Source organism: Pseudopodoces humilis, chromosome 14 (assembly GCF_049639895.1).
Source record: "Pseudopodoces humilis isolate 2021_Gansu_Grassland_sample_001 chromosome 14, ASM4963989v1, whole genome shotgun sequence".
NCBI lineage: Eukaryota > Metazoa > Chordata > Aves > Passeriformes > Paridae > Pseudopodoces > Pseudopodoces humilis.
In genome coordinates, this window is record NC_142213.1 from 19176449 (window position 1) to 19248537 (window position 72089).

At 43.9% G+C, this 72089-nt stretch overlaps 1 protein-coding gene across 2 annotated transcripts; it reads right to left on the bottom strand.

The window, feature by feature from the left end:
• Positions 1 to 13202: 13202 nt before the first annotated feature.
• On the bottom strand, positions 13203 to 41921 carry CDH5 (cadherin 5). 2 transcript variants are annotated; one of them, XM_014261080.2, is made up of 12 exons: positions 41705 to 41921; positions 26298 to 26499; positions 23789 to 24077; positions 23585 to 23701; positions 22705 to 22869; positions 22124 to 22311; positions 20164 to 20417; positions 19405 to 19547; positions 18731 to 18855; positions 17137 to 17245; positions 16625 to 16870; positions 13203 to 15824 (listed from the first exon to the last, which is right to left on the bottom strand). In XM_014261080.2, exons 2-12 carry the CDS (start codon positions 26484 to 26486, stop codon positions 15331 to 15333), a joined length of 2319 nt encoding a protein of 772 aa, XP_014116555.1. In that variant the 5' UTR covers positions 26487 to 26499; positions 41705 to 41921; the 3' UTR covers positions 13203 to 15330. The 2 variants fall into 2 exon arrangements, with proteins under 2 accessions (XP_014116555.1, XP_087918412.1); XM_088062286.1 differs by lacking the exon at positions 41705 to 41921 and adding an exon at positions 30750 to 30871.
• Between the last annotated feature and the right edge of the window lie 30168 nt (positions 41922 to 72089).

Here is a 72089-nt window from a genome sequence, read left to right on the forward strand (position 1 = left end):
TTGTTTTGTTTTGTTGTTTTTGTAATTTAATTTTAATTCCAGTGTATGCTTTGTACTTTATTATTTGGAATAGGTTAATATTTTAGAGGCTCCTTTATTCTGGTTGTTAAAAGTTCTTCTCATTAACCTATCTGTCATTAAAGTATAGCATGAACACAATGTGCAGATTCTCATCCATGACATTGCTTCACATCTCTCACAAATAAACCACTCCCAAGGTCTATAAAGTGTCCCAAAATGAGCACCTGCTAAATGGTAAACCCCAAGAAGCTTCAGAATTGAGCCTTTGTGTTATGACCTGTTAAAATATTACTTTGTGAAATTTTTTAGCTAAATTATGTATATATACACACACACACACATTTCTGTACCAGCAGTTAGCTTTTCAGGTCTGCTACACAACAATGTAAGCAAGTAGCTGAGGGGAAAAAGATCTGTTGTCCCAATGACCTTATTGCTCCTTTTGGATCATCCAGCATCAGAAACAAGGATGTTATCCAGTGTTGATGTGCCCAGAAGTCACCAGGAATATAACATTTACTCATATTTTTGTACTGTAGCATGAATTCAATTCCAATCCTTACCTGGATCTCTTCCCAGCAGGTGAAGATCTGCTTAAAAATATGAGCATGCAGAGGGAAAAAAACTAAATAAAATATAGTATGAGCAGCTGATTTCCATGCTCATCTAAAACTCTCTCACAGTAGTCCCTGTTTCTGCCAATAAAACACTCAGAGCTCATTTTACTATTTCTGAAAGTCACCTTTACTCAAGCCATCACTGCAGAGGAAAAGGACTCAACCTGTGCTGCCTCCTGCTTCCAGATACTGTGTGAGACACTGGCAATGAGCTTGAGAACCTTAAAAAAAATAACAAAGAAAAAATCCAACACAAATGTTCAGGTACTAGAATATAAGAAGGTCAAGTTTTGCTTATTCTGGGGCACTTGGATTGCTGATACCACCAGTAAGAGTTTGGATTTGTAGAAGTTATTTAAACAATGCCAGACTTTGGTATTTTGTATGTAATAAATTCATTGCAAGTCCATCTCCAAAGTCATATCTGTGGCCAAAAGGTCAGTAACACATTTCTTTTAGTACTGAGTGAGCGTCAAGATCAAAGCCCTATAGCTATTAAATCTTAGAACTGAAAACATTTATTCATATATATAAATATAAAAATGGGTCTACATGATCTCAGTTGTTAGATTTTCAAATATAATATACATATCTATGAAGAAATTGTAGCATGTTTTACCATCAGAAATATTTGGATTAAATGCCCAGGTTTTAAGAAGGAAAGAAAATATGTGGATTTGTAAATTCCAGATGTATTTGCTGTCCTGGCAAGGAAAATATCTTTTTTATCTTATAAATACAACAAATATTAATAACAGGAATGCAGGGGACAGGGGATGCAATGTCAGTTTTTCCAGGCAGTTTCCAGTGTTCACACCTTGACATGGATATGTCTCCTCTCTGCTCTGAAGTGTGAGATTGAATTGGGGGATATTCCCATGAGAGCTGCCCAGGAATAGCTGATATCAGCCCTCTAACTGCTGCCTGTGGTTCTTTTGGCAGCATAAAACCAATGCCAGCTGACACACGTGCACTTGGCTTGGCAAATACTGATAAAAATTCAGTGTTGAGCCTTGGTATTCAAGTCACAATTAAAAACCTCTCTGTGAATATGGAGAGAGACTGTCCTTGAGGAAGAAGAGGTGCATGAAGAGAGTTGGTGCATGCTTTAAAAAGGTGAGAAGGTCTTGTTTATGTTGTACAGGTGGAGCTAACATTGCTTGCAGTGCCACAGCAGAGTGACTGTGGTTCCTGCTTTGGATCTCCTGGAAAATAAACACAAGGACTGGGAGCCCAGAGCCCAGCAGGGAAACCTCAAACTGTGCAGCTGCTGGGGCACCAAGGTCCCGATTCCCTGAGTGATGCTGGTTCTTTGGGCTGAGTTAAGCCCAGGGGATGCAGGGAGAGTGCAGCTGACAGTTTGCTGTGTGGGTGGCTGTTTCTCAGGGTATGAAATGCATGAAATGATCACATACTCAGTCCAAAGCCTCTGGGAAATGCATTATTTACCACCCTGCCTCCTGATGGTGTTTAGTCTGGAGTTAAGTGCAGCTTTGGCTGCAATGATCCATGTGCAGAGCCCGTGGGGCTGCCAGGAATGGATTTGGGAGCCTCACTGAGGATGCTGTTACTACACTGCTTTTCTATTGCTTTCAAAATCACTTTGTATCTGACAATGTGAACTGACAGCAAAATGAAAACATGTCCCACCCACTTAGGGCTTTCTGTACATGTTCTTCCTTTCTTTTCCCTTTAGCTGCCCCACATGAGGGGCTGGGTGTAGATCTTAACCCTTGCTGGAGTCCAAATTTTGGCTGCATTTAAATGGTGCAGACACAGCCCTGTGGGGGTTGGGAGTAAAGAAGGGGAATTTATTGCTGGGAAGGGATTAGTGCTGCTATGAAGAAATCTATTTACAGAGTCCACCCACCCTCAAGAGGCTCTGTTCATAAACCTGGGGTTGGGAATTGCTTTGTGCTTCCCTGGGAGGGCTTGAAATGGGCACCAGAGAGAGGGAAACCAGGCATTGTGGTATTGGATTGTTCAATAATTACTCAATTATCGATTGATCCATGTAGGATTGCACCTGGTTTTAGAAGCTTACACAAGGCACAGGAAAAGTACACCTTTCTGTTTGACATTTAATTTTTCAAGTTTTATTACAGAAAGACAGCTAAGCCCCATTAATTCACTGAGAAATCCTCATTGAAATGATCAGTTTATGAAAATTATCTTTCTGCCATTTAATGGAATTAATTGCTAATAAAAAAAAATGTATCAAGACACAAGGCAACATAATATATGAATAATGTATTTTCACTGTATTTTGCTAAGTTAAGAAAAATTCAAGTGATATGACCTTACTTACTCCTTTGGTGTGTATATATTATATATTTAGCCCCACAATCATTACTTATGTTTTAGAATGTTTTATTAAAAAATAAACGATTAGTTAAGCAGATAATCTCCCTTTTTTTTTTTTTTTTTTTGACAGAGCACTAGGCTGTTAAGTGAAAAACAGGATTACTTGTGAGAAAAATCAGAATCCTGGAGCAGCTGTAGCTAGAAATGGGATTAAACAAAATGCCTTAATGCTGAAACATGAAATCAGAAGCTGAGGATAAATGCAGACAGTTGATGAGAAGGTTTGTATACAAATTGGCTTAGATCATGTCTTGCCTTTGAAGATGAGTCAATTTGAACATGAAAGCTGATGGACACTGAAAAGATCTGCTCTCTGCAGATGAAATCTGTGCTGGGAGGCTCTGAGCAGGTGCTGCTGCTACTGACTTTGGGGATCTGATGTGGCCAAAGAGGGCTGGATTTCCCTGTGGCTCAGCTGCCACATTTCAGCTCTAGGGAGTGTCTCTTTCTGTAGAATTCAGAAAAACAAAGCAGATTTAATGAATTCAGATAGGGATCTCATGATGTTCAATGAGATGGGTAGAGTGCAACAAGAAGAGGGGTTTGGGCTCTTATTTGGACAAGGGGGGTGGGTGTAAGGCAGGAGAAAGGAGAAGGGAGCTGGGGCCTGTGCTGGGATGGAGGGATAACAAACTTGAAGCTGAGCGAGCCCAAACTGTGTTCTCAGAAGAGAGGTCTCTCATTTGTTTTTGGTTTCCCACTGCCTGATACCACAGCTGGGAAATGTGTTTTTCTTGATGCCCCACATTCCTCATTCTGCCTTATTCCTTCCTTTGGCTGTTCTGTGAAATTCCTGGTGAGAGTTTTGTTTTCTCAGACTTCTTGGTAGGGTGTTGCAGCTTTTTGTTACTTAGCAAGAATTTCCTGGGTGCAGTGCAATCACATGCCCAGCATTCAGTAAGAAACCTTCCATTTCCTCAAATAAATGAAATATGTGAAAAAAATACACTTATTTGATATTGAATTAAGCTCCTTCAAGCTGAATCTGAAAATCACAACTAACTGAAAATGGCAGAAAAAAGGCAATTGTGCTCTCTAGAGATAAGGGGAAGTGATAGGTGGATCAGCAAAAAGAAAAAAAAAGTCTTTTAAAATGAGTTTGTTGGAAGGAAAAAGATCAGCTGCTGTAATGTTCTTTATGTTGCAAACCTGCTCCTGCAGCTCAGGCTGTTCCCATTGCAGCAAAGCAATCTTGGAAGACTGGGATAGCTTGCCCAGCAGAGCTGCATACAGCAGGATCTCTGTAATTCAGCTTCCACCAGCATTTCTGGGCTTAAACCCCTCTTCAGGGCCCTGTAACTCACCTTTCAAATCTTCATTCGGTCCTTGCAGTGTGCTGTGCTTTAAACATTTGTCCAAACATCAAGATGTGAAGCTGTTCTCTCCTACTGGTGGAGCCTTGTTCAGATCAGAGCTCTGCAGAGATATTTATATTTATATTTATATTTATATTTATATTTATATTTATATTTATATTTATATTTATATTTATATTTATATTTATATTTATGTTTATATTTATATTTATATTTACATTTACATTTACATTTATATTTATATTTATATTTATTCCAGAGGCCTATGGCCATGTGGCAGAATGTCCTGTGTGGGAAAATGGGCAGCTGAACACCAGTATAGCCAACTCATATTTTTGAGTTGACTAAGAGACTTACTAGTGCAGGATGAAGTAGTTGTGCAATGCTCAGAGGAGGGCAGGAAAATCACAGAAGGTCTCTGAACCTGGTGGTTGAAAACATCAGAGGTGGGTAGAAATTTTAAAAAACATAATCTTAGTTATACAAGAGACAAAGTTTGAGTGTTGGTTATTTGTTGTGGTTTGGAAAAGGGCGATTTGGGCAGCTGCATTAAAGGTTTGATGTGAATGAATGTATCAATGGCTAAGATAAACATGATTCTCAGAGGCAGAAGCAAAGCAGTGAAAAGGCACTGAAACTTGAATCCCCTGACTAAAAGTGAATCTTTTCTGTCCCATATGGGACAGACATGTGAGGTGTGTTGTTCATATGTTTTGTAGCTCATAAAAACAACACTTAAGCTTTATTTCTCACCAGTGTTTTCTGCATGCAGTAAATACTCTTTGTGGCTATGCCATGGATTATAAATGCCTAAGACAGTAATTTTAACTTCCAGCTGTGTGTGTGCCTTGTTTCAACACTCCCTGGTGTGAACCCCTCACCCTTGGTCACAGTGATCTGTGAGGTGCAGGCTCCCCTCCTGTGTTATGCTACAGGTTCTCTGTTAATTGGAGTGGAATAATGCTGTATATGCCATGCAGAGCTGTAAATATGGGCAGGGGAGGATGTCTTACTTACAAGGTTTCACAGATATTTTGCAAAATTCTCTTTTGCCTGGAAATTGCTTTAAAGTGATGAGTGGTACTAAACCTTTCATCTGTAAAATGAGCAAACATAATATAATACTCCTTATTCAGGATGTTTTGGTGTGTGCTAACTAACCCTTGTAGAGTGTTTGTGTGGCTCCTGTGGCACAAGAAGGGGAAGGACCTTTCAGAAGGGAATCTCACTCCAAACACTTGATGTGAAAAAGCAAAAACTGGCCTAGAAGATGTACCTGAGATGGGAAAGAAGTCTGTGTCACAGTGAGGGTGTGAGCCCTGAGTTCTGCTCTTGCAAACAGGCTTTATTAGTGCATGGTGTTTATAGGTCCTAATTTCCTCCTAAAATACCAAAGGCAGCCAGCTTGGCATAGCCAGTTTGGTCACCATTTAATGTTCTGACAGATCCCCCTCTCCTGAAAGGCTCTGTGGTGCTTCCACTTCCCTCAGGAATGACTGATGTGACAGCAGAGGGGTCACACACAGCCCTGCCCACAGGCAGCCCTGTCTGCTGGCCAGGTGCTTGTATTGATAGTAAAAGATTCTAAAATCATAGAAAATTCGGGGAGTTAGAAAGAAAGTCAGGCTTGGCAAGCCCTGAGAAAAGTGTTAAAAGTAGGCCCTGGGAAATGTTGGGCCTTGTGCTTGCTAAGATCAGGTGAAACTGCACCTGTGTAGTCAGTAGATGATAAATGATATAATTGTTAGATGTGATTAGATATAATTATTGTTTAAAGAATCATGAGAAACTATGTTAGGGGTTTGGGGGGATCATGAGAAATCCATGCTTGGGTGAAATCAATGCATACAATAGAACAATGTAAGCTTAATAATTAATGTGTAAGTTATATAATGATAGAGTATAAAAACATGTTCAGCTCAAAACCAAGTGGGGTCAGATTTGGGTCTGTGTACCCCTGACACCCAGAGCTCTTAATAAAGCACCTTCATATAATCATTCTGGGATTCTGTGTTCCTGAAAGCCAACAGTATCAGTGTGTAGAAAAATCCAGAAGTGGTGATGAAATCCAAGAAGCCAAATTCTGATTAGGGTTAAGGCTTAACCACTTATTTATAGGAAGGAATTAATTGTGGAGATTGTTTTACTGGGATTGAAAAGAATTACTAACTTTTCCAACTCACTCAAAGCTGTTCTAGTAAAGGAAGAGGAGGGGTTGGCTGTGCTTTTATGGCCTTCAGGAAGGGTTTAGTGCTTTGCACTTCCTCCAAGTGATTTCTTTGTCTGGCTTGTGCAGCAGTTTTGCCAGATCTAGGCAGGCCCTGAGAGGCAGATCTGAGGATGCTCAAGGTGTGATTTCTCAGGCCAGTGACAAGTGGGCACTGCCAAGTAAACAGAGTGACAAAATCATTTTTTGCCAGCACGCTGCTTGGCATTTCTGGCTGCCCAGTGTCTATCCCTTGGCTTTCCAGGTGAATTCCTTGATGCCAGCTCTTTCACACAGTTGAGTTTTGTGGTGGATCCCGGCTAGCCTGGCCTTCTGCTTGTGCTGGCAGTTGCTGTTGAGTTCTAAGAGGCAGCAGGACTGGCCATGGCCATCTGAGCCTTGTCCTGGCTGCACTGGTCACAAAGGCTGTGGGTTTTGCTGCTCTGGATCCTCACCTGGCTGCAATTTCAGAGCTCACGTCATTCCCAGGCTCAGAAATCCATGGAGAGAGGGCCCTGTTTGTGTCTGCCCTGTGTCTGCAATGGCAAAACACTTCAGGAGCAGGAGCTCATCCAACCCCAGGAGCTGGAGCAGCCAGCAGCGACTTGGGAAGTTCCAGTGTCCATGTGGATGGCTCTTACCCAGCTGGGGGATACAGAGGAGAGCTTGTCCTCCTCAGCTATGTTACACACTCACATCATCCCTTGTTATCCATCCTGTTCCAGCAGGAATTCCTCAGCTGGGAAGGCTGTGCTCCCAGGCATGGCAAATCCCAGCTGCATGGAATGTGCACAAAGAACCTGCCCCCGGTGCCCTCGGAGCAGCCCAGGCTGCCTGCCAGGGGCAGGACCTGCTGGCCAGGCTGGAGGTGTCACCTGTGCTGTCACTGTGCCAGGACAGCAGCACTGGGGGGAAACCCTCACTGCTGCCAGCTGCTCCTCTGAAGAGGAGGGCTGGCAGGGTGGGACCTGCTCAGGGTGCTGGTCACCAGGCCCTGGACACTCTGTGGGGACAGGGAGGAGCAGGGGGGGCAGGATGGAACCTGTGGGGCAGCAGAGGGCTGAGCAGGCTGAGATGGCTCAGCTGCTGCTGAGCAATGGGGGAGCTGTGTCCCTCCAGGCTGGCTCTGCTCTCAGGGAATTTGCTACTTGTGTAGAGCAGAACCTTTTGGATCAGAGGGAGAAATAACGTTTTTCCCCCCTCTCCTGTTTTTGACCTACAAATTCACCTGCTGTTGTTTTTCTTCTTCCCTTCTCGTGCTGCTTGCTGTCCAGGGCTGTTTGGGACAGATTGTGTACAATCACTTAATTTGTAACCTTAGCACAGTCAAATGTCATAAACAGATCTTAAGCTGACCTGGGTGTTTGCTGTTACTCTTTGTGGCTGACCAGCTGGAGTTTATCCTGATGATCTGCAGGTGGATCTGGATCCCAAAGGCAGAGCCTGCCTCTCCCACTGAGCTCTCTCCACAGAGCTTGGCAGAGCTGTGGATCAGCAGGGTTGCAGTAATCTGTCCAGAGGAGGGGCAGGAGAGAGGATGGAGGCTGATTAAATTGCAAGGAGTCTTGGACTTGCAGGTAGTTATTGAATCTGTAATTGTGTGACAGGATTTCCATGAATACTTCCAATTTTTAGGTGATCACTGAAAGGTTCCTGGTGAATTTTTGTTACTGGTTTATTTCTGTGGCTACTTGGGAAGTTTTGCTGCATGGTTATAACACAGAAATAATTAACAAATTCTAATTAGTGGATAAGGTGTGTGCTTGTAAACAAATGTTCTCATTCAAGGCAAAACAGAACCAAGAGTCGCTGAAGATAAAGCTTGATTTCTTCAGAGAATCCTATTTAGTAGTTGTAGTTTGGTTTGGAAGGAGAATATTCTAGAGAAGTAGGGTTGGACATCTTTATCACCAAAACCAGTTTGCAGTGTGACAGAGCAGCAGGATTTGGTACTGACTCCTCCTGGCAAACAGGAAAATGTGGCCCAGGGAGGATGGGCTGCAGCGAGGTTTGATTAAAGGAGACCTGGAGCTCACATCCTCTCCCCAGAGCCCTTCCCTTGTCCTTTGTGCCCTTCAGAACTGCTGCCTGAAAGAATCACTGCCTTTTCCTTCAGAAATCCAAGCCTTGCAGCCTCCCTGCCTTCCACAAATGTCTGAGAATTTTGTGAAGTCAGTGTTAAAGCATGAGACGGATGGAATGACCTTTGCAGTGCTCTGAATCTCACTGACCGTGGTCGGTGTGAGGTGACACACAGGGGAGCAGAGTGGGCATCCAGCGGGCAGCAGTGGCAGTGCCGGGGCATCCAGTGGGGATCCAGTGGGGATTTATCAGGCATCCACGAGGGATCCATTGGGGATTCTTTGGGCATCCATTGGGAATTCATCAAAGATCCATTGGGAGTTCATCAAGGATCCATTGGGAATTCATCAAGGATCTATCGGGAATTCATCAAGGATCCATTGGGAATTCATGAAGGATCCATCAGGGATCGATCGGGAATTCATGAAGGATCCATCGGGAATTCATGAAGGATCCATCGGGAATTCATGAAGGATCCATTGGGAATTCATGAAGGATCCATTGGGAATTTATCAAGGATCCATTGGGAATTCATGAAGGATCCATCGGGAAGCGCCGGGCACAGCCGAGCCCAGCGCTGCCCTCGGGCACCACCTGGCGGCCAGCAGCGGTCATTGCAGCCATTGCGGCCCGCGCTGCTGCGGGGGGACCGCGGCTCCTGTCGGGGTGAAGGGAGAAAAGGACAGTGTCCCGGGAACAAGGACAGTGTCCCGGGAACAGGGACAGTGTCCCGGGAACAAGGACAGTGTCCCGGGAACAACGACAGTGTCCCGGGAACAGGGACAGTGTCCCGGGAGCAGGGACAGTGTCCCGGGAGCAGGGACAGTGTCCCGGGAACAGGGACAGTGTCCCGGGAACAAGGACAGTGTCCCGGGAGCAGGGACAGTGTCCCGGGAGCAGGGACAGTGTCCCGGGAACAGGGATACGGGATAAAGAGCAGTGTCCCGGGTCCAAGGGCAGGGACACGGGACAGACGGCAGCGTCCTGGGGCCGAGATCAGGATCCCAGGATAAAGGGCAGCATCCCTGGATTCCAGGAGCAGGGATGGAGGGCAGTGTCCCGGTGCTGGCAGCTGGGACAAGGCTCAGGTTCCCTGCCAGGACACCAGCCCGCATTTCACACATCAGTGCTGTGGGACACACCGAGGGCAGCTCAGGCCTTTGGCATTTTTCGGTTCCTCAGGTTTGCTCTTCCAGGGGGAAGAGGGAAGCCCGGACAGCTGTTTAGAAAAGCCATTTCCAAAAGCTGGAGCTGGGAATCGTTTCAGGCTCTTTGCACACCCCAGTTCAGAGCAGTTTGTGGTGCCACACGCTCTCCCCAAGCTCCATCTGCAGTGGGGTTTGCTGGGGACAGAGCAGAGGGGGTTCCTGGGGCTGCCTCTGACCCTCCCCATTTGGGAACGCTCTGGTTTGCAGGAGCATTTCAGGCCAGGCTTTGGGCTCCTGAGGCTGCCACAAGAACTCCTGGGAACATTTGATTCTGAGTGTTTGGCAAACCTTGCTGGGGTTGTGTTTGCTGGATGTGTTGGCCTGGGGAGCTCTGTTCTGCTTTGCTCTGGTGACTTCACCCAGAGAACTGACTTTCAAGTGGAGATTCTTTTTAAATGAGGAATTAAAGAGTTTCAGATATTTCTGAATGATTGATGAAGGGGTTAACTAGATGAATTAAGAGAGTCTTGAGGGGAAGCAGGTGGGACAGCTCCTCACTGAGGATAGGTGGAAGGAAATGCTGTTTTACCCTTTTCTTTTAGATCAGTCAGGAAGGTGAAAGAAGTCAGCAAAGATCTGTGCATGTTTATTGCACATAAAAGCATTTCTGTGGTATTGTATTGTTTCCCTTTTTTCTGATGCAGCATGAAAGAGTGTCTTTGCTGTTTTGTTTTCTGCCATGTTTTTGACAGACAAGATTCAGCCTAAATTTTCTACTGTGATCTAATCACACTCTTATTCATTTCCTGGTTGGACTTGATGACTTGTAGTACACTAAGATTGTGAAATGGGAAGATTTCAGTGGGAAATATATCACCTTTGGTGATGTGTTTCATTCCAGACAGTTTGTGAAGTAAAGCCAACAGAGTTCTATTTCTTACTCTCTCAAACTTGAAACATTTATTAAAAAACAGAAGAAAGAAAGAAGAAAAAGAAAGGGAGAATAGGTCAAAAAAGAAGGTGGTTATTTATTTTTGTCCTAACACCACCTGAAATATAATGAAAATAAGTGTTACAATTGTTTCTGGCCAAATAAGAGAATCTATCATATATCATATTTACTGCCACCAGAGCATTTCCCCTGCATGTGACATATACTTGGAGTGAAAAGATGTAAAATAAATGTATAGAGGTGGATCTGTACCCTGAACTCTGAGCTCCAAAAGCAGTGAGGCTTTGCAGTCAGTCCTGGCAGGGTGACAATTCCTGTGCAGGGCAGGTGGCACTGCCAGCCTGGCTGGGCCCTCCTGGGGCTGTTCCAAGCCCTTGCTGCTGAAAAGAGGAAAGGGAAGAAAGCAGTTCTTGTAGAACAAGAATTCAGAAATAATTATTTGATTTTCCTTTGATAACTAATCCTTCTATTTTCACTGGGTGTACTGTGGCAGTAGCACTGGACTGCAACAGGATAATAAATCATATAATTGTTCTTTCTTTCATTGTCTGGTGTAAATTTGCCTTGATAAGGGGACCTTAGCTCACCTGCCCTCCCTGGGATGTGCCACTGTGTGCCAGGTGCTCACGTTCAAACAGCTTTTTATTGCAGCTTTGGTACATATCAAGGATTCTCATCACAAGCCATTACTTCATAAAAAATTCTAATGGGGTGGGAGTAAAAAAACCTTTATTAAATGGCATGAACTTCTGGATCTGAATGTAATAAAATAATAATTTATGATATATTTTTAGGGATAAGAGATTAAAGTGCATATTAATTAAAAGAATAATGAAAACCTTTGTGAGATTCTCTCCCACAAGTTGCAAGTAGCTGTTTAATCAAATTCTTTCTATGGAAAAATGCATTTCATTATAACATAATTAGCACATCTATTGTGTTTCTAATACAACTTCTGCTAAAGTGTATTTGATCTGGTGTTTGCTCATGGCAATTAGCAGTGAAGGAAGTGAACTTTTTTGCTTTATTCCAGGCTTTGTAAATTATAAGTGCCATATCTAGGAAAAATGGATGTAATTTTTTTTTTAAAGTGCTAGAATAATCTTGGGAATATATTGGGGTAGTCATTAGCAGTAGCAAAAAGAGGAGGTGAAGAGCTGTGCTGCCTGAAGTGTCCAATTTAGGGGTGATTTTATTTTCTGGCTGATGTGTTTTGTTGTGTGTGTCCTGTGCCAGTCCTGAAGAGGCTGGAGGGTTCTGCAGCCCAGAGTGGCCCTGCTGTGAGTCTGGGGGAGCAGGACAGGGAGCGAGGGTGGCAGTGCTGGGCTGGGCTCAGCCCCACATCCCTCCTGGATCCCCCATCCTGGATCCCCCATCCTGGATCCCCCATCCTGGATCCCCCATCCTGGATCCCCTCCTGGGGCTGTGCTGAGCCATGGCTGGTCCTCTCTTCCCCACCACAGAGGCAGGAGAACAGGGCAGAGGCTCAGGGGTGGTTCAAAGCCACCCTGATGCCTGGCTGCTGAAATCCCAAACATCTGCTGGGCCGTGGGATGGCTCCTGCAGCACTGGCAGAGTGTTGGAATCCAAAATAAAAGCCTCTCTGAGCTCCTCAGAGAGAGAAAGGAATTAAAACATATTAAACCATAGATACAGAGAAAAAGTGTAGGTTTTAGTTTTCAGTAGGTAAAAATATAGCTTAAGTGCCCTAAGAGTCTGTGTTAGCTAGTGAAAAGCCTTATTACCCAGTTTAAAATTCAGTGATAATATCCTTCACAAACTCAATTTAGCTCTAGACATCATGAAAATATAGTTTGCATTCTTGGATAGGACCAGATTGGATTATTCATGTAAACAGATAATACCCTATACTATATGTAAGATTTAAGTAAAAAGAACACTGCTTTCACATGTTAGAATTAAGTTCAGATTGGTGTAGAAAGTATTGTTTTAGAAGCAGGTTTTTAGCTGATTGGATGATTTATGAATTTAATCCCCTGTATTGGGGGATCAAAAAAAAACCCCAAAGCATCCAGAGAAGAAGAACAGCAGCACCAACTGCTTTTGTGGCCCAACACAGCAGAATGCCACGCTGAGAAAGCTGCTGCTCAGAATTTGGGACTTTATGCCAAAAGCTTTCACCAAAGACTTTAACTCTCTGAACTCTTTGTCTTTGAGACTGATGCTTTTATACAATAAAAACCTTTCTAGCAACCATTAAGTGCTCATGTCTCTTTGAGACCTGGAAATATCCCTAGAATCCCCATTGAAGCACCGACAGCAGAGGCTCCCACAGGGTCCAACCTTCCCAGTGCACTGCTGGGGCTGCTCTCCACCAATAGCTGTGCAAGGAGAGGGGGAAAACTGCTTTTACAGAAAGTTCTTTGGTGAGCTGGTGCCTAGGCTGGGTTCACTTTGAGTGTTTTTATGGTTGAGATCACTGTGGCACAAAGCCTGATGTTGTCTGCTGAGTGGAACTCAATAATGCACAGAAAATCCAAACTTGAGATTGGCTTTTATGTAATAAAAAACAACATAATACAGTACAGGAATATAAAAAGAAACTGTTCAGTGCAAACATCATATACAATGGAAATGGATACAGTGTTCCTTAAAATAACTTTAAAAAACAGGCTTAAAATCAGCAATTCCAGGTAATATAATCTGGCTGATACCTACCAAAGTACTTGACTTACTGCACTAAATAATTTTATAACTAACTTTACCTGCTGATAGCCAATACCACAGGTACTGACAAAATCCTTAAACTGTAAGTATTATTAGTTAGCATTCTTTATAATACACAAACATATGGAACCCATGTAGCACATACTGCTGGCTGGATTAAGCAAAAGAGAATGAACCCATTCAAAATAAAACCAAGATTGTCACCCCAAAATGTACTTTTTAAAAACAAAGGATGGGATCCAAAGCTGATTTGACCAATGGACAGAATTCTCCTCAGTTTTCCATTAGTTCATATTTGAATATTTGAGTGATTACGTTGTTGATGTTGCATTAGTGTCCAGCCAAGTATTGCATTGGACAACTTTTTACAGCAGTGAGGAGCAGTGTGAAACCATTATTGTGCATTGCTCTTTCCTGTCAAGAAAGCATTTTGGGGGAAGGGAGTATGAATTAGAGATGATGTGAACAAGTAAAAAGCAAATTTGCAAGGTTCCACCATACTGGTTTAAGAAAAAAGAAAAAAAAAAATAAAAAAGATTTAGTATTATTTGGTTAGCTACCAGATTTAAATAATCAAATCAACTAAACTAATACATACAACTCCAGCACAGATCCTGCACAGTGGAGGATCTGTGTAGTAGGGCTTTGTTCCTGTTGGAGGCACAGGACTCTGCACTGCTGGAAGCCAGAGACAGGCCATGGTCCTAAGGGACCTGCTTTTCCCAAAATGTATTTGGCTGGGTCACTTCCAGTGAGGGAAGTTTCATTCTGGTCATTCTGTGGCTCTTCACCAGGTGGGAAATTGCACACAGTCACTTTCCAAGCTCCAAACCTACCTTACATTTGTGGTGCTTTTATGTAGCTGAGTGTGTGGGTGTGTAGCATTCTGGTTTGGGAGTCTACAAAATTTTCCTAGGTGGAAAACACTTTCACAGTACCTGCTTAGTAAAAAAGCACAACAGTTTCACAGTAATGAGGCCCTTCATTTTTTTGTCCCTGAAAAAAATGCTATTGCTTTAATAATGCTGAATAACCCCCCCATTCAACCTCTTTAGAAATCTACAGACCTGTGTTTCCATCTAGAGAGATTTACAGTGTTGGAGTGTTAACATTCCCCTGATCTCCACATTTCCTGCCCTGCAGGATATGTTCCATTGAGTAACACTGAGATCCTATTTACAGAGAGAAAAAACAATTTTGCTGCTAGCTAGAGCAAATTCTAGCATGCCAGAAATGTGCCTGAAATTGTCATCAGGCTGTTAAAAATGACAGATGAAACCAGATTGTGTGTCTAAAAATTCTGTCTAATTTTATCTTGAGTAACTCAGAGATGTAGTAGAAGGCTATAAAGCAAAAATAATAGAATGGAAAGAAGGAAAAAATAATGCTTCTTTTTGAAAGTGATGGAATAATTTCTAATACTAAGTGATAGACCATATGTCCCTCCTCTCCTCTACTGGGTGAACATAAGTGTGGAATATCAATAAAGATGTTGCAAGAGAGGCTGGCAAAGCAGCTGGCTGGAGATCCAGGGGGGTTAAAACACCCTGGTGCCACTGAACTTATCCCAGTGGAGGGTGACCTTGGATGCATGTGGATGGAAAAGGCACAGGAGGAGAGAAATGAGGGAAAAACTGGGGACAAAACCAGGAGAAGTGGGGAAGATGGGGAGAGGAGGTGTGTCCTGGAAGACTTAAGCAGATCAGTGAGCAGGAATTTTGGGGCAAAAACTGAATGTTAGCAAGGACAGTAGTGCTAGGAGAAGTTAATATAGGTGATCTCTGTGTGTCTTTTTAACCCTACTGCAGGTTTTTTCCATGCCTGTTTGAAATCCTACTACGGCTTGAGGGAAGAGCTGTGAGTTCCTCTTTGGCCACTGGCAGTCTTTTGGTGTTTATCTGTAGTGGGAGGGAGAAAATTCATGGCTAGTTTGAGCTTAATACACAAAATCTTCACTTGGTTCTGATCCATACAGCTCAGCTAACATCTTGAACCTGGGTCCCCAGTCATTGAGAAAGTCATAATCAATGTCTGAGTCTGAGGAGCCCGAGCCCAGAGAGCTGAGGGATTCCGCGATGGACTCGGCGCCTTCGTAGCCATAGATGTGCAGGGTGTCGTAGGGCAGCAAATCCCTGTCGTTGTCAGCCTCATCCTTCTTCACCTCAATCATCATCTCCATGCCCCCAGCTCCAGGGGCGATGTTCCCAGGAGGTTTCTGGACCTGTGCGTACGGAGAGGGAGCAGCTTCCGCCTTGAGGCCGTTCTTGCGGACGGAGTTGAGCACGGACACGTCGTAGCTGGTGGTGTCCATCTCACCCCCTCCCTCCTCATCATAGGTGACCAGCTGCTCGTGGATCTCTGCCACGTTCCTCCTGAGCCCGCTCAGATCCTTCTTGTGCCTCTTTCTCAGCAGAATCAGCAACACAATTACTGCAAAGGAAACTTAGATGAGCGTGTGTGAATAGAGAAGTAAGGCACTAAATAAAACAAATTGCATTTAAGATACGTAACATAGTCTGAAGTGTGTTTTTGGTTTTTTTCTGGAGTGTTTTTTTAACATATATTTATTAAAATATAGTTAAAATTTCTATTTAACTGTAGGATTGGTTGAAGGAGTTCAGTCTGGACAGGGATTGTCCACCTGACTCTTGAGCTGGAATCACAAGTACCAATGCATGGTGTCAAAAGGAGATTGAATCAACTACTGCCTTGAACTGGTAAATCTCTTAATGCCAAGAATCAGATGCAACTTATGTGGTACTTGCAAAGCAGGCCAGTTCTCAGGCAAGAAAAATGTATTCAGCCTTCTCTGATTTCGAATGCAGCGAACAGATACTGCTCTGCTGATTTGTTACAAATGTATTAATGTTGATGGTACTGCTTAAAGGGTTTCCAGACTAGCTCTGTTATAGGAATCAGCAACCCTGTTGTTATTGCCCCAGCCCAAATTTCCTGTTTTATAGCTGTGTATGGGGCTGCTACCAGTAAATCAAGTATATTTTACATGTGTGCAGTAGCCTCTCCAGTGATTCAGACTGCCTGGAGGAGTGAGCAGCTTTGCAGCTGAAGCTGTTCTAACAGGCCAGAGAGGAAGAGCACGTGAGATGAATCAAATAGGTACAGCATTTCTGGATTTGTGACCATAGCCACATCTTAGATCTCAGCTAAAGAAAGAACAAAACAATCCTCACGCTGTCATGCAGAGAACATTCCAAATATCAGATACTCACTAATGATTGTGAAGATGCAGATAAAAATTGCCACCAGTGCTTGTATGCTGACGCCAACCTGCTTTGCCCTCTCCTCACAGAAGGTGAAGTTGCCTTTCTCGTTGCACTTGCAGACGCTGATGACCAGAGTGTTTGTGCTGGTGAGGTCAGGGTCGCCGTTGTCTGAGATGAGGACAGGCAGGTAGTGGAATTTGGCAAGTTCCCGATTGAACTGGCCGTATTTGACAGTGATGTTAGCGGTGTTGTCTGCAAGGAGTAAGGACATGCCATTAGGTGATAATCTCTCACACATGACCAGTCACTCAGTGCCTCTTCCCCTTAGACAGTGCCAGCCTTTCCTGAGCCCAGTGAAACTTTGGTTTCATTAAACATATTTTTTTTTCAGTATGTTAAGCCTTTAAAAATAAAGAGTTACATAGCTCAGCTTGACCAACCACAGCCCAGTGCTACAGCTTTTCTTCCCTGAGTCCCACTCTGGGGAGCTGAGGAAGGACATTGCAGGGATACGCTACCATAGTTCTCAATCAGAGAAAAGTTGCTGTCTTCTGTGGCCAGTGAGTATCTGAAGAAACCTCTGGGTGATGTTTCATCCTTGTCAACAGCTGAAATCCTGACAATCACCTGCAAGGATGGAAGAGGTCACAGTTTTCAGCGTACATCGCCTCCAGTGATAAAACATGTGGAGTGTTTCAGCTGGGCTGTGTGTCCTGTGTATCCTTTCAGTAAAGGGCAGGACAGACATCTCAAGATACTCCAAACTTTTTCAGGCAAGCAATTTCTTTGTGGGTCTTCAAAAAGACCAGTGTTGCCTCTTAAAATTTTGTGTTATGAAAGCATGAAAAAAGTCTCATTTTTAAAGACATATGGCTTGTTGAAATGTCTAAGATGGTGTCTTCTAAAGTCCTCAGCCTACTCTGAGGTGTGACTGTCATTCTTGGAATGCCATTGAGACTGCCATGCCTGAAGGACATGCTTGGGTTTTGAAATCTTCAACCTGATGTACGTTAGATATATAAAATATAAAAAAATGTGTCTGATTATGTCCCAAAGGTATTTTAAAAATTAAACTAAAGGTGAAATGAATACCTTGCATGTTCTATCAGAGAGTCCAGGCAATGACAAAGAGTCCTGGCTCCATCTGGGAAAGAGTTAATTTTTTTTTCAGTAGCTGGGAGGGAGCACAGTGGTATTCTTGACCACCTCATGTCATTTCTGGGAGAGGAAAAGAGATTCTCTTGCTGGAGAAGGGGTTCCTTTTGTTTGAGCAGGTGTGGTGGAGGGAGTGGTGGGATAATGCTGAGCCAGAGGGAGCACCTTGGATGGCGTGGCTGCTCTGCACTCTCTAATTCTTCGTGTATATATATATATATATTATTCATTTTTTTGTTATTTATGTTGTTGCTATTAGTGTTCATTTCCTTAGCACATTGCTGTTTCCAGCAAATTGTTCTTATCTCAGCCCATGATCCTTCCCTTTTGTGCCTCCAGTTCTCCTCTCCATTCTGCTGCAGGGGAAAGGTGTGAGGTTTGGAGTTTCAGTGGGAACACTAAACTGGGGAGTATCACCCCTAAACCACTACACAAAGTGTCTTAATTAAACAAATATTACAGTATGGGCTGAGCACTTGTGTCTGTGGCCAAACAGGTAAAACCAAAACACCAACACTGTGCCAAGTGCACAATTTGTGTGTGCAGATCTCTGTACTCTATGGCTACAGAATATTGTTCCATGCAGCAATGTTTCCCTTACTAGTTTGCAATGGTTTCCTTCTCAGTATCACATTCAAGCATTTTTGTGATAGAACTGAATTGCTGATTCTTGCTGTGTAGAGCTTGACTGTCCTTCATGGCTCAACTGTTAATAGACAGATGTGAGAGCCTGGGGGGAGAGGAGCAGTGCAGCCCATGTGTGCAAGCAGATAAAAGTCAGTATTCCAACAGCACAATATCCTTAAGAGATTTTCCTGACCACTGATGTTTTGGAAATCAGTGAAATGATCAGGTGCTTTGGCATGAAAACTGAGACTCACTTTTATTAAAAGACATCTTTCACTTGAGCTGATAAGCAGTAATTCAGGTTTCAGGGAAAAGCTGTCCCTGTCTCACCTTCCCAGGTGCAGCATTTTCACACACTCGGGGTTCCTCAGGAGAAACAAGTTCTGGAGCATTATCATTTACATCATCAACTATGACGTGAACGTGGGCATGTGACTCTCTGTCGGAAAGACGGCCTGGAATGACAGCAAGGAACAGGTCACAGGTCTGGAGTCCCAGTGCTGCCTAAACTCTCCTTCCAACACTTTGTGCCCAATTCTGTGCCTCCCACATCATGAAGCATTTCCAGCCCTGTCATAACATAAACTTTCCCTCTGAGATTTAGATACTTTCCGTGGTTAAATCATCAAGGATCTTTCAGGAATAAAATTACAGTATCTGATGACTTCCTGATTCTTCCCACTGCATGGCAATGGATTGAGCATCATTCTCTGGCACTAAAGCCACATGGACAGATCAGGCCATGTCTATATTGTGAAATACCAAACCAAGCTGGGACTGGCCTTCCCCACTCCCTGGAGCTGAGAAAAGCCAGGGGCCAAATCTTAAAATGATCTATTTGTAGGGACTTGTTTGATTGGGAAGATGATGATGCAAACCTTGAAGCACTGCTTTTATTCCTAGCTCAGTAGGAACAGGCTGTCAGGTTTGCCTTTCCTTTTTGGTAGCCCTGTTGGAAAAATGCTCCTGGATTTCTTTCAAACTGGGAAATGGGTGGCACTTACCATCTTCAAGGATCTCCACAGCTGCCACAGTGATGTTGTATGAGGAGCTGAATTCTCTGTCCAGAGGCTTGGGAAGTTGAATAACTCCATTATTGGATACCCTGACGTAGTCACCACTGGGACTTGCTCTACGCTGAATATATCTGGTTTTTGTTTAAAACAAGATATGTCAATGCAAGGCTGATAACACTGTTTCACTTAATTTCTTCACAGAGGAAGGTCAGAGAGTTCTTATGTGACAAATTACATTAATCTCTTGACCAGGAGGGCTGAGAATATTGCCCTAGAACTATGCAAGCTGTGAGAATGAAATACATCTGTCGGAAGAGTTTCCAGAGTATTGTAGTTTGCTCTTTCAGAAGCCCATTTTCTTCTCTAAGCACATGATTAAGAGACCTCTTACAAGAAAAAATATAACACTAAATTATAAGCATGTAAAAATATCCAGGTTTATATTTTTTTCCCTAAATGTGCAAATGTTTTATCAGTAAGTCCATGTGGTAATTACATAGGTAAATGAAATTTACGTTCAGCTTTTGGTGAGCATATATATCCATATATATCCAGCATATATATCCATATATATCCAGCATATATATGGCTGCAGTGCTGGAAAAATTAAATTGGATTTTCTTTTGTTTTGTTTGGCCTGCAGATTCTAAAGAAATAAGGCCAAAGTCTGGGTTGTTTGTCAAATTCTTGGCACTATTAATGGATTCTGCACTTTTAAATAGGATTGTAAAGCTGGTGTTGTCTTACCTGATTTTCCGTTTAGCTGCATCGGGGTCCTCTGCATGAACTGAACCAAGTGTTTTTACTTCTGCATGATTTTCCCTCACTTTAAATTCATATGGGAGTTTGGAGAAGACAGGAGGCTCATCCACGTCAGTGACTTCGATGGTGACTGTTGAGATGCTCCGGGGGTTGCCAGGTTTGAAATGCCGAAGGTTAACGGTGGGGTCTGTGGCCTCGATGCTGAACTTGTATTCTGATACTGTTTCGAAATCCAGGGGCTAAAAAAAACCGACAGTTACAGATATTCTTCCATTGGTGATGTCTAAGCAAGCTTTTCTCTTTGTGCAGATTTAAATCTGGGCTGTAATTCATGTTTGGCAATGTTACCAAATTCAATCTTGGCTGGACCCATGGGAGAGCATTTCCCAGCTGAACTTCTCTATCATAGTGTGGCTCAAACTGCCTCTGGTGTGGAACAAATTCATCCACTAGTTTAAGTTCAGCAAAATAATTTTCTTTTGGGTTAAATAATTTTCTTTCTATAATGCTGTAACTACCAAAACTTGGTTAGCTCCTGTCTCCCAAAGGCTGGAGAAGAGATTCTCCTCTTGGCGAAGCTTTGTGTTCTGAAGGCACTCAAGGCAGATTGCAAATCTGCACTGGCTGTCAGCTGGGGCATTTAATGATAAATGACATCCTCTTCCCTGTTTTCCCCTTGCCTGAGACTATAAAAGGAGTCACACAATGGGAGGAAGGCCAGGAGCTTGGGCAGTAAGAAATGCTCCTTTCAAGGTTTCCTTTGTTCTGCCACCTGAGATTGTAAAAACACTAAGATTCACAGCAGCTTTGATGACTCTTGTTTTTCTCTTGGAGTAGACATTGCAAAGGGAAGTGATGGGACTTACCCAGCAGCTGACATTTTATCTCACGTTGCCCTGTATTTAAAATTTTGGCATGTGTACGGCCAAAATCACATTGCAAAGTGGGGAGGTGAGCTTTGCCCACTGTGTGTTGGAGGAAGAGCTGGTTCCAAATCCCTCAGGGAGTGTGTGAGGGGTCTGTGACTGCTCCTCCTCTGGGCAGGCACTGCAGTCCCCAGCTCCTGGGGGAAGGGCTGCACCAGGTGAAGGAGAGCTGCTCATACCCACTGGTGACCACAGCCAAGGATTTTACTGCCAGTCTTGAAATCCTTGGCACCGCTTTTCCTGAAAGTTTTCTCTTCCTAATGATATTTCTAGTCCTAGCAGCTGTGGAGAGACATTTGGAAGGGGAAAACACATTTGTGTCTATCTGAGGATTACAGGAGCTGATTTATAGTCCTCTCTCCTCTTTTTTGTTTTAACAGCAAGTCAATGAAATCAATGAAATCTTGGCCTGGCAATGCTCTGCAGCAGTCCCTTGGTACAAATCAAGTGGGTTTGAGAACTCAAAAAAAGCAAAGAACAGACCCTAATAAAGGCTTTGGAGAGTCTCAAAGACTTACAAGACATTAGTGGGGAAGCTCTGAAAACACCCTGAGGAAAGTAAGGGAGCTGTGACTTGGATTGGAGCAAATTCCAAACTGCAAAGAGACTTTTAGAAAATAGGTCAGGTGGACTTGTTCACATTTCCTGCTTTGGTTTCATGTGGGCTGCAGAAGGGAAGGATTCTTTGACTTTGAGTTGGTTCAACTCTTAAATCACTGCATCTTTGAGGCATCCAACCAACTGAAGTTTGAGAGGAACCCAAAGTGTGTAACCTGAATATCTGACACAACCCCCACTGCACTCTGCAGTGATTCTGGGGTTTTTCAGGTCTGGAGGTTGAAAACGACTAGAAATCACCAGATCTTCTTCCAGAGCTTGGAGACCTGGTGTTCAGGATCAGTATATTTCATGCTGACTTTCATGCATTTCTATTTCTTCCTGCTGCTAGTCCTAAACCAAAAAATCGCTTGTTACACATGGAAAACCACAATAATAATCTTTGTTATGGGGAGAAGTACCTTCTTTGGCCTAATGATTCCTTCGTTTGTGTATGGATTTGCTACAATGTCAAAGGTGTCCCTGAACTCTCCTTGGATAAAGCTGTATCTTGTATTTCTGTGCTGTGGTTCATCAATATCTTCTACTTTGACTCTGCCAACTTCTCCTCCTACTGAAATGTTTTCAGGAACTTTGAAGTGAAATGATGCTGTTAAAAAAAAAAAGGAAAAATACATAAGGAGTGTGTACATGGAAGTTAGAACTTAGTTAAAACTGTTCTTACTTGACAGATGCACATAAAAATATTTCATTGAGAATTTAGCACTGTGTATCTCTAAGACATGTGAAAGTAGAAGTAATACCCCAAATTGTCAAGATCTTTAGCAAAGGGAAGAAATGAATACTGATTTTTGTTTTCTGCTCTAGGTGTGCATTGCCCAGGAGAAGTGGCTCTGGCTGAAACACAGAAGAGCTTCTGAACATGTAAAGTCCTTTTGGCCATTTTTAAGGAAAGCTGAATTGTGCTGGACTGTGAGCTAAACTCGCTGTGTTTGTGCCAGCCCCTGGTTTCAGGCTGGTTTGGAGGATGGGTGGCACTCACGGTGTTTGAACACTGGGAAGTTGTCGTTGATGTCAGACAAAGTGATGATCACCGTGGCTGTGCTGGAATCCCCAGAAAAACCCGGAGCATCTTTGGCTTGAACAACAATCTCATACATTGACTTGGTCTCTCTGTCTAAATTAGGCTCTTTTGTATAAATCACACCTGTGAAAGAATAATATTGAATGCAGTTAGATTTTGCAGCACGTCCAACATCTCTTCAATTTTGACAACAAATGTTTATTTTTTATTATCTCCACAAGTTCAGCTTTAAGTACCAATTTTACAGTGGTATTTTTCAGGAAATGTTAGAAATTTTTCTGCATAATGGAAGAGATTCAGAAAAGAGAGCTTTTAGGAGAGTTCATGCAGAATATTCCTTGTAATGGATCATTAACCTCTTTACCTGTGTCCTTTGCTCTAGCACACTAGTGTGGTTACAAGAGATACTGACATTGGTATTAAAACTGGGCAAAATTTAAGCTAGAAAGTTTAGGAAAGCAAATGATTATTCATTACTGAATGATGCTTCAGAATTTGTGTATTCCCTTTTCCTGTTTGGTCACTGGAACAGTACCTATGCCAAACTGAAAACACGAACTCATCTTAGCTCCTGCTCAGTCTTTCCATAAGTGGGAAAAAAATGACCTTTTATCTTCTCATTTTGTTCATGGCAGCTGATATCCTGATTTTATTTGTTCATTTCCACATGCAGACAGTGGCATTGTGGAGTGTGAATGAGAAACCTTTCTAAATCATGTTTAAAATGATATTTTGAATGATTTCTGCTCTTTTCCAGAATGAAAAAGGTTTAAAACTCTGTTTTTTATAAAGGATAGGGTATGGCCAAAGTGTAAGGACATTTGTGTGTCTGACTTACCAGAGTCATCAATGGTGAAATATTCACCTCCTGTGGTGACTTCGTAGGTCACCGTGGCATGACCTGACACTGTGGGGTCATCAGCATCCACAGCTGTCACTTTGGTGACCGAGGTTCCTAGAAAAGGATTTTCAAGGTGAATATTGATATAAATGGTGCTTTTTAACACCAGCCATGAAGGGAGATGAGTGACAGAGGACATACCTACTGGTGACATTTCTGGGACAGACCCATTGAACACCTTCTGTACAAACACGGGGGCATTGTCGTTGATATCATAGACCTTGATGATGAATTTGGAGGGGCGTTCCAGGGACCTGTTGTTTGTTCTGTCAATGATGAGGGCTGTCAGCTCATACTCTGCCTTCTTCTCCCTGTCCAGCCTCTCGAAGGCGTACACGTCCCCACTGGTCTCCTCCACCTTGAAGATGGTGTTGGCATATTCACCCTCGATGATGTACTTGGCGTTGCTGTTCCTTACACTGGATGTGATCTGGAAGGAGAATTCAGAGAGATAAAGGTGGGGTCTGGCAGCTGGCTGCAGCAGCTGCTCCCAGAGGATTCACACAGTCAGGAATTCCTCATCCCACTGGGAACCAGAGCAGCCCTGGGAACTTTTGCTGTCAGTGGGGCAGCACTGAGCAGCATCACAGCAGCAGCTGGGGTTACAGGATGACACTTGCATCCACACTAAAACTTGATTGCTTATACAGAACAAAGCTTTTTTCAAATCATACCTCATATTTACTGAAGGTATAAATTGTTCCTGCAGTCAACACTTACAAAAAATTAACTTCATTATGTCTGAAATAATAAAAGCCACCATTCAGTTTGAGTTTCTCTAGTTTGCAACTTTCTGGACCTACCAGGGTTTTTTGCTCAGTTTCACAGGATTACAGGAGGAAATCTGTGTTCACAGCTCCTGACATTATTCAGAATTAGCCTCTATTCCTTAGTATTTAGTGAATTCCTGCCACAGCTGACAGCTTTCTGGTACTCAGTCACATGCACTCCTTTAATAGGCAGTCTTCAGGCTCATGCTCTGACAGGAAGGTTACATTTCCACCTCATAGATTTTAAAATTTAAGGTTATATGCAGTGCAAAAGGGATGTGATAAGAGGAATGAGCATTAATCAGTTTTAAGATATAGTTTGATCCAATTCCAAATGCTTTTGCACACTGCTTGATGATGCTTTCCTTTCTGTACCCTCACACATACAGGGTCACTGCTAGAAGGTTTAAACTACAATTTTCCACGTGCTATATCAGCATTCTTATTTCAGTCAGCTAATTATCAAGGATTGCTGGAGTTGACCAAGTATTTCCAGCCTTTTGTTACTGATGTTATCATAAATGTCACCTGTTGGGTGTTCAGGATTTGATTTATCCTGTAGTTGTCATTTACTTAATGTTGAAGTTTTGGTTTTCTCTTTTGAAATGGGTCATTAAAATTTCCAGCCCTCATTCCTTAACCACACTTCTGGCTGCTGGTACGGCTGGAGAGCAGTTCACAACTCTGGGGATGCCACGTGAGAAATAATCCCACCCTTGTCTCAAAGATGGGATGGTCTGTGCCTTCTTTCTCAATTTTTATGTGCCTATTCAGTGTAAAAAGCATCAACTTCTCAGAGTGCCCTTTCTGGGGCTGAGGATGAGCACACCAAGGAAAGCACCGAGGTGGTGCAAGATAAAATCCAGGTGTGTCAGCACATTCCTGCAGCCATCACTCAGCCCTGCTCCACTGCTCCTGGGGCTTTTCTTTACAGGGTTTATCGAGGGCTGCAGATGCACCGAGCAGCCACTGCAGGAACCATCAGGAGACTGTGCTGGTGAAACAGCCCAGAGCTGGACAAGGGGAATTACTCTTATTTAGGACAGCTCCAGGAATAGAAACTGCTCCTCAGTCTGGGGCTGAATTGGTCTGAAATGAAGCAGAGATGCCCTGTGGTAGCTGAGAGGGCCCTGTGGCCTCTGTGATTTCTTTGTGGTGCTTTCTGGCAGCAAGGCCTGTGTGACTTTGCTGAGACAGCCCTGACAGATGTGAGTGCTGAACAGGGCAGGGAAGCGCTCAGCTGCATTTATCTGCAAAGTGTCACACTGCATCCCTTTGAAACACTGGATTGGGAGAGCTTTCCCTGGGTGATCTGCAGTTGATAATAAGCTTTTATGAGCACTGCCCTGAGGAAAATGAGTTTGCAAGCAGGTCAATACTTGTTAGTATTTTTAAATTTGCTTTTGCTTTGTGCAACAATATTTTTGATTGTGTAACGGTATTTTGAAAAATAGTATTCATGTTTTGTGTACAAGCTGGGAGATGTAAACTGTGTGTTTTTAAATACATATGTTTTTATTTGCTGCTCTCTGAGGTTTCTGAAAAAAATTCGTGCTGCCAGAAAAATCCTGACATGCATCAGGCACCAGACCTCCTTCCTAACCATGCACCTGCAGATAATGTGGCTGCTCCTGCATTTGGAATCTGCAGACCCACTCTTCCCTTAAATTTACTTGTATTCTTCAAAGGAATTAAAATTCCTTTGGCACCGTTCTTCATTTACTCTTTGCCCACATTTTGAAGATTTTAACATGTTAATATGTAGGTTTTAAATCCCATTTCTATTTCTTTTTCTTTTCTCCTGCCTAGACTGCAAACAACTACTGCTTTTCAAGACCCTTATTTGCTATTTTAGCCACTGCTCACAGGTTGCTGCTTACCTTGCCAACATGGTGTGGCAAAGGTGTATCAATCTCTTCTTTGATGTGCATTTGGTTCCATATCCAGTCTCTCTTCTGGCGTTTGTGGCTGACATCATTTGAACAAAGGTTTGGGGTTGATTTCTGACTTCCTCCATCAGCAAATGCTGGAGCCAAGAACAATGAGAAAAGCAGAACAAGGTGGCTCATCCTCTTCTGTAGCCTAGAAAGTAATATAGATTACAGATTATAGATTATAGATTTACAAAGATGTAAAGAAGAATTAGATTCAGCACAGGGAGCACATGCAGAAGTGCAAACGGACATTCCATTTATATAGGGAAGTTTGATCACTTTGTTTCTTTTCATTTGCAGTTTCATCAAAATTTGAAGGCTTCTTGCTTCTATGAAATAGTTTTAGCTGTATGAAAACGGTAAAAACCAACACAAAGTATTTAGACTTTTCAAGTTTTGAATGCTGGTTTAAGAGCCAGCATCCCCCTGAGTGGCTGTCATTGCTCTGAGGAGCAGATTCAGAGCCCAGGTCCCCATTGTGCACAGGGCCAGGGCAGCCTGGCCATGGCTGAACTCCTCTTGAAATGAAATGTTCAGGCTTGACAAACCCAAATGCAGTGGTTTGACATCCCAAACACAAAATGTGCTGTAGTCAATATCTTCCTATGGAAAATATTGATTTAGAATAAAATTTGAGGGTTTTTTTGGTGGAAAAAGTTATTGGTGTGAAATTTTCAATCAATTCCAAGTACAATACAGCAAATTGTCTTTCTTTAAGAGCTCATCTATTGATTCAACTCCTTGTCTTCAGAAGCTTTTGGAGACTCACATAAAGTTTCTTTATCCCTTGTTCCCAGACTTTAACATCTGCAAAATGATAATTTGTGTAATGATTTTCAGGTGAAACCATATTTTTGCATCCTGTGTTAATATTACCAAACTTTAGGCCTGACTTTCATATCAGAGGAGTTATTTTAATGTATCAAAGCTGATTCATTTTCTTACTAAATTTCCTGTTCCTGATATAAAGGACTGTCAGGGAACTTTAACACTCAAGTAATCAGATTTTAAATTGCACATAAATGACTTTCCATTAGCTTTTAGGAGCTGTCAGCATGCACATCAAAAATAAACCCGCTAATTGTGATGAGAAGTTGACATCACACTGCTGCTAGAGCGAGATTAAATTAATATTTTTGTCAGGAAGGTACTGAGACGTTTCCAGAATTACTCTTTGGTAACCAGGCAATCAGTGTTATCCCATGGTGCAGCATCAATGTCAGTAAAAAAGATTTTATTTACCATGAAATGTTGCTTTGCTGTACTTTTCTCTCTCCCACACTGTTGTACATAAACTGAGGAATGTTCATCCTTTGTGGCTGTGTAGAAAGTGGCTGAATAAGGTGCCTTTGAAGCTGCTTTTTGGTAGCTGAGCTGTGTTTGATAGAATTTTCTTTATTCAAACAAAGCTTTTTGATTTAGCTAGTTTTTGCTATTCTATGCCCTTAGCTTGACTCTGAATATTTTTAGAAAAATGAGTATGATTTAATTGTTCTTCTATACTTTATTTGTGTAGAAGAACATTTTACAACTGGAAACTGGAAGGCAGTGATATGATTCTGTTGTGATTGCACAAGTCTGACTTTTAACCATAAAACCACAAAACACTATAACCAGAGGAAGCCACTGGACAATGCCAACCAGCACAGGCTGTGGTTTTGCCAAAGAACAGACTGAGGTGCTTAAAGAGCCTCTTCCTCTTGCTCTTGCACTGAGTGGAGCTCTCCTGTAGTGACAAAGTCTTAAAACAGAAAGTGCTGATCAAATCTCTTTACACACTTGTGCATTCCAGCTGAAACTTTACTGCCCCTTTCACTCAGCATGTCCAGCTTTGTGTTTGTAGGTTTTAAGGAGGTTTAAATTCCTTTAACTCCTGATTAATCGATTCCTTATTAATATTTTTCCAACCTCCCTGGGAAGTGAAGGGTTCCTTTGGCAGTAGTTTGGAGCTCCTTGGCTGCCTCTGGCACCGCAGCTCAAACACAGACTGAGGTGGGAGAGCCTCTTGCAAAAACTGATTTTTGCTTCATCTTTGGCATCTTTCAAGCTGCTCATTTTGGGCAAATGGCAGTGCACACTGGAGCTCTTTGCTCACTCCTTTCCAGGGCCATGGGAGGTGCCTTGCCCTGTAGGACAAGCTGACCCTGAGGACACTTTCCCTGTGGCACCACGCACATTTTCCATCTAGCAGCCTTTGCTGTTGAGTGTCACTGAATTCCTCCTGATGCTCAGGAATGCCCTTCCCTGGCTGCACACACACAGCAGGGCTCTGTCCTGGTGGGAAGGCCACTTTCCCTGGCTGCCAGCTCTTACCAGCTGTGCTGAATTCTCTCTTTCCTGGCCATGACAGATCTCCTCCCCAGCAGCTCTCGGCCCAGGCGCCAGAGGCAGCAGCAGGAAGGGACATTCCCATGCCTGAGCAGGAGAATGCATTCCCATGGAGTCAGAAGCAGGAACATTACTGAGGGATAACAGGGGATTATTAACAGGTAGGGATCAGATTTTCCTTTTTTCCTGTAGGATCAGCTCTTCCTTCCTTCCTGTCTGCTGGGGCAGCCAGGACTGAGGGAATCAGGTGCATCTGTTCAAGCAAGGAGCCTCCAGCTTCCAGCACAGCTTGGGAATGCAGGTGGATCTTCTGGGTGCTGCCATGAGTCCTGCTCTGCCCTCACACAGCCCCAGTTATCCCTCTGTCCCTGGCTGATTAGCCCAATAATCCCAGCTTCTTTTAGTCTAATCAGGGACCATAAAAGTTCCTGAAAGTTAGCAGGGAATTGTTTATTCAAGCAGCTGAGTTTCTTTGCTCTTAAATTTTCTTCCAGCAAATGATGGGTTCTCCCACCCATATTATTCATTTTATGTGCTGAATTATTTTAGCAAATAAGTCTTGGTCTGCAGGGTACTATAGACAGTTAACTGAGAAATTCTGGTATTCAAAGTGATTTATGTGATACATGACTCATATAGTGCAGTTTCAACTTCCAGTCTGGGAGTAATTATTAAAAAATGTTGGGTGGAGATACAGACAATACTGTACTAATTAAAAGTTTGCATTTTACAGGTTGTTTTGGAAAGTAATCAACTGTAAAGGTGATGAACAGCTGATATAAATACAGTCTCCATGTAATGAAACCACACTGGATGAAATATTCTTATGAACATTTGTGGTTTTTTTTTTTTCCTTTCTGGTCTTTGTCTCTTGCTTAGTTTACTTCTGTCTCTAAAATGTGTATTAATGCTTATGCAAGGGTTAGTTTAGTTGGCAAAGAAATCTGTTCTATGCTTGTATGTGAAACAAAAATTAAACCAGGCTTCTGTACTGAGATTTTAGGAAATGAAGGACAGTTGCCTCTGAAATGATGTATTTTCCTGGTCGATCATACTAAAACCTTATGCTTATCTTTGGGAATTTTTCAGCATCCAAAAAACCCAAATAGTGGTAGAGTGGTGATAATGAACATCCTGAGAGAGAAATTTGCTGAAAGTGGCTGTAATACACAAGAAAACAAACACATTTTAAAAGAGTCATGTCTGTGTTGATGAGATAATTTGCATAACTCACTTGATTGTGAGAAAGGATGGAAATGAAAGATTATTTTCTCTTTCTGGAATCTGAATGATGTAAATGAAAATGAAAAAAAACCATACAAAAATATTAGTCTTTCTTGGATTAGACAGCATTGAAAAATTATTTTTCAGATGGAAAAAATATACTTTGATACACTGTCTCAACACCTCCAAAATCACTGTGCTCAATGAAACCATGGCAGATACAGAGAGCAGAACCTGACCTGGTCACTGGAGCAGAATGATTCTGAACAGCCTGGCCACACATTTTAACATTAATTTCTCATCTATAGGATGGCTAAGACCAAAAGTACATGTGGGAATGCAGCAAGCCCTAAGGAACAGAAAGTTAACACACCAAACACAGGAGGGGATAAATTTTCTTTTTCCTTTGCAGGGCTGTGGTTTTGGTGAGCAGGCAGAACATTATTAAAAGAAAATAGCCTTAGCAATACTTAATGCTGCCTTTCAGGGGCCATAAAGGGCTGATAAAACTCCTCTTGTCCCCAACAAGCCCTGCTGGCAGATAAAAAGCATTGTCCCTTCCAGAAGGGACACTGGGAGCACAGAGGTGTGTTTGTGGTGTCCTGACAGGGACCAGGGGCACGAGTGACAACGCTCTCAGGTTCTGCTGTCCCAGTTCCCTCAGCTCGGAACTGGTGCCCGTGGCTGTGCCCAGCTCCTGGGGGAGCAGCAGCAGGTGTCCCCAGGTGTGTCCCCAGGTGTGTCCCCAGCTGTGTCCCCAGCCGTGTCCTCGGCTGTGTCCCAGTTGTTTTACCTCTGACCCCAGCCATGTCCCCAGCTGTCCCCAGCTGTCCCCAGCTGTTTTACCTCTGTCCTGTTCCCCTGTGTCCTGTGGCGCTGCCGTGGGGCCGGAGCTGAGGGACAGGAACCTCAACCCCCAGTGACACCGGGAGCGGCCGCCTGAGGAAATCACACACGGTTCCCCTCAGAGGAATCATTTTCTCTTGCATTTTCACATGTAGTGTGTGGCAGGGCAGAACTCAGTGTTTCTCTGGGTCTGTCACATGTCCCAGCAAGGCACAACAATCAAAATAGGCCTTTCCTGAGAACACTCTGCTGCTTGTTCCTTTCCGGATTATCGAGCTGATTTCAACAGGCCTCGTGCCTCACTACCTGGGGTTGGGTTTGTGATTGTCCTTGTGTTGATTTTATACATGTGAGAAGTGATTGCCACTGATGACTGAACAGTCTGGAGTGCAAATGCCTGCCTGGGGCTGGTTCTAAAATGCCATTTTGTATGCAATGATGGTACCTTTAAGTAAATAGCCACGGTGAGCACTAAACAATCTGGGGTGCAAATTCTGCCTGAAAACCAATTGGAAAATGACATTTTCTGCGTGGGATGGTACCTTTGAATGAACAGATACTTCAGCAATATTTTAAGTAAACTTGCTGCTTTAAAAATATCAGTGTTGTGAGAGCACTCGTGCTGCATTTGGTGCTGCTCAGTTCTTGGTGTTGATGCTGCAGCACTGTATAAACACAGGTGAGGAAATAACTCAGCACTTCTGATTTTGGCTCCTCATATTTTTTTTCCAGGAAAAAGGAGAATTAATTCTAATCTGAAATTGCTTTTTGATTTGAGCTTTGAGTTTCTGGTAGGTCTGTGGGGAATTTATTTGTTTGGGATTGTTTTTCCCTGTCTGTTCAGCTCACCAGAAAGTTTCTTGTGGATGATGCAAAATACAACTTCAATCTCATGGGTGGAGGGAGTCCTCAGCTAGGACAGATCTCTCTTTTGGAAATCAAGAAATGTGGCTATAAAGGACTATTTGGCTATAAAAGACCTGTAAATACTTGCTTTGTATACATTAAATGTTTATTGCCCCGGTGGAAAGCAGTCAGCCAAACTGTGCTCTAAGTCTTTCTTAGATTCTAAGTTATCTCAGATACAGAATTGGGAAGAAAATGGGGGAGGCAAGACCTGGTTTGGTGGATTTTTTCCCTTTCTTTTATTTTTTTCCTTATTTTTACCTTCTTTTTTTTAATTTTTCTTTTTTTTTTTTTTCCTTTCCAAAGAAGCAAAACCACTCTCCAAGCTAGTGAGTGACAACTTGTGCCCTAAAGATGGGTGAGCAACAAAAATAAATCTACCCAAGAGTCCTCCCAGAGATCCTGACACTCCTACTTGCATTTTAGTGAGTGACCTGCTGGTTTGAAGTGCTGCAGGGAACCCTGAGAGAAGGCAGAGTGTGAGCTGAAAATCAGAAATGTGTGATCCGAGATTTTGGTTGTAAACAGAATAGTGAGGAAGGAAGATCCCTTTTGTTCCTTGCTGATAAATCTGATTGAGTTGAGAGAGTCCTGTCACACAGTGAGGCACCAAGGCCCAAAATCTCAAAGGTAGAAGGATTTTTAACCTCTGCTGGTTTCTCTCAGTTTCTAGTTAGCCTTCAGTTAATATGCATTTTCTAAAAACTTTCAGAAGCATATTTGCAGTTTGGAGGGTGCTGTCTATGCTCATACATGACTTGTATCTGATAAAGAATGGATAAAATTATTTATTGAACGTGTGTTTCTGGTGTAGGTTCAGATTCAATCTCCTGTTCACAAATACAGAGTTGTTTAGCTGAGTTCTTGATTTCCCTGTACATAAAACCTGCCCAGCTCAGAATCACCTCTGAATTTGTCTGTTAGAATTCAAGAAAACCTCCAAGAATCTCTCTTTCTGGGAAGATTTTGGAAGGATGGGCTGATAGATTTGGCCTGGTTGTCCTGTGTTATTTTGGTACCTGTAGTCTTTTGTGGATAGTGTTAATTTAAATATGTCTGGGGATCTGAAACCCTTCTGTTTGTGGAAATGAATCCCTTATATGATCTAATAAAAGAAGACCTGGAGAGTCTGTACAAAAGTGTGCAACTTCCATGTAGGTCAAGAAAATCTAGGACTTATATTTCTGTGTCTTGTCAACAATCTTACCCAGGAGCATGAGCCACCCCAGAGGGGCTGCTCCTCTGGGCCATGGGCACAAGCTTTGATTCCTATTCTCGTTTTTAATCAAATAATTTTCCTGTCAATCTGTAGTAATCTGGTTTTTATCTGAGTCTCTTCCTTGTAAATCTGGTAATTGAGAAGCAAATTAAATATATGTTGATGTTTCAGTTACTGGACTGTTCATGGACCTTAAGAGAGAACTATTTTTGGTCTAGCTAAATTAATAATTCTTGAATGACATTTGTTGTTGAAATGACAGTGCACTCTTGAACTGAGGGTTGTTTGCTGTGGATGACAAATGTGATGGAGGTAAAACAATGCTTTGAAGTCATTAAAATGAGCAGTGACAGTACAGACTTTCTACTCATCAGATTAGTGATACAGCTAATTGTTGTTTTAAGGGATGACTGCTTTTCTGTGACCATCCTGGTATGTCCAGCAAGAAATCCCCAGTGTTGGTAAATCTGCTGACCTGCCCAGAAGAGAAACAGGTGAAGGTCTGTCAGAGCCACATCTGAGGTGAGCTTTAACAATCTTCCTCATTTTGCACTCTCAGCATGCAGATGGTGTCTCTGCAGAATCCCTTTGTTCATTTTTCATGATCATGTTACTTGTCCCCACAGAAGCTGTAGAGACACCTGAGAGCTGATGAGAACCAGTTTGAAATGGGACAGATACAAAACATGAAGCACTGAAATGTTCTGGTGGTACTTGAGGGTTCTGACTCTGCACTTGCTCCTGCACTCACATAATGCTTTCCTTTCCCTGAAGTATTCCCAAAATGGATCAGACTCCTTTAAATAAGTGCTATTGTCCACTCTTTCCATGCATAAAGCCCTTTCCTTAATGTACAAATATGTCAGTCCAAAATATAACGAGAGATAAAATGTGCTTAAGCACAGTGCCCAGTATAAACACAGCTGCTGAAATATTTTGAATCTCATTTCTGATTAAGTTATTAAACCAATTTTTGTTTTTGTTTCATAGCAAATAAAAATATTATCATAAACTGAAAATTTTGGCTTTCCCTCAGTTGTTGACAGCATGGATCCCATGGAGTTTAAGGTCACAAAGTACTCTGCTGCAGCTCTTTACAGCCTCTGGTCCCTGGGAGCAGGTTTATGAGGGCTGAGTGCAGGGCAGGGGTGTTCTGGTGTCCAGGGAATGTGCTCAAATCCACAGGCAGAGCTGGGGTTGGTACAGAATATTCTCACCTCATCATCACTGTCACACATTTTGTGCTCTCTGGTTTAGAGCATTTCATATACTAAGATCAGAAATCCCACAATACCTATGACTGATATGATTTATTTACTTTGCAGATGTTGCAGGGGTGAAACAAACAATCAAATGACAGAAAATTTGCTCTTGGCCACATGTCTTGTTGTGACAGTTGCCAAGTGTTGAAGCCAGAGCCATTCTGGGGATTAACTCCGGCCCTTCTGCTCTGAAGTGAGCTGATAAGATGGGTGGGATAACCCTGCATGCATAGTTTGGAACTGCAGACATTTCCCCCTCTGAATTCCTTGTCCATGATAAGGAGGAACAGACCTCCCATCTGGATTAATTATTGATAAAGGCAGATGCTGAAAATAGTGATAAAGTGCCAGTGATGCAGACAGGCAAAGAACTTATTCCCTTCCTTGTATCCAAAAGCAAATTTCAGGGATGATCAGGTGTACTCCCCTGGGAAGGGGCTCTCTCTCAGTCTCTGTGACATATTTACCTGGATGTAGATCCAGCTTTTTTTCTTGCTTCCTCTCAGCCAATTTCCTTTTGCTTATCCCAAACTGAGGATCAGTGGGACAGAGAGGTGCAGGAGTCTCACTGAGCCTCCCTCATCCCCAGCACCCCCCACACTCCAATGCTGTTTGATTTTTGGGGAGCAGGAGGACAAGAGAATCCTCCAAAAATAATTTGCTCATTCCAGTGCAGAAGTGGAATAGTCTGGGAATCTTGGAGGTGTTTGTGATCTCTGAAAAGACTTCCCCAGCCTCTCTTTGATCCCTACAATAAATTGTGTGCACCTTTTGGACTGGGTCTGTCTTGATGCTCCCCCTGGTCAGCTCAGCTCTACAGAACTTGGCTGAAGCTGCCACTGGGTGTTTCAGGCTTTGGCCAAGCTGAAAGAATATAAGGTACATAGAAGAATAATGTATTGAAGAGCTTTCTTCACTTCCCCTTTGCTTCCACATAGATGCTTAATATCAGAGAGGCCTCCTAGTACAGAGCTCCAGCTGAGCCTGTCCTCATTAAGGAGAAGTCCCTCTCCTTTGAGGAACCATTGCATTAAATATGATTTTTTAAAAAGTACAACGTAGCTGTGTTTACAGCAGATAAGATTTTTTTCTCCATGTTTTTGTTGAACAAAAGCTCAGGAGCAAAAGTATCTGTGTGGAACATGAGCATCATGCCCAGGTCACTGTAATTGATATTTACTGCACTAACAGTAATCTGCAGCAAAAAAAACCCTGCTTAGCTGGCTGTGTGTGCTCATTCCTTTGTCCAGGGTATTCTCTGGGGTAACTGAACGCATTAGTATTTCCTCTGAAAATTAATGTTGTGGCAGATAAAGAAAGCATGCACATATACATAAATCTCTTGTTTTCTGTCTGGGCAAAAGGCTAAAGAAACAGGGTGTGTCTGGATAGATTTTGTTCAGTGTTCTGTAGTTTTCTCCCTTTTTAGAATGTCTCATTCAAATGTCAGTTCATTCTTCTCTATTTCCTGCCCTTACCCAACAAGACTTTTAGACCAGGCTTAATTAACTTTAAGACCTTTTATGTCCACCCCTAGAGTTACAGTCCTTTCCTGGAATACTTCCATTGTATTATCTCCATGTGTTGTGAGATGATGCAAATGATATTATTACTGCTCTTGTGAATTTACAATGAGTCTTTCAATAGTTTTAGTTACAGTTTTAGTTCTTGTCAGGAAAATTCCATCTTTAAGTCAAAATAAAACTAGGGGAGCAAATTTCCAGTTTAATGTGCTGATAAAGGAAAGCTGGAGAGCCTGGAAATACAAGCTTCAGACACAGAGAAGCTTAAAAAGATGAGGAAAGCTGTTGTAAGTTGTATGACTCTTCAGTGTGGATTTGTTTCTATGTGGGAGTGGTTGTGATTTAACAAAGATATTCCTTAAGCTGAGGTGGAACTTTTTCTTCTCTTCAGAGGCTGTGTGAGTGGAACATTTATTTTTGCCACAGCTCACGTTTTAATCCCAGCCACTGAAAACACCTTCTGGTGTGAATAAACCCTTTCTCTTCATCTGCAGAAGCTGCAGGTCAGTCTGTATTTGGCAGGTGATGCAGCTCATCATTTCACAGAAGGGAAATGAGAAATATATTCCACAGAGAAATGTGTCCCTTTCTTCCTGTTTGGGGCTGAAGTCACATCCAAGCACAACTCAGTAATTCAGTATTCTAATCTAACAGTGCTCTGGTCCTAAACTTTTACCAAAGCTGCTGCTGCAAATCCAGGGTACAGAGTGAAGATGTTTGTTAAATGGTGCTGCAGAGGTGATAGTGATAGTGATAGTTCTGTCCTTGTCGAGTTCACATCTCTGTCTTTGTAAAATGAACCCACTGCAAAAAGCATTCCAGCTCTCCTGCTCTCTGCTCTCACCTCTTAATCTGTGTCTGGAGTGGAGTGCACTGACCATCTGAATGATCTAAAATGTGCAATCATTGTTTATGCTTTAATGACAGCCTAAACCCCTAAATGAACAGCACTGAGCAAACAGCCAATACACACTAATTCATTGCAGCTTTGGGTTCCCAGAGGAGGTTTTGAAAACTCTGATACATTATTATTAATCTTGACTGATTGGCCTAATCCTAATACAGAATCACAGAACTGTTAAAGCTGGAAAAGGCCTTTAAGATCATCAAGTCATGAGTAAACTGATTCTCTTGCAGACAGACCATTTATATCTGAAAGATAAAGGCAGCAAAAGCCAGAAAAATAATTCAAATCTCTTCTGAATTCAGGTCTAGGGCTGGAGGTAGAGGGAGGGACAATGCCACAAATAGAATAGAGAAGCCAACCTAAAGCTCTGTGCCACTGGGGATTCTGCTGATGGAGCTGAGCCCATCACAGGAACCATTCCCATCAATGGCAGGATTTCCTATCATTTGCAGGACAGCAGCTCCAGGCCCTTGGTCTCCTCAAGCCAAATGCTGTAAGGCAGACTTTGTGCTCCTTGAGGATTCCCAGAGCACAGATTCACAGCAGATAGCATCATTAAAGGAAGGGGAAAAGGAAGACTGATGCTACCAGAGCATTGCTTAGAAATGTGGACAAAGGCAGGAGAAGGAATTCGAGTGTATCCTCCAGACAGGAGATGGAAGTGGAATTTCCCTTCCCACTGTCATGCACAATGAGGCCAAGTGTGTGCTGTGTACCCATCTTGTGCCTGCTGAGCTCTGCCAGGTGCCAGGGACACCACTCCAGGTGTTGCTGCTGGGTCTGGAGAGACGAGGATGCAGAGAAATGTTGACTTCAGTGGGGACAAAGCCAGATGTGTCACTGCTGCTTTGTGGCTTTTGAACAGGATTGTAACAGAAACAGAGGCCTCTGCAGCCCCAAGTTGGGGCAGGGGATGCTGGGGAAATTAGACAGGAACAGAAGGGTTTGATGACAGCTGGGACAATAAAAGTGACCTCTTTGGGTTTCAAAAATGAACAATTTAAAACATTTTTGCCCTTTTGTCTACCTCTAACTACAATGGTGCTCTCTAAGTCCCTGCATTTCAGGTAGCAATGCCAGGGCAAGAAGAACACTCTTTTCTCTCTGCTGCTCTTTGGGAAGGTACCTGTGAAATTTCCCTAGTTTGTCCAGGTAACCATGCATACCTTTCCCTAAAATATCAGTCGTTTTTCACTATAAAAAAATATTATTATAAAAAAAATATATTTCCTATACTTCTGTGGATAATGCTTAATAAAGCTTTCACATGCAGCTGCTAATCTATTGTAAGAGTTTTACTCTCTGTCTCACACAAAAATATTTGTTTGGAGAAAAGTCTAGCAGAGACTGTTCACCTCTTGATTATTTCTGGTTTACACATTATAAACCTTTCCTGGAGTATTCTCAGAGCACCAAAACTGAAGTGGAGGCAATGGAGGGATAAGTTGCCCTTGTGCCCTTCTCCTGTCTTTGCCAGCCCTGCAAATCTCAGGTCTTGAGCTGCTCCAGGTCCTGTAAATGTGTCCTAATTAGCACCTGGGAGGGCTGGGCCCCAAATCTCCCTGCCTGCCCAAGAGATGTGTACAGCAGCAAAAGCACAGATCAGACCCATGGCACAAACATCTTCCATTTCAGGAGATGAGAGAACTTAACATATTCAGCAAAAGCTTGCATTTAAAATATAGCCAGCTCCATTCTTATTGCCAGATCTGAAATTCAGATGCAAATGAGTGAAAATCAAATGAAAGGGACTGATTTGTATTCCTGCACTGAAGAAGTGCAAACAGGTTCTTCACAATTTTTTATTAATTTTTCACATTCCAAGGCCAGCCTCACTGCAGAATTCAGGAGTTGCAGTGGTGAGGGGTGTGATGAGGAATTCATTCTGTGCAGTCTCTGGGGGCAGCTCAGGCTGAAGCCTGGGAATGGTTGGAGCCCCAGGAAAGGAGATTTGTGCACAGCAAAGGGCACAGGGAGCTGTGGCACAGCCAGAGACGTGGCAGGAACCGAGGGCTCAGGAGGGAGAGAGAGACTTTGGCACTCTTGGACTGTGAGGGGTAAAAGCCCAGGGGTTCCTTGGGTGGGATCCCTGCTGGGGAGCTCCAGCTCGGGCTGTTCTGTGCTCCTGCACCAGGAATAAATGGCTTTATGGAATGAGATGTCTGAGACTCTGCCATGGGAAACCTGGGCTGGAGCTGGGAAGGAATCCTGGTCTGATAGAGGGTGTGTGTAGGGTCCTGGAGCTGGGAAGGAATCCTGGTCTGATAGAGGGTGTGTGTAGGGTCCTGGAGCTGGGAAAGGGCTCCAGCCCCAGCAGGGACAGTCTGGGGTGGGAGTCCCTCGTGCATGGCTGGCCAGGGCAGTGTCCTGAGCTGCTGTGCCTTCATTTCCAAACCATGCCTTCACCTTGCTCAGGTTTATTCCCAGCACTGCCTGCTGTGATCCCTGGGCTTGCAGGGATCCCTGGAGCTCCTCAGCAGCACAGCTGGTGGCTCCTGGCCATGACAGTGACAGCAGCTTGTCTTCTGTGTTTGCTACACCTGCACGGCCCTTGGTGGGGCAGAGCTCTGAAGGGAAGCCCACAGTGGATTAAAAAACCTCTTCCCACGGATCAAGATCCAGCTCTGGGCTCACCAGGGTCTGCTCTCCTCCTGCTCCTCAAGGCCTGTGTGGAGCTGCTCTGGTGATTGTGAGCTGGGCACATCTGTCCTAGCAAATCACAAATAATCCCTGGGGAGGAAGGGAAACCTCTCACCCCAGTGCTAAACTGTGAGGGGTTTTTGGTTTGCAAACTCACAGTGATAACAAGGGAAACCCACTTGTTTAAAAAAAATCAAAAAAGACACCAAAGTAATTTCATGCTCAACAAATTTCTCACAAAGGGAACCTCTTATTTTCTTCTTGGCACTAACATTGGAACATCTGAATTAAACTTGTGGAACCTGAGCAAAACCTGGGATTATAATGAAAATACAATGAAGATTCCTTACAGAAAGCTCAGCTGCCAGAAATAATCATTATCTTAATTCAGTGAACCTCTGGTCTTTTAGAAAGCATAAGGTATTTTCTGGCCAAATTTACTTCTGTAGACACATACCCAGACAAGAAAAGAGAATTTTACGGAAGTTTTTCTATTTTGAATTTGAAATATTAATTGAAGTAACTGATTTATAGATGGACAATGAAGTCCTTTGTTCCACAAGTGCTGTGAACCAGAGCAGTTTCTGAACCATGGCCCGTGATTTTTACCTCTATCCTGTTTTCAGAGCAGTTTCCCCCAGCAGAGGCAGGATGTGAAGCAAAGCTGGCAGCAGAGCTGTTAACTCTGCCCTGCCCCAGCTGCCTCTGTGCCCCACGTCCAGCCCTCTGTGAGCTGCACTCAGGGACATGCTCTTCTTCCAGGACACAATTTCAGTGTTAGCATTTGTTTTAAAAATGTTTAAAGAACAGTTTCATGGTCTTCTGTTAAAGAGCAGAGCTTTGGGAAAGGCTTCCTGTTGTACTGCAGTGCAGCTGCAGAAGTCTGAAAAATAACCCAGGTTTGTGGCTTTGTGGGCAAAGCAGGAATGATTTTTTAATCGAGTTTATCCTTTGCTTTCAAATTAATTTGTTTTATTGCTTATAAATTCACATTCTTCTCTCTAGTATACTGTACATTTCTAAGGCTTTCCTATGCTAAATGCATTCTCTGTCCTTTTCTCCTGAGGATCACCCTTTATTTAAGGACAAAAAGTACCTCCTGGAGATACCAGAGATAAATTTCAAGTCAGCATTTCTGTGATTTATTTCTGGTATAGGGGTTGTTGTTACCAGGCACAAATTAACCAATGATGAGAAGCTTTTGTAAATCATTGGAGCATCTTTGCTTTTGTCTAATATATTTTCCTGCATGAACATCTATAATTCTGTGTGCGTTTACAAATGCTGATCTAGTGATTTATATTCACAGGAGGCAGGGGCACATTGATTAACTATACCTTTGTTAACTGCAGAAACAGCCAACTTGGAATGGTTTTGGGAATGGCTAAGAATGGAAGAGATTTTCTCACAGAAATTCATCTTCTTCCATATCTTTTTTTTCCTTGCATTTCTTTCCTTCCTTTATCTTTATTACAGTGTGACAGCCAGCACAGTGAGGTGCTGTGCACACTGACAGTCCCACTATTGCAGAATAGATTTCTTACAGAAAAACCACCATCAGTTCATCTCTTATGCATAAATGCTTTGTCTCTGCAAGCTGTACAGTGAGCTTGTTAGTTCAGGGACCTGCTACACTGGCTCTAGGACAAGATAAAAGCCTTTTCAACCAACTTTTTGTGTCATAAAATAACTCACCAAAAAAAAAAGGTCTTATTGAACCACCAAGATCAAGAAACCTTTGGAATAAGAATTGCTGGTCCTTTAGAGCAGGGTCTGTAAAGCCTGGCACTCCAGAGTTAGGGTGTTAAAGTACCTGGGACGCTGTAAACGTGGGAATTAGGAGATCAAATCACTGTCCTGAGTTTGTATAAACTCCCCTCTCAGTTTTAAACAGATATGCTAGAGCTGGCCAGTGCACACCGTGGCTGTCAGCTCCTGGCCCCGGGCACAGGAAAGCCACCCACCTTAAAGACAGAGCCCAAATCCACCAAATCCATCCCCACTTCAATAAAACATTTGCATCAAATCCCAGCCCAGTGCACCCCTGCTCACTGCAAACAGTTCTGGAGCTGCACCTGTCCACACCAGGAGTGAAATCCCTTCCTCAAGGCTTTACAGGTGCAATTGGCAGCATAATCTCCACCTCTTTTCCATTATGAGTGAACATCAGCAACACAATCTGAATATTACAAAGCAATACTTAAAAAAAACATGAAATGTCTCTTCTTTTTTAAACAATCTGGGAATATTATGGTATAGCCCAACAAAGCCAGAGATTTTCCTCTGCCAGTGTGACTTGTAAACAGCTGTGCTGTTTGTACTTGGTGTGGGTGCCATCACCGCCCCATGTAAGGCCCAAAGGATTTGGTGGATATGTATAAAATTCATTTGCTGGTATTTCTTAAATTATTTAAGACATTAGAAAATTGGGTGGAGGTAAAAAACCCTTTGGACTGAACTTCATGGCTGAAGGACAGAAAATAACATTTATCTCTTACCCAAGTCGGAGGTGGCGGAGCTTCGGTCTGGTACCAAATCAGGCAAACTAAACCCAACAGTATCCCAAAATGTTCAACAGAATACAAAAAGCGAAGATCAAATAGAAAAATCCACTTCTCTTTTCGTTAAGCAATACTGGGAGTGTTCAGCTCTCCAGTCTCCAAGGTTTTCCAGCTGGGAGTCAGCCTTTTCCCATCCTGCATCCCGGCATCCTGTTATTGTTCCAAGTCTTAGTAATACAGTGAGAAAAGGGAGTGGAGGAAACAAGATAAACTTAGCCTTATTATTGCTCTATCTACTTTTTTGTTGCTGACTCTAATGAGGGAACTGAATAAAAGGAAACTGGCTCTGAGAGAAACACTAGAGTTGGTCTGTTATTTAGTATTGTTTTAGAGAGAGTTTTTGGAGCTAGCAAATATCTGAGAGGAACTTTTGGTGTCTGACACTTGGTCAGCACAGACTATGCCTGCTTCACACAATCAGGATTTTCAAAGCAGTTTGGAAGTGTCCTATCTACAAGAATTTTTATACCAAAAAGGTAGAGCTCTCCTGTTAATCAGACTGGGTTCCTGCTATGTCTTGCTGTCAGTGCTGGGTGAAAAGATGAAATTTCAAGGTATTTTTCACAGGTCAAGTGAAGACCCAAGAAGCAAGGCAGTGTAGGTAGGCCTTTCAGGAGGAGAAAACCTTCATAGCATCTTGATTATGGTGAGTTCTAAGTCTGGAGACCACTCAGGGCACACAGAAGGGGAAGCTTCAGTGTTAAACTGAACACAAGGGTGTAGCTCTGGCATTGTGCACTACAAATAAAAGAGGATTTTTTTCACTAAATAATGCAGAAGAAAACTGAGAAGTGCAGGGCTTACTCAAAATGCACTCTTTGGAACTACTTGTAATAAATGTAGACAAATGCTTTATGTATCTTAAGTATGACTTCAGTAATTTTAATTATTGAATTAAATTTCTAATATTATTCCACAGTTCAGTACTCTCTTGCCCCTATTTGTCATCGCAGTCCAGCACAGGTGGTGGCACTGATTTCCTGCCTTGCCAGAAGGCTGAGTTTGGTCAGATTGTCTCACATTTTCATGGTGTACAGCAGGGAAGATGAATGGCTTCTGAAGGAATTTGTTACATTAATTATTAAAAAAAAAAAATATAGGAGCCATTTTTCAAAGTCTTGTGTAAGGAGCTCAGAGAGCAGCTCCCTTGCAGGTAAATAAGCTGTTAAATAATCTGTGTCACTGCTGGGAGATGCTGATAGGGGTTCCCCAGGGCAGTGCAGCTCTCTGGTCAGGATGCAGCCCCCTGATAATCTGGTGCCCACAGCAGCCAAGGGGCCCAGATAGGATTGACCCTTGCAAGTGGCTCCAGCTGCATCTCCAGCCTCTGATGTCCCTGTGAGGGGAGGGGAGTGAGGGTGACATTCAGCTGCTCCAAGGAAAGGAGGAGGGAAGGGGATCATCCCTCTGCTCAGAGGGGAAAGGGGAGACCCCAAGGCTCTCTCTGTGTGCCCTGGGGCCACAGGCTGAGCTTGTCCAGGTCTGTTTCAATGCCTGCTAAATTACCTTCCTATTACCTGATTTGCTTCACCTCCTCCTAAAAGTTCAAGGCAAAAAGTGAGAAAGTTTCTAAAGGCTTTTTCACACACTCTGCTTCAGAGCTCAACAGAAAACTGAAAACCATTTGGAAGTTTAAGGGGAAGATACTTCCACTGAAATTTTAGAGACCTGATTTACCATCTAAAACCTTCCCACAATGCTTTATAGATTTCATCTCTGCTGAACTGGTTCTTTAGGTTTACTCTCTGGCTATGAGGAAAGATCCATTGAGATTTTATGGAAAGAAGAACCAATTTTTGCAGCCCCTTCCCACCATCAGCAGAACTCCTGATGGTTCAGGGTGCCCTGTCCCCACTGCTTGATCCCAGACTGGCCCTGCTGTCCCTCCCAGGCAGTGAATGTCCCCATGTTTTAAAGCTGCTGACACAAAATGCTGGCAAGCAGGATTTCTTGGTGATCTTGGGCTTTCAGACTTTATCACTGGGGCCAAATCATAAGACTTTGGAAAAATTTCTTGGTGGCTCATGCCTTTTGCAAGCCAGAGGGAAATGTTTCAAAGATATTACTAATTCACACTAAGTTCTGATAATGAGAAAAATCCTTTGCATGATCAGACAACATTGGCAAACATAATTACCTTTTAGTTGTGTGATTTTGTGTATGAAATATTATTTAACAGTCCAGCTTGTGGAATTGAAGGGAACAGGTGAAAAATGGATAGAAACCTTAGCACACACAGTGTGTGACTCATGGATGGAGATGGTGACATGAGCAAAAGGAGTGATAGTTATTTACTTGGAATTTCACAGTGTTTTCCTGCCATCCCTTTCTCCAAATGACATCAGACCCTTTTCAGCTCAGCTCTGCTGTATGAGTTTTCTTCCATCTTATATCCAGCTGCCTTTACTGGATCATTTGCTTCTTTCCAGTGCTTTTCCCACAGATGTTCACTACCTGCTGCTTTGGGACTCTGTGGCACCTGGGTCTGATAGGTCTGGTTCAGATCAGCATCTCTTTCTGTGAAACCTAGAGCTTAGCCTGTGTTATTGAAATGCTGAAGTCTGAGCAATTTGCCAGACTAGAAAAGTTTAAAATAGTCTTCCCTCTCCTGAGTGATGGGTAGAACTCAACTTTGCTTTACAGGTGCTTGTGCATAGTTTGAATTTGACATTTCTGGGAATCTGAAGTAATAACTGTCAATTGCTACTGCTGAGAGGAAGAATGTGCTATAATGGGCAGGAACGCAGCCCTCACCACATTAAATCTGTTAAATCAGACTGGGCTCACTGTGCACAGACACCCATGGGGGTTTGTGTAAGTCACTGGGCTGAAAAGTGCACAGAATAAATGTGAGGTTAAGCACCTTTCTTGAGAATTAGATTTTATCTTTTGCTGAGGAGATTGGTTTTGTGATCTGGGGCTCCAGTTCCTCTGCTTGCTGTGCCCAGCAGAGCAGGCTGATTTGTGCTTACAGCTGGTTTCAGGTTTGCACTGTAGTGCTTGTTCACTGTCTCGTCTAATCAGTGCTCTGGCAAGTTCTCCTCAAAGAATTCATGGAAAACATAGCTGTAAGAACAAGTTCATTGCTTTCCTAACTAGCACAGATCCCAGCAAAGTGGATAAATCATCCCTGTGCCTTTCACTGAGTGAGAGTTTTCCTTTTCTTCACAAGTAATTGGAGTTATGGTGAAATTCCATATGATAAATCAGCCCTTCTTGATAAGTGCAGCCACAGAAACCAAAGACAGCTATTGACACAGCTACAACTAATAATCTTTTAATTCTCATCCTACTGTCAGACTCTCGCTAGGGAAGGGTTTTACCCTTGGCGCTACAGCCCAGGAATGCTTTTGTAACAGTTTATAAAAGTTAAACTTAGGAGTCTGTCCTGCTAAACCCAGCACGCTGCAGGAGCTGTGCAAGTGAAGGCTGCCAGGGCTGGGAATTCAGTCACAGCAGTCATACTGTGTCAGGATTTCTCTGACCAGTTAGGAACTATGGCAGGGGAGAGCAGAGGTTTTCCTTCAGTTATGGAAATAAACCCAAATGCTAATTTCCAGCAGCTCAGCCAATCAGTGTAAAATCCCTCCCATCTGGAGTGTGCAATTGTGCCTGATGTCTGCAGCCTCTCTGGAAGGAGCATTAGAACAATTCCTGCTCCGTGTGGAAGGCATAATCTCTGCAGCACTTTGTGTTGTTATTTCTGGTCCTTTAATCAGGGCAGAGCAGTGCTCTTAGTAATTTCCACTTGGTCACTGGTTTCCTTTCTGTCACAGCTTGAGGTGTGCATCCTGGAGCGACTCTGACTCAGCTTCCTCTTGTCAGGTTTCCTCAACAATGGAATGCAGCTCTGATTTGTTTTTAATTTAAGGTGTATTTAAAAAAAAACTGCCGAGGAGTTTCAGTTAAAGCTGGTGGAATTGGGTGTTTGCTGGGGAGGTGTGATAGCATGTGCTGAGATGTTTTCCAGAGTGCTGTTCTGGCTGTACCACACTTATTTCACTACTCCAGATCTCTCGTGGAAGGGTCAGTCCCATGATCCCTAATGAGACCTCTGGCTTCATAAAAACTAATGACTACAGGCGTTTTATCCTAAAATGTTCAGCAGGGAACGATCCCAAATGATCTTGTTGTCTTGTTTGGAAATGCCAGGAAAGAATAGATGGTACAAACATATTGTACTAAAACTGTATCACCCTGAGCAGAAGCCATAAAATGGAACTGCGTCACCACTGAGCTGAAGGAAGGAATCATGAACCCCCTTGATGTGTTCACTGAACACACAATCCACAGGGATTTGGAACAACAAGCCTGCAGGGTAACTCTGGCACAATAACTTTAACAAGTGAGTTCAGTTGGAAGAGCAGGTGTAGTGTAGAGGTGTGAAGCTGATAAAAAGTTTTCCACAAATGTTCTTGATAAACAATCTTCATTTCAGTGAATATTTTTTCACCCAAAGAACGTATCTGTTTTAATTGGAATGCCCCTTTAAATAGAACCCCCAAACAAGGCAATCTGTTCCTAAACAGAATGGATGAAAATTGTCACCTTTCATTTATCAACTCTGCTGTTTGGTTGAAGCGGTTCTCTCTGCTATGCCAGATCTGAAATCAGAGGCAGAACATACTAATTTTTGGTAGTCTGCAGTGCAAACATTCTTTATGTCTGTGGCATTAATTTCAAATAACCCCAGAGTGTGCAGGAGATGATGAAGAGCTCCTGGGGCAGCAGGAGCTGACAAGGTTTCCCTCTGGGAGCCCCACCTGGGGCTGCTCCAAACCCTGTGCTGATGTCCTGGCTGTGAGGGTCAGACAGAACCAGGGGTTTGATGGCCCCTTCCCTTTTCTTCCTGCACTGTTTACACAACTGTTTGTCCATCCTGGCCCTGGCTCTCCTCTGGCATTCTGCCCATTAATGGCTCAGCCTGCAAGCTCCTGGCTTCAGCACTGGGGTGACCAGGGACTGAGGTCCCTGCACTCAGCACTGGCTCTTTGATTGTCTGCTCGAAACCTCTAAAACAGAAGAAGATTTTTAACTGGTTGAAATAATGTTGATTTTTCTTTCAAAAAAGCCCAAAACCTAATTTTTACATCTCTCACTTTTCTATGAGAGCTTCAGGGGACATAAAAGAATCAGAGTATTGCTTGAACTGCAACCTATATACCAAATAACCATTCCAGGCAGAGGAGAGCTGTCATCCCAAAAGCTGCAGCACAAAAATAGCTCTGTTGTGCTGGGATTCATGTGGCTACTCAAGTGCAGAAGGAGTTTTATCTTGAGAGGAAGATTTTTGAGTACTGGGGTGAAAGGAGCAGGGTGCCACAATAGGCAGGTGACACACTTGGTTGGGGTTGCTCACCCCACCGTCCTTCCCACTGTGCTGGATCCACTTGTAAACTGCCAGAGAAAGGACGTGGCTCACTGGGGCTTTGTGAGGGCCAATAAACCAGTTCCTGAAGGGAAATGATGTTTACAGGATGTGAGATGACCCATATCTCAAATGCTTTCCTTGATGCCCCTTGAAGTCTCTAGATTTTCCTTTCATGTCCTCGCAGGGAGCTGCCCGAGCCCCAGTGACACCTCCATGTGAGCATTCCAAGTGAAGTCACGGCACTGACGTCGCTGTGTCCTGGTCACAGCTCACCCTCCCTCCCCTGGTGTGGCCACGCGGGGTTGGAGCTCTCTGGCTGTGCTGTGGAACACACAAACACACAAAAACACACAGACACAAAGTCACAGAGCCTCAGAATTAACCTTTGAGATTACTGAGTCCAACCTGTGACCCAGCACCACCCTGGCACCCACACCATGCACTGGGTGCACATCCAGCCTTTCCTAAACACCTCCAGGGATGGTGCCCCACCTCCCTGGGCAGCCCATCCCAATGTCCACTCACCTTTCTGTATAGAATATTTCCTAATGTCCAGCCTAAACCTCCCCAGCCTAAACCTCCCACAGCCTAGGGCTGTGTCCTCTTGTCCTGTCCCTGTTCCCTGGGAGCAGAGCCTGATCCCCCTGGCTGCCCCCTCCTGCCAGGGAGCTGTAGAGAGTGATGGGATCTCCTGAGTCTCCTTTTCTCCAGGATAAACAACCCCAGCTCCCTCAGCTGTTCCTCACAGGGTTTGTGTTCCCAGCCCCTCACCAGCCTCGTTGCCTCCTCTGGATGTGTTCAAGTGTCTCAATGTCCTTCCCAAACTGAGGGGCCAGGACTGGACACAGCCCTTGAGGTGTGGCCTCAGCAGTGCTGAGCACAGGGGAAGAATGAGCTCCCTGCTCCTGCTGGCCACACCATTCCTGATCCAGGCCAGGGGCCATTGGCCTTCTTGGCCACCAGGGCACTGCTGGCTCATGTTCAGCTTTCACACACACACACACATGAGCACTCTCACACACACACACTCACACACACTCACACACACACACACACACACACACTCACACTCACACACACACTCACACACACACACACACACACACACTCACATACACACACACACACACACACACACACACTCACACACAGACACACACAGACACACACACACACACACACTCACATACACACACACACACACACACACACTCACACACACACACACACTCACACACACACACACTCACACACACTCTCACACACACACACACACACTCACACACACACACACAGACACACTCACACTCACACACACACACACACACACACACACTCACACACACACACACACACACACACACACAGACAGACACACACACACACACACAGACAGACACACACACACACACACACACACTCACACAGACACACACACACTCACACTCACACTCACACACTCACACACACACACACACACTCAGTGTCTGCTGTGCCACAGCCATGGCCCTGCCTGGCCCTCTGTGCCAGCCCAGCTGGTGTCTCCTCTGTGCCCAGCTCTCTGTGCCATGTGTTCCCTGTTTGCAGCTGGTGACACCTCTGTGCCCAGCTCTCTGTGCCATGTGTTCCCTGTTTGCAGCTGGTGACACCTCTGTGCCCAGCTCTCTGTGCCATGTGTTCCCTGTTTGCAGCTGGGGGTGCCTGGGACACCCTGAGATCCGTGTGGGAGCCGTGCTGGGCTGCCCAGAGCCAGCTGTGTGCTCAGCTCCACAGAGAGCCCGTGGGAGACTCCACAGGCTCCGTACGGATCACACGGACCCCAGTCCCGGGTTGCTGCCACCCTTCTCCCACAGGAATGGGGCTCCAGATGGGTTTTGTGTTGCTCAGAGGCCCGTGGGGTGAGGGAAGGAGGTGATGTGCCTTCTCCAAAGCTGTTGGAGGAGCTGAGCACTTGCCAAAAGCAGAGTGGAGAGAGCTGCTCTGGATGAATCTTTGCTGAGGGGCCGAAGTGCGAGAGCCAAGGCACTAATGCCTTGTAAATTGGTTCAGTGACTTTTACTCATTTATTGCACTCTCTTTATCACAGCCCAGGCCCAGGCTGCCAGTGCTGCACTCGCTGCCAAGGCCTGTGCAAGTGCAGATGGTTTCAGATCCCGCTGCCATGGCCCTGCATTGTCCCTGGGCTGCAGTGGCCATTGTGCCTCTTTAGCCACCCAGTGCATGTGAGAGCTCCTGATGGCCTGGAAAGCAGGCAGGATGGATTTCTCCCCCCGGCCTGGTGAAAGGCAGCCATCTGTGAGCCTACAGCAGCCAGGCTTTGCCTTTATTTAAACTCTGCAGGCTCTGGTGTCTCCTCTGCAGTGAGGCTCTGATCTGTGTTTGAGTTTAGCTGTTGCAGTGGAATGTGGAATGTAAAAATTTCAGGCTTTCCCTAGAACTGATAACTGATAATAAAACTGATAATAAAATAGCATTTGATTCTTAATGCCATGTTTATAATTGCATAAATAACTGTTGTAATGCAACAAATAACTTTATGCAATATAACTTTTAAGTTTAAATAACTTATCTTTCAAGCACAGGGGGGTGCAAATCAGATGGAAATCTGAGTATTTGGGTTCTGTTTTTTGGGATTTTGGCATGAGGATGTACCCTGCAAATAGTCAGGTAAACCAGTCACAGACCTTGGAGGGTTTAGTCTATAAAATGCCAGATTTCAGTGACTGATCTTTGCACTGCAGTGAAGAAATAATTTTTAATCTTCTGTTTACCTGTGAATTGCTCAGTTTGAGGTGTGGGGCTGCTCCCCCCAAACACAACTAACACTTCTGAGCTGTGAGGATCTCACTGCAGCTCTGCAAACTGAGAGAGTAATACAGGATGAAAAATGGGTAATGAATAATGAAAAAAATTCAAGCTTTAGGAATTAATGATTCATACTGAAATATATCTGCCCTGGACAGTTTGTTTTTGCTGATATTTCATCTTGACCATACAAATAGTTACACTGTGCCCATCCCTGTGCATTTTTACAGAGATTAAAAAGAATAAGAGCTGGTTCCTAACATCCAAATAGAATCTCAAAGGACACAATATGTATATTTAAAAGCACAATGGAAAATTTAATGCAGTTAAATCCTTGCCTTGACTTCTCAGGATTTACATTAATTTTGGAAATTCAGAGTAAAGGAAAATGATTGATCTTACTAGTTTGCAAGGACTGTGCATGAACAGCTCTGTTAGGATCTGTCTTCCTGACTGCTCCTGAAAAAGTATGTAGCAAAATTAACTTATTCTCTAATGATATATTTACAATAAACAAGAGGAAAGAGAAATGTTCATGCATTACTTCAAACAGACTTGCAGCCATTTTGACTTGTCCCCAGTTTAATGCAGCAGAAAATTATGGTGATTTAACTTTAATAATCTGTTTAGAAGAGAAAGCATAATTTTAAAACACTTGCTTTTTAAAGCCCCCCACCTTTTATGTATTATTTGCACACTGAGTGCAATATTTTTATATGGTCTTTGAGTACCTATGAAATAAGAGGGCTGGTAATTAATATTATTTATACTGCAGAATAACTCAGAATGAGCCTTCTCAGAGGGGCTCCTGAGGTTAAACCAGAGCAATAGAACCTGAATTCAGGCAGATGGGGAGGTTCAGCCACAGCAGCTCTGACCACACCTTGGCCCTGCCCTTCCCTCCAACCCAGGTTCTGCTCTGGAGCACAGGAATCCCTGTGAACATGAGGATGTGGATTTTGGGCTGAAATAGCCAGGTATTGGTGCTCTTTTTCCTCAAAGCAGGGTAGGGTAGGATAGGCTATTTCAGCTGGAAGGGACCTGCCATGATCATTTGTCTTTGGCTTCTGCAAGGCTGAGCTAAGAGCTCATTAGAAAAACTTTCTTTAGACACTTCCAGTGTTTCCTGCCTGTGTTCAGATGACAAAGGAAAGGGCTCTCTTGAAGGATTTTGTTGTTTCCTCTGGTGACCTTGGCCGGCAGCTGCAGGTGCAGGGCAGCACAATGAGAAATGCCTTCTACGTGCTCCCCTCACATCTTCAGAGAGGCTGGGATGGAAAAGGAGACATTCCCAATCATCCCTGTGGGGTGGTAGCGCTGCCAGGGCTGCACAGAGCAAACGAGAGCAGAAGAGCTCTGAAATGTGAGCATTAAACTGGAGCACAGTTAAAAATGGCAGAGGATGCTGTGAGTCAACAGCCTGGAATGTGCTGTTGGCTGGGGGATGCTTTGGTGGCTCTTCCAGCTGGGTGTGGGGAGAAAACCCAGAGGTGTGTGCCTGGAGAGAGAGTTTCAGTGGAGTGGGAGCGAGCCTGGCTGCCTGGGATTTCACTGTCTGGAAGATGCCCAACAAGGGACAGCTTTTCTGGTGCTAAAATAGAGAATCACATCTGTCTGTGCTTGTTTCACAAGCACTCTCTGCCTGTCACAGCAAAGATTTTCTGTCCTGTCTTACCTGGAGGAAAAAAAAAAGTTATTGCTATCATTACAAAAAGGAGATTTGTTTCACAGTCCCACTGAGATTAACAGGACAGGTACCCAAATGCTGCATTTGTGGGCAGGCTGAGGTATTCAATACACTGCAGGAAAGCTTGTGACAAAGTCAGGTTTCTTATGATAAATCACTTTATTGGAGCAGACTTGATCTCTGATTATTACACACATGCAAATATAAACAGCCTTCACCAAGGCTGGAAACAACAGGTGTGCAAAAACTTGCACTTTACTATTATTATTATTATTATTATTATTATTATTATTATTATTATTATTATTATTATACAATGGACATATAATTGTACTTCTTTAGTGGTAATTGGCCAGTGCAGGTGTCTTGAGTGAAAATTATATTATTATTATTATTATTATTATTGTTGTTGTTGTTGTTGTTGTTGTTGTTGTTGTTGTTACTGTTGTTGTTATTATTATTACTACTAGTATTAGTATTAGTATTATTTTGATTTGACAGTTTGGAAGTAGAGGAAAATGAAGAGCAAGTGTAGCCACAGAGTTGGATTATTCAATAAAGGCTGAATGCATCACAGATCAGGCAAATGAGAAATTCCAGGTTTTGTTTTGGCTTTCCAGGGCAAGAGACCAACTAGCACATGACAAATTGAGCCTGCTCTGTTGTGTGCCCTGTTCATACAGAGGCACAGATAGAGTTACCATCATAACTCCACCGTTTGTGGAATACAAAGAATTCAGGGGTGGAACAATTTTTTGCTTTGTTCTGCTACTGCTGGAGGGGCAGAGAACTTCTGCAGACGTTTCTGAAGAAGTTGTGTCTGTCAGGAGGAGCAGTGTGGCTGCATGCAGCTCTGTTGAGGTGCAGCCAAGAGCCTGAGGTGCTGAGAGGTTCCTTGGCTGGCAGTGGTGTGACATGCTGGTTTGAAGGGAATTGTTGGCATTAAACACGAGGTGCAGGTTGGATGATTGCAGATATTCTGTCACAAAGCTGAGAATTTGTGTTTTCTGTTGCTTTTTGGGGATTCTTTTCTCACCCCCTCATTTTTCAGCCAGTACACTGCATTTCCTCCTTTTTTCTGCACTCAACATCCTTCTCCTGCTCCTCCTGCAGCTCCTCAGGTTTTACTCTTGCCCTGTTTCCCGCTGTGGCACCTCCAGCTTGCTCTGTTCTGCAGAACTGTGCCCTCAAACCTCTGCAGAGCAGGAGGGAGCAGCCCCTGCCACGGGACCAGGGAATCTCAAGTGATGGAATCCAGCTTTCCTGACTTTCCCCAGCCACAATAGATATGGCCTACTCAGTGCCAAAAATATTTCCTGATGGGATGTGTGTGCCAAAAGCCTCCTGACCGAAGGGTAATGTAGAGTCTGCTCCTGGTGCTCTGTGTTTCAGGGCTAAACCACCTCCTTTCACCTCATCTACAGAGGTGTAGTGCCACAAATGATGGTGGGACCTGCTGGGACCATTGCTGAGGAAGGTCATTGTGATGTCCAGGGTGGTACAGGGCCCTGTTGTGCTGAACATTGTGCAAATGAAATCTTCAGGCCAGCCTTGGCCTACGAAGTGCTCATTTCTGCACTCCTGAAAGGCGTTGGAGGCAACAGGGCAACATTTTTATCCTGCAATTTACCCTGCTGTAGCTTAATTAAGTTTTAAAACTGATTTTATGTTAAATTCCATGACTGAGTACTGCTGAAAGAGTTGTCAAGCACTGGGACTGAGGAACTGGAGCTTTATCCTGGAGCAAAGGAGGCTCAGGGGGCCCTTGTGGCTCTGCACAAGTCCCTGGCAGGAGGGGACAGCCGGGGGGGTCGGGCTCTGCTGCCAGGGAACAGGGACAGGAGGAGAGGGAACGGCCTCTGGCTGGGCCAGGGGAGGCTCAGGGGGGACAGAGCAGGAATTTCCCCATGGAAAGGGAGCTCAGGGATTGGAACTGCCCAGGGAGGTTTGGATCCCCATCCCTGGAGGTGTCCCAGGAAGGGCTGGAGGTGGCACTCAGAGCTCTGGGCTGGGGACAGGGTGGGGATTTGGCACAGCTGGGACTCCTTGGGCTGGGAGGGATTTTCCAGCCTCAGGGATTCTGGGACTCTGAACAGGCTGCTCAGGCCAGAGCTGGAGTCCCCACCCTGGAGGAATTATCAGCCATGTGGTTGTGGCTCTTGGGGACACGGTGGCTTTGGCAGTGCTGAAGAAATGGTTGGGATTGATGGTCTCAGGCCTTTCCCAGCCTAATCAATTCTATGATTCTGTGAAACAAATCTGTCTGTGAAAAGCTCAAATATTATTTCCTATTGATTTTCTTACTGACTTCCTGGTTTTTGTGGGTCATATTTCTTCAGGGATGGCTTAGATTTTTCATTTTGGATCCTGATGTGTGACACAGAATTTTATGACAATACAACTTACTGTGTGCCCCATGGTGGGAAGAACAGTCCCATTTCCTTTAATGGCATTGCTGGAATGAGGCAGGCAATCTGAATTCTGGCTTTGCTCTTGGAGGTTGATATGACTTGGAAGGGTATCTTTTGAAAGTGGTAAGAACTACAATGGTGATTTCACAGGCTTTTATTACCACTTAAAATCAGCTACTGCCTTCATTTTCTGGAAAGCAGAAGGTGACTTCTGGTTTTAATTGGACTGGTAACATTTTGCTGTGTGTATTATGTAGTGTGATCTGCTTTCTGTTGTATAAAGAAGCACACAAAGAACTTCATCAGCAGTCAAAGAAAGAAGAACACACTGGGGATGCTGCTGAGATGTATTCAGTGCTGGTCTCCCTGACTCCTCAGGGGTGTGTTTGTGTCATTGCTGCTTCCTCCATCCTCTGCTTGTGGGGGTGTGCAGGGCCAAAGGATCCTGAAACTCGGGAGAGCAAAGTGAGGAACACCCCAAATGCAGTTGGGAGTGGGGTGCTCTGCTCCCTGCTGGGCTCTCTGTCACTGTCCAGCCCCCAGTGACACTGGTTTGGCACTGGTGGTGCTGGGCAGAGCCAGAGTCCCAGCTGGGCTTTCCCATGGCATTTGTTGCAAGTGCTCACTTATTGGATTAATTATTGAATGTCTTGTCCCCTCTCCTTTGTCACAAGAGGAGATTTTTACTGATGAGAAAATGACCAACTCATTTTTCAGCTTTCTGAAGACATTCAGTGAAACCCACCTACACACAACCTGGGTGCCACTAGTGCTCTCAAGCACACTTTGAACAGAATAATAGCTGGGAAAGGGGACTTTTTTCTGTCTGAATGCAATAGCTGTGGTATGTTTTGACCCATCTATCCTTCTGTTGGAAGGATTTCCGTTGTATAACAAAGCTTGGGTCAGGAAGCACATTGTGTTTGGACTTTGCTGAAGGGAGGTATAGACTGTGGCAGAATGGCAAACTTGTACCTTTGGCTTTTCTCTTTTGGGATTGTTGGGGTGTTTTTTCCATGCCTCAGAAACTGGCTATTGCAGAAACAAAGCAGAATGCAAGGAAAGGGAGTAAATTGTTTTTCTGTTCGTGTAGTATCTTAATACTAATGCATTTTAGAAATACAAGATCTTGGAGGAGATCCAAGATACCCTTTGCTGTGTATATCAGCTTCCTCCAGCAGATAAGGGTTGTGTCTCCCCTTGCCTATATCTGAAACCCCTCCTGAGGAGCTGTTGCCTCAAGATATGGTAATCACCCTGCTGATAGGACTTCAGTGGGCACACCCCTTGTGCCTGGTTAGTGTCTCTGTGACAGCTGTCTGTCTTCATTTCTGTATTTAACAACAGCTTAAAAAATCATCAGCATTAGCCCAATAAAATCAGTGATGGTAGATTAAATAACAGATCATGTAGGTTAGTGACACATGAAAATCAACAGCAGCAGAAAGATTTCATCTCTAGGGCTTAATTTTTTCTATGCCAGTAATTCAACAATGCTTTTTAGGTCAGAACTCAAAATGCATTCTGTGATTTTGCTGGGTATGAACAAGCTGAGTTCTAAGCAATGGGTTTGTTTGTGTGCACACTGCAGTTGTGACTGCCCCTGGAGATGAGAACCCTGTGCCCTGGGCTTTGTGACCAGTCCCAAACTCACAGCTGGACTTAGAAGAGCCAAATCTTTCATGACCAGGGAATTTCTAGCAAGAATGTATTTCTGTACCCTGCAAAGGCAGAGTCTGTTATTAATTTAATCTGATTTTAAGAGGAGATTTCTTCAGTTTTTACATTTACTTCATCTTGGGAGTAGCTTTGTTATTTGATGTGAGTTTTTTACATCCCAATTCCTTTTGGTTTTAATATGACAAGTAAATGGTGAGATGTATCTTAAACAGATGTGCACCACTCTGGTTGCAAAGAAAGCTGGTCTTGTTTTCTAAAAGCTTTTCTTTGGCAGTAATTTGGGAGAGCCAAGAAGATGAGTGTAGATACAGAGAATATATATGGGGAAAAGTCATTGTCTATCAAAAGTGATGTGAAAACTACTTGCAATAGTTTCTGTTTATAGTGTTGTGTTCATTGTGTAGACAGCACCAGCCCAGGCTGGCTGTGGAGCAGTTTTCTTTCCTGATGCCTTCCCTCAGCAAAGATAAGAGAAAATTTTGAAAATTTTGGCCAATATTCCTGATTAATATGAGTAAACCTTAATGTAGGATAACAATTGGAACATCAGTTGAGATTCCAGAGATTTTGAGAGGGAGGTGCAGTGAGCTGCTTGATACAAAGTTTTGGGTTTGATAAGAGAGGATTTTGTGCATTTCTCTTCCCCAGTACTACCCCAGGCCTGCTTTCAGCACAGTTTTCCCTTTCACACCTGCTGTTTTGTGCTGAGCAGCTCTCATTCCAGTGCTCAAAAAATGTACCCCACCTAGTGTGATGAATGAATCAGCCTGAAAGAACAGGAGGAAAAACACATTGAATCCATCACTGGGCAGAATCTCCTGGGAAGCAAGAGTTCAGGAAGGATGCAAGAATGTGACCTGAAAGCAAAGCAATCCTAAACACACTTTTTTAACCCTGAGAGGATAACATTTAAGGTTGCTTGGTGGATGGTTGTCTGTGGCCAGAGGCAACAGAATTTTTGAGCAGAGCCCAGTGGCCATGAAAGTTGTTAATGTGGGAGGTCATTACTAAAGTTTGAAACCAGGGCTGCAGCTTCAGTCCCAAAAGCTTCCACAGAGCACACAGCCCAAAGCAGGTGATGGTAAACCCCTGTGCTTTCATGGGTAACCTTTGGAGGGTTTCTAATCTGAGTGATCAAATGGCCCAGGATGTTTGTAATGGACTGTGGAGCTTTTCCCTTGTTCTGGGAGGCTGGGAGCAATGCCCAGTGCTGGGGGAAAAAGGGGTTTCAAGCACATGAGCCATGTGGCATCTGCTAAACCTGCACTGGTGGCCTTTTCAATGAACTAAGGGACAGCAGGGCACGTGGAACTCAAGCTGTTGCTTTTCCATGGAAAGGAAAATGTTGGGGCAATTGGAGTTGTCCTTGGTGAACTGAGAGAGCTTGGGGCTGACATCCCTGAAACATTCAGGTGCAATTCAGGTATCACACTGTAGGAAATAAATTTGTACCTTTGCCCAACATTAGGCTTGATTAAGGTGAAAAGAAAGCACCGTTAGAGTGTGAAATGCTGTGTAGTCAGAATGATATTTAAAAAAATTAAAATAGTCTGTCAGGAGGTGTCCCAGTAAAATCTGGAAAATGGCATCAAGTTTTACCCTTGCTAGAGCCATGTTCTGGTACCCTGACTAAATCTGAGCAGCCTCATTACAAGTCCCATGTAGTTGTAGAACTTCAGGAACCTCAGGAAAGTAATTTTCCATCTGAGAAATTACATGGCTTGGCCCCAAAATGCTCTTTGCTGGTGTTAACATAAAGCTCTGATGGTCTGGATTGGTGACTGCTAAATCACTGTAGCTCTGTCATTTTTACTGATGGATTTACTATTAATATGACAGTTAAATGACACATTAAATATTATAGCCATTATTTCATCTTCTTTTAAAATATAGTCTGGCTTATTAAAGGTAATTTTACTGCAGCCAGACTTGTGTAACACATGATGCCAATATAAATGGCTCTACTGCAGGTGAAACAGGACTCTTAGTGAGGTCAAGATGTATAAAGTTTAGCTAGCTGTCAGTTTTTATAGATCTGTTCTGAAATACTCATGCCCCCAGAAAGGCAGCCCTTCAAGAGAGAACAGAATTTACTGCTTTTAAAAAACTGTTACCAGAATATGGCAATGCTATCCTTAATACTGGGGACTTGAGATTCTGAAAATGTGGTGGGTTTGCAAAAGTATGAACAGAATTATATTGCTGTTAGGGAATCAAATGTTTGTAATAGAACACTTATCCCTAGAAATAATAACAAACCTCACAACAACAGCACTGGTAAAGTAACACTTCTGCAGAGGACATAGAATAGTTGTTATCACAAATATTATTTCAGTTCTAAGAAGGAATAAGTACAACTGAAACCCATCAAATTTTGTGCAGTTAGGTGTGACAACTCTGACATTAATTCTTGGCGTCTTTTAGCAGTGTCAGCACAGTAACTCCTAAATATATGTAAATACACCGAGAGCTTATGTCTCACAACACAATAAGGAAGTAGATAAATAGTATCAGTAATGAAATTTCCATTTGGGCTGAAAACAGCTCAGTAGTGACTTCAAAGGGGCTTGGGAAGGACCAGACTGAAAGACCAGAGAATGAGGTATTTTAATATTTCTGAAAGAGCCTGAATTTGTATGTTTGGTTGGAATTAAGGAAATCAAATAAATTTAGACCTCTGTGCCTAAAAGGAAAATTAAATAAAATAAATTAATATGAAGAAAATGTTTTTCTGAAGTGAATTCCATTACAGAAATTAAAAAAGCTGTAGTTGCTTATTTGTTTAAGAAACCAAGTATACATTTTGTGCAATGGCTCTTTGACTCAATCAGTTATTCCATTTTGAGGTCAGGCTGCTCTTACATTATCATCACCTCTAAAACATAATGTGAAATACAGACAGTCATAAATTGCCTCTTGTAGCACGAGAAATAAAAATGTAATGGATTCCCATTGGATTATGAATGGCTGTGCTAGGAAGACCTTCATAATTTTGTGGCTTTACCACATATAAATTATAGGCATGATCTCTCACCAGCAGGATGCATATAAATATCTATAATGATTGTGCATTCATTTATGTGTTCTCCATTATGCTTGTAATGTGTTCCAGGGTAGAAATTACGGCCTGTAGCTGACAGCAGAGTTCAGCAGGAAAATATTCCTGATGTTTGTGCCAGAGTGAGTTGTGCTGGAAGGAGAAGCCTCTCAATGGCATTTTGGCCCCTCTTTGGAGGGTTACTCTGCCCTTGGAGGGGCTGTGGGTGTGGGCAGAGACAGCATTCACTCATCTTCTGACCCCACCAGTGCCAACAGCTTGAGGATGTTTCAAGAACAGGGTGACACTTCCCATCTCTTTGGTTTTTCCATTTGAGTTTCATGGCTTTTATGCAGAAGCAAGTGGTTACTGAGTCTGGAAAATGATGAATTAACCAAATGAAAAGCTTTCCCAAGCAGAAGCTGGTCCCTGGCTTCTCTCCATGGGCTGTTTGCAGTTCACTCTTTGCTGGGAGCTGATGCCCAGTGAGCACCAGCAGGGCTTTGCGGGGGCTCACGCTGTCCCTGTGGGCAGCTCGAGGCTCCTGAAGCGTTTCAGTGGACCTGGGGAGCAGATTTGTGGTGTTTATGAGCTTGTCACTGCTTTGGGAATGTCACCTGGTGTAATTCAAGCACGGCAGTGTCCCTGTAGCTGCCAGCACTAACAGAGACAACCAAAATGTTACACAGCTGGAGCCTTTCCACCTCATAATTCTGACACATCCCATTGCTCCTCTTATGACCTAATTTAGGGAAGATATGCTTGCCTCTCCTGTGCTTCCTGCACGTGGAGGCTCAATGACTCCTGCCATGTGTGCTGCAACTGCTGATTAAAATACAGGAGCCTCCTCTTTGCTTTCCCCCCCTTTTCTGTGCATCTTTGTCATTATCACCAGCTTTGTGTATTTTAGCTGTGTTACCTCAAGAGGAGACAACACTGAACAAAGAGTATTAAAAACAATTTTTTAAAAGTGCCCCATCTAACAAAAACATCCCCCCCAAAGGGAGGCAGGAATGGCTCCAGCCATGCCAGCAGTGCTGGGCTTGCCTGGGGTCTTCCTCACTGGTTGCAGATCCAGCTTCTCCAGGCTGGCTGCTGAGTTCTGACGGTTCTTCCTGCTCCAGATAAACCAAACCTCTTCTGCAAGGTGACAAGAGCAGTTTCTGGGTCCAGCACCACAGGACCATGGGGTTTTCAGCTTGATTCCTGCTCTTGCTCTTGTGAACTTTCCTTTAATGGCCTCAGTATTTTGGAGCCATTGAGAGATCTGGTTAAATGACAGCTAAGAATGTGTTGTATTTCCAGTCCACTAAAAGTTTGTTCTAATATGGAAATCTTGAATTAATCTAGTTGTAAGCACATAAAAAATGTTCCTATTGGGCCTACAAGAGCAGTGGGCACTGCTGGTCTGGAAACTCAAGACACTTGGGAGTCTGTCAAATGGGAGCTGCTGTTTTATTCCAAGTTCTATGTCCAGCCTCCACTGTCTGAGGATTTATTTTAATGCAGTAACCCGTGGAGTTATTTAAAAGCATTTTCTGTTGCAAATCTCCCTAAACGGATTTTACAAGTGCTACACTTAATTATTTCGAAGAATGGAAATGACCTTTAATATGTTCTCCTGCATTAACCTCCTTGGCTGTAGTAAATAAGATGGTGCAAACTATCATTTTCATGTACTAGGCATTGCATTAAGCAAAGAGATAAATGAATATTTCTACAGGTTGTACTGTATAAACCTGTGACAGCAGATTGCTGCTCTAGTAACCTGGATAATGCTTTTTCCTTACTTTTGTGCATGTTACTGGCAATTGTTTGGTTCATATAAGCTGCATGTCCTTTGCAGCTAAGATAGAGAATCATTTATTGCTGCTACTGGCAATAAAAATTATTGTCAGGATTTCATGGGAGGGATTGTGAACCACAGTTTGATTGTAACTCTCAATTTTTTTCTTTTTTTTTTTTAAGAAATATGCTGCTATTAGTTTGACTCTTGGACAAAATATGATTTTATACATTTGAGATCAAGTATAATTTTAGTTTTAGAGAAAGAGGTATAAAGAGTTTTTTAAACTGTTTTTTCCAAAGCAAACTCCATCCCAACAATTTCTCCATTTGAATTTCCAACCAATTTGAGTCCTGTTGTTTCCACAGACTGACATTTCTCTGCTTCACTGCAGACAACCATAACCCATTCATCCACCATTCATCCATCCATCATCCATCCATCATCCATCCATCCATCCATCCATCATCCATCCATCCATCCATCCATCCATCATCCATCCATCCATCCATCATCCATCCATCCATCATCCATCATCCATCCATCCATCCATCCATCCATCCATCCATCCATCATCCATCCATCCATCATCCATCATCCATCCATCATCCATCATCCATCCATCCATCATCCATCATCCATCCATCCATCCATCCATCATCCATCCATCCATCCATCATCCATCCATCCATCATCCATCCATCATCCATCCATCCATCCATCTTCCATCCATCCATCCATCATCCATCCATCCATCCATCCATCCATCCATCCATCCATCATCCATCCATCCATCCATCATCCATCCATCATCCATCCATCCATCATCCATCCATCATCCATCCATCCATCATCCATCCATCCATCATCCATCCATCCATCCATCATCCATCCATCCATCCATCCATCATCCATCCATCCATCCATCCATCATCCATCCATCATCCATCCATCCATCCATCCATGATTCCATCCATCCATCCATCTCTCCCTCTCTCCATCATCCATCCATCATCCATCCATCCATCCATCATCCATCCATCCATCCATCATCATCCATCCATCCCATCCATCCATCATCCATCATCCATCCATCCATCCATCATCCATCATCCATCCATCATCCATCCATCCATCATCCATCCATCCATCATCCATCATCCATCCATCCATCCATCATCCATCCATCCATCATCCATCCATCATCCATCCATCCATCATCCATCCATCATCCATCCATCCATCATCCATCCATCCATCATCCATCCATCCATCCATCCATCCATCCATCCATCCATCATCCATCCATCCATCCATCCATCCATCCATCCATCCATCCATCATCCATCCATCCATCCATCCATCCATCCATCATCCATCCATCCATCATCCATCCATCCATCCATCATCCATCCATCCATCCATCCATCCATCCATCCATCCATCATCCATCATCCATCCATCCATCCATCATCCATCCATCATCCATCCATCCATCCATCCATCATCCATCCATCCATCATCCATCCATCCATCATCCATCCATCCATCCATCATCCATCCATCATCCATCCATCCATCATCCATCCATCCATCCATCATCCATCATCCATCCATCCATCCATCCATCATCCATCATCCATCATCCATCCATCATCCATCCATCATCCATCCATCATCCATCCATCATCCATCCATCCATCATCCATCCATCCATCATCCATCCATCCATCCATCCATCCATCATCCATCCATCCATCATCCATCCATCCATCATCCATCATCCATCCATCCATCCATCCATCCATCCATCCATCATCCATCCATCCATCCATCCATCCATCCATCATCCATCCATCCATCCATCCATCCATCATCCATCCATCCATCCATCCATCATCCATCCATCCATCCATCCATCATCCATCCATCCATCCATCCATCATCCATCCATCCATCATCCATCCATCCATCCATCCATCATCCATCCATCCATCATCCATCCATCCATCCATCCTCTCCATCCATCCATCATCCATCCATCCATCCATCCATCATCCATCCATCCATCATCCATCCATCATCCATCCATCCATCCATCATCCATCATCCATCCATCATCCATCATCCATCCATCCATCATCCATCCATCCATCCATCCATCCATCCATCCATCCATCATCCATCCATCCATCCATCCATCATCCATCCATCCATCATCCATCCATCATCCATCCATCCATCATCCATCCATCCATCATCCATCATCCATCCATCATCCATCCATCCATCATCCATCCATCCATCCATCCATCCATCCATCATCCATCATCCATCCATCCATCCATCATCCATCCATCCATCCATCCATCCATCCATCCATCCATCCATCATCCATCCATCCATCCATCCATCCATCCATCATCCATCCATCCATCATCCATCCATCCATCATCCATCCATCATCCATCCATCATCCATCCATCCATCATCCATCCATCATCCATCCATCCATCCATCTTCCATCCATCCATCCATCATCCATCCATCATCCATCATCCATCCATCATCCATCCATCCATCCATCAATCATCCATCATCCATCCATCATCCATCCATCATCCATCCATCATCCATCCATCCATCATCCATCATCCATCCCCATCCATCCATCCATCATCCATCCATCCATCCATCCATCCATCCATCCATCCATTATCCATCCATCCATCATCCATCCATCATCCATCCATCCATCCATCCATCATCCATCCATCATCCATCCATCCATCCATCATCCATCCATCCATCCATCCATCCATCCATCCATCATCCATCCATCATCCATCATCCATCCATCATCCATCATCCATCCATCATCCATCCATCCATCCATCCATCCATCCATCCATCCATCCATCATCCATCCATCCATCCATCCATCCATCATCCATCCATCATCCATCCATCCATCCATCTTCCATCCATCCATCCATCATCCATCCATCCATCATCCATCCATCCATCCATCCATCCATCCATCCATCCATCCATCCATCATCCATGTGGCTGCATGGACAGTGTTCTCCCAAAGCACAGGAATCTGTGTCCTGCAGGATGCTGCAGTGCTGGTGGAGCTGTCCCATTTCATCCTCAAGGCCTCCCTAAACAACCCCAGTTAACTGTGGCTGATTGATTGAGGAATCGCTCTGTGGTGCTGCATTTCCCAGAGCTGCTCTGTGGAAGTGAGCAGCCCCGTGTTCCCACGGAGGCCCTGGGCGTGTTCCACCTCTCAGATGAGGAACTGCTGCCCCAGAAGCTTTGGTGAGGTGCTAAAGCAGGGCAAACAAGGCAGAACTTGGAGCTGGAGTTCCCCCTCTTAAGGATCACTCAAGTAAATCACTTCCTCAGCCTGGGAAAACCCTGCTGACCCCTTGTAAGGGTCAGTTTCATGGTCATGAGTGACTGAGCGTTAGTTTTGTGTGAGCATACTCGTTACCATTTTAAGTCATTAATTTAAGTGCATGAAAATCCATCTAAGGCATTAAATTGATAGTTTTTGGAGTCTGGATTTCAGAAATAACTCTGTCATGGAAATTAAATGGCATTCAGAGAGTTTTCCTCTACTGTAACTATAACTAAAGATTTTTTTTTAAACTATCACTGTCATTGTCCTATTAGCTAAAAAACCCAGCCCAAATGCCAATAAAATAATCAAGTATCTTAGAAATAAGATAAACCTCCATGTAAATAAATATTTTCTGAAATCTCTGCTAAATGTTATCAAGTTAAAACTTGAGAAATAAAGCTGCCAATGCAGTAATCTTGATTGCAAAATTATGTAGTCCTTGCTAGTTTAAATGCTGGGGATTTGCTGTCTACGTTGCATTTTGGAGTTGAAAGATTCACTTCTTTCCTTTTCTCTCCAGCTTTCAAGGAAGTTCACAATTTCTTTAAAACTTTGCTGCTTCCTTTTTTATGCCCCTCAAAATAAAGCACAGCTTTCAGCTAGTAGAAATACTGAGAGAAAATCAGACATAATTTTCTTTTTAGAAGAAATTGAGATAATGCTTATTTTGAGCCTTTAAGAGTTTTTGGATAATTTGCTCACCAGAATTTAATAGCTGAAGTATCTGAAAGGGATGGTAACATTTCCATGTGGGCAGTCAGATTATGAATTTGAATGATTATTTCATCACATTTCAAAGCAGTCTTGCACTGTGTCAGGTTGCACATATTGCAAATAAGTTGTCAGAAAGTGAGCAAAAGTATTGCTCTTGTTGGACATGGGATGTGGAGGCTTGTTCTAGTTCAGTAATTTGCATTTTATTTCTTAGAAGATCTAACCTGTTTTAACTGTATTTAGCCTCTGGAGTTTGTCTTGATCTGTTTAAGCACTCCAGGAATGTCAGGGTGATGTTCTGGCTGCAGGTGAAATATCTGCAGTTGCTCTACTGTCCCCAGTGTAAGGAATGTTTTCAGTTTGTTCTCCCAGTAACCATGAACAAAAGCAGAGCAGCCCAGTGTGGCATCACTTTGTGTTCTCATCAGGACCTCATGGTCTTTTTTCTCCAGGCAGAGTTGAGAACACCTCACTCTCAACATCCTCTGTGTACTTCTTAAATATGTCACAGCTTTACTTTGAGAGAAGGAATCAGGGACAATTTTCCTTCAATTTGCCTCAGGCCTTTTTCCAATTAGAAAATTGCGATGGGGTAAGGATTCAATCTGGGTGCTAAATCAAAAGCAGTTTGTACCTAGAAGTTGTGTGAGGGGAGAAACAAAGCACCTGTCTAATTCTGAATAATGGAGCTGCTGAAAATCTCCAGAGCAGGATGAGCAGGAGGAATGGCCTTGTTTCCCTGAGTAACTCACTGGGAAAGGCTCCAGTTGTGATTGATGAGGGGCCTGAGGAACACTAACAGTATCAGTCAGCTGGCATTTTGTGATGCTGAGAGCAGTTGCTGAGACAGCCCAGGACTACACCCCAGGGAGGCTGGCTCTGGGTGGAAGTGTGCTTTCATCCTGCATAATTCAGCCATGGCCTTGGTGCTTTCATTTCAGAGCCCTGGAAAAAACCCACTTTGTGCTTCCCCCCCATCAATGCTCAGGTTGGTGCAAATGGCACGAGACAGTGGGAGTGAAATGAGAGACCAGACTTCTGCCACTGCTCTGAAAAAGGAACCCTTAACCTGCCCTCTGAGCTTCATTTAGCAGAGAGTTCCTTAAAGAACTGTCCAGAATGTGCCAGAAAGAAGCAAAGTAACAACCAAGACCCGATCTGCTCATCTGCAGAAGGAATTTAATTACACTTTTGCTTTGCCTGTGTAATTTCCTTCTTCCTCCCCTCCTGTCAGACACTGTTCTCATCAGGGGATGTCTGACAAGGGAAAGATGTGAATAGGATACAGCTGAAAGCTTCTGAGCTCTTGGGACTTGGTAGGGAATGCAGACCTGATCCAAAGGCTCCTTATCTCCTTGCTGCTGCACTTCCCTCCAGGCCTGTGAGCAGAGGGGGAAGGTGCTCAGGAAGGCACAGAGCCAGGGCAGAGGCAGGGGGGAGCCTGGCTGGCTGCACTGCAGAGAGGGTCTCACACTGCCCTGTGGCCTCCAAGAGAAGAGCAGCCAGCCCAGTGCAGGGGAATTCACTCACCTTTAGAGATTCCCTGGCCAAGGAAACAGAAATCCTGCTCGTTCTGCCACTGCTGGATGGTGAAAAAAGGTGGCCACAGCTCAGGGCAGTAGAGATGTCCACTTGGGCCAGATCCAGCTGTGAGATCCAGCTGTGACTCCCTGAGAAAAAGAGACCTCCAAAACTACCCTGATTTTGTATTGCAGGGTTACCAGGGGATTGCTCAAGGTAAATTAACTTCATAACTGCTGATAACTGCTTTAATTAGTTTACTAATTGTACTTATACATCCTTTTCCCCTATTCCTACAATAATGAAGTTGTTTCTGTGCCTAGGATGTGATATTTGGACACATGTTCTGCTCCTCACTTACCCAAATCCTATTTGCTTTTCCTTCCCTGTCAAACAAGTCCATTCTCTAGGTGGTTGTATCCAAGCACAGCCTTTGCTCCTCTTGTGTCTGAAGCCAAAGCAGTGCTCAGGCAGTCCTGGTTTTCCTGTTGCAGTTACTCAGCTCACCTGCAAAGCCTGATACAGTCTCCAGCACTGACCATTAACAATCTTCTCTCCTCCCACCATCCACACTGTTTTGCTGGCTGTTCATCCATTCCATACTTATACTCAATATAACTTTATGAACTTTAGTTATAAAGTGATCTCAAAATCAGGCAGGTTATCATGAAAACTAAAGCTGTTTGTGTCTTTGTCTCTTTGCTTCCCAGCACTCACCTTAATCTGCAAGTAAAAAAATGCCCTGGAAAAAATAAAAAAGTATCCTGATCTTAAAGAAAGTATTTGTGAAAATTTGTAATTAGCCCAGGCAAAATGAGCTCGTTCTTCCTCCAGGGAGGTTCCCAGAAGCAGCAGAAGTGTTGAGCTTGAAATGCTCACACCAAATATGTCCCTTTGAAATGCCCTGACTGGGTGAGATTTGACAAGGTTTGCACTGCAGCTGATGCTCTGCAGTTCCAAGTGTGCCCATGGATGGCCTCTGCCCTGGCTGTGGCTGAAGGATTTTCCCCAAGATCTGTGTGTGCTCCCATCCCTCTCTGGCTCAGCAGAGCTGTTTTGCTGTGTTCATGTGTCAGCTCTGGCAGCTAGATGTGTTTCTGTTTCTGTGCCATCCTTCTGCAGTGTATTTGAATTTTGTGTACCAAGGAGCGCAAAGGAAATCTGTTGATTTGTTAATTGTTGGTACATAATGGTATCTTTTGGAGAACAGCACCTGGCCAGGCTGGAATGTGCTGCCAGTTGGCACTTTGGGGATACCTTAAAGCCAGGACAAAAGCTCTCTGTGATGCAGCTGTGTCACACACTCTCACTGTGCAGGGCACAGAAGAGGCTCTCTGCAGCATCTGAAGGGCAAACAAAGGGGAAGGAGCCTTGATTGGTGAGCCTTGATTGTATTACACAGGGATCAGAGGAGATAAAACACAGGCTAGTGCACCGTTTGTAAAATAGAGATTCCAATTACACAAGGTGCTGCTGCATCTGTGCCTCCCTGACAGCTGTGAGGAGAATAAAAACCACAGCTCTTGTTACATTATGATATTAATAATTAATTCTTCCTTGGAATTCTGCATGCTTAGGCACAGTACAGAAGACTGGTTTGGGTTGAGGCTCAAATTTTTAAAACTACCACCTCCTCTCCTTCTAATTTTCAAAGGACACAAGTATTCAGAGCTCAAGGGTCTGTCTCCAGTGATGGGTGCAGAGAGATCAAACAGGCTCAGGGACAGAGAGTGACATGAGGTCCAGCTGGGGAATGGGTGTGGGACCCTCCTGAGCCAGTGTGGGCTGCTTTGCTCTTGGTGGGGACATCCAGGGGACAGGGAAAGCTGCTGATATGGCAGCAGTTCCTGCCTGACAGCTGGGGCTGGAGGTCACCTGGACCCCCAGGAGCTCTGTAGCTTGGTTGTTCCCTTGTGCCATTCCCCCATGGAATTTCCTGAACAAAAAGGGAATCTGGACCCGGGTTGTTGCTTTGTGGAAAAGCATCCGAGGCTGGGCGTTTCTGAGGATTGTTTTGGGAAATGAGCTGCACCTAAAAGAAAATATTTCTTCAGCTGAGATGGGGTTAACATGGGCCTCTGAGGTGCTCGCTGGGATCAGTGGGATGCAGGGCCTGGCCCTGTGTGAGCTGAGCATGGGCTGAGCCCCCTCCCAGCACTGCTCCTGCCCTCGGTGGGAGCTGGGACCTGAGCTGGGACCTGCTGCTGGCCCTTCCCACCCCAAGGTGGACACATCTAGCTGAATGTTCTCATGGCTCTCATGGCTGCTGCTCCCCACCCCGGGCTCCTGTGTGCCCCAGCCTTGTGTTACCTGCAGTGCTGGAGGTGGAGCAGAGCCAGGGGTGGCTGCAGGGAGAGCAGCTCTCATTCCCCTGCCAGCCCAGCCCAGCAGAGCATGCCTGGCTCTGAGGAATGCCTTGATTAGCTGGCTGTGATCTGTTGGTAAATCAGGCCACGCCAAATGTGCCTGCAGCCTCCTCTGTGAGAAGGATGCTCCTCAGATCCTCAGCACACCTTGGAGGTGTTTGCACATTACAGTGTTTGCAGTCTGTTTGTCCTGCCTTTGATCATGTCCTTGCTGAGCGTATTCTGCTTGCATGTCCTTACCTCTCTCAGCACTGATCCTTTTTATAGTCCTCTATAACAACTTGGGTTTCAATTCTCCCACAGCTCTCTAATTAGTGCTCTTTTCTTCCATTGCTAAGGACAGCCTGGGTCTGTTGTGATATTGTGGCTCAACACACCCTACCTAATACGTGGATGTGAGCATTATGTCATGTATTACATGTACTGCTTGTTAAATTTGGCATCTTATGCATGGTTATGGGGAGTGTAGTAATACAATAAAAGGGATATCTGGAAGGCATAGTTTTGATGCCTCAGTTTTCAATCACACAAACTGGATTTGCTTATTTGTCATATCAGGGGATAGAATTAGACTTGATGCTGAACTTTAAATGAAGGGAAAACCTGAATTTTAGGATAGGTGTATCACCCCATCTGGCAAAAATCTACTGGTCTGTGAGAGGTTTGCCCTGCTGGCTGTGCCACAGTGAGGTGTGATCTGCCCATGGCTCTGCCACAAGCCATGGCTCTGCATTTTTGGGCACACCTTCTGTCTGGGCCGGCTCCTGTGCCTGCTGCCAGCAACAGAGTGGCCGTGTGCTGTGCTTGCCAGAGATTTACAATGAATACACAAAATAGCTCTCCTCAAGCTGTGCTAGGAGACTGTGTGTTTAGACACATGCTGGATAACAGCACACCATCCCATGCACGCTTCCAAGTTCTGCAAAATACCCCCTCAGCTTCCATTTCTTTTCCTGGAGAAGTTACCAGATGCTTCGTTATTGTTTTGCAAAACAGGCTGCATATTACCCATATGTTTTCCCCCTTGTTTTTCAGGAGACAAACTAAACGTTGGTGCCTGTTTCCAGTACTCATTAAATATTTTAGATAGGTTGGGAGTGAAGAGCAAGAGCTTTCCAGAGCATGGAGCAGGCAGCAAATCTGTCCAATGGGGCATCCTGGCCATGGCAGGCTGGAGTGGGGCTCCTGGGCAGCACAGGCTTAATGGGAAAGGATTAATAACCTTCATACACTTGCAAGAAAGGAAATAATTCAGGGCAGCCAAGCCTCCTGGTGAGAGACCTCCTGGTGCTCAGAGGATTTTGATCCTTTAATTTCCTTTTTGAAGAAAAGGAGATGAGTTTCTTCTGCTGGGTCTAGGAGGGTTGTCAGTAGCCAGAGGTGGTGCAGGAGCAAGGGGGAGGTTGGGGCAGGCTGGAGGTCTTAAAGCCAAGCAAAAAAGGGAGAGGGGCTGTTCTCCGGGGCTGCTGGAGCACAGGGGGATTGAGGTGAATGACACTTAATTACAGGTCTTTGTTTTATGTTCTGCCACTTGGCAGAGCCTCCTTTAAGGGCATGAAGCCATAGCTGCACATCCTGTAAGAATGGGAATTCTGGGATGAAGGCACTGCTCAGACAGTGCAGACATTCAGGTGAGTTTAGGTCTACCCAGAAAATGAAGACATGTCTGAAAGTGAATGTTTATAAATTAAGTACATACCCCAGAGTAAGTATTGGTCAGAACCAGGGGATAGATTCCTGTGAATAGTGCCTCACTTCCCAACTATTCCCTTAGGTGCTGATGCAGCTGTGCTGATATTTAGGGATCTGAAGGAATTCGGATGGAAACTGGCAGATATCCATGTTTTGCTTTGTTGAATTTTCAGGAAGAAATTACTGTTTCAAAGTTTCTGATAAATATTTTGTTGTGTAAAACTCAGCCAAATGGTGCATAACTCAAAATATTTCCCCCTTATCAAAGTCCCCGGTAACTTCTACACTGTTTTATCTTGATTTTGTAAATGGCTTTTTTGTTAAACTGCTCTGGGGAAGGGGGACGACTTTGCCATTTTTTAAAATGTCTTTTTGCACCTCTTCATCTCATGTAATGCTGGAATAAAAAGTTTGCCTAGCAACCAGTGGATCCATGAAGGATTATGGAAAAACTTATTAACATCACTTATTGACACAACCTTGGCAATTCAGCTCTCAAAAGGTTGACACTTCAATGGGTGACGAGTGCGAGAGATTATTAATAGTGTAATTTCTGATGTGTTTCATGTCAGAGTGGAAGTAACAAATGCTTAGGAGCTAAATCTTGGCTGCTCTGAAGCTCTGCAGCTGAAGGGATCAGAAGGAAGCAGAGACAGGTTGGCCACAGGTTCTTAATGTCCCTGATTTGCTGTCAAGGGAGAGAAGGGCTCATCCAGAGTGGGGTTTCTTTGGAGAAAATAAGAGAAAGCTGGAGGTGTTCCTGATACCTCACAGGGGTCTATAGTTGGGAGGGAAAGGATCTGTGATCTGATGGCTTCTCTGCCTTCAGAAGCTTCCGGACATTTCTGTTTGCAGCATGATTTAGAAAGGAAAGATCCTTCTCCAGAATATTTCCTTAGTGATGCTCCATGACTTTGGCTCCAGCTGTCTCTGCTATTTTACTCTGAAGTGCCATAGATTTTTATTTCACTTGAACTCTGCCCTGACCACTACCTACTGCTTTGCAGATGGCAGCACAACCCTCTGTATGAAGTCACCCTGCTTTGGTTCCGGGCGCACTCAGTGGGAGCTGAGCTCTGGTGTCGCTCCATGGCCACAGCTGGTTTTGCACTGGCAGGAACTGCTGTGCTTGGCACTGTGCACCTGTGGCCTCCCTCCTGTACCTGCTGGAAACATTCTCCTGCTCCAGCTGGGCACAAAGGAGACAGGAACATGAAAATGGGGAGCTGTGCTCTGACACTGAATTTCTGGGAGCAGGAGCTGTGAGCAGAATGTATCTCGGAGGAGATGTGTCCCCATCGCCGAGGCTGTGCTCCTGCTCTGTGGGGGAATAAAGCTGATGGAAATTCTGGCTGCTGGCTGCTCAGACTGGAGGGCTCTGCTCTGCCTCTCGTGCCTGGGGGAGGTTTGCAGTTTGAGCTGTGATAAATGCTCTGGATGTTTTATTGGGGTGTTCAGTTCAGCCGTGCCCATTCCCTGCTCTGGTTACCTTTGGCAGCCCAGCCCTGGGAGCAGCTGTGGGCTCACCACGGGCACCAGGAGCCAAAGGCAGCAATGCTGGGCTCTGTGTGTGTGTGTGTGTGTCTGTGTGTGTGTGTGTGTGTGTGTGTGTGTGTGTGAGTCAGGGTGCTCAGAGCTGGATGGCCTCAGCACACCTGTGCCAGTCACCCCCTGCGCCTGGCTCTGCTCCTCTTTGGGAGGCCAGCGCTGATCAGCCGTGACTTGGAGAATTAAGGGTAAAAACAGAGGTTTGTGGTGCCTGTGCTGTGCAGGTCTGCAAGGCAAGTTGTACACATACCAGGACAGTGCACACACTGTAAATCTCTGCCCTGTGTTGCATATA

Coding starts and splice junctions, on each gene's coding strand:
- CDH5 (XM_014261080.2), bottom strand. CDS start 26,486: ATGAGCCACCTTGTTCTGCTTTTCTCATTGTTCTTGGCTCCAGCATTT. Junction 18,856..19,404: donor TGTGGAGATCCTTGAAGATG/GTAAGTGCCACC, acceptor CTGTCATTCCAG/GCCGTCTTTCCGACAGAGAG. Junction 17,246..18,730: donor AAAATGCTGCACCTGGGAAG/GTGAGACAGGGA, acceptor CCATCCTTGCAG/GTGATTGTCAGGATTTCAGC.